The sequence below is a fragment of the Myxocyprinus asiaticus genome, chromosome 20, assembly GCF_019703515.2.
Source record: "Myxocyprinus asiaticus isolate MX2 ecotype Aquarium Trade chromosome 20, UBuf_Myxa_2, whole genome shotgun sequence".
NCBI lineage: Eukaryota > Metazoa > Chordata > Actinopteri > Cypriniformes > Catostomidae > Myxocyprinus > Myxocyprinus asiaticus.
In genome coordinates this window covers 42,762,568-42,834,656 of record NC_059363.1, presented here as the reverse complement: position 1 = coordinate 42,834,656, position 72,089 = coordinate 42,762,568, and the positions used below count along the sequence as shown (strand labels likewise).

General features: G+C 37.1%; 1 protein-coding gene across 1 annotated transcript; it reads left to right on the top strand.

Moving 5' to 3' along the window:
- Positions 1–21,185: 21,185 nt before the first annotated feature.
- Positions 21,186–65,765, top strand: LOC127410989 (syndecan-1-like). Its single transcript, XM_051646294.1, has 5 exons — positions 21,186–21,384; positions 53,807–53,885; positions 57,861–58,330; positions 60,441–60,567; positions 63,647–65,765. The coding sequence occupies exons 1-5, from the start codon at positions 21,319–21,321 to the stop codon at positions 63,808–63,810; spliced, it is 906 nt and encodes a 301-aa protein (XP_051502254.1). The 5' UTR covers positions 21,186–21,318; the 3' UTR covers positions 63,811–65,765.
- The last annotated feature ends 6,324 nt before the right edge of the window (positions 65,766–72,089 follow it).

The following is a 72,089-nucleotide window of genomic DNA, read 5'->3' as shown; positions in this document are numbered from 1 at the left end:
TTCTTGAGGTGAATGTGTAAAAATAAAGAATTCAAGTTCACATACACCATATTTGATAGCAGTGTGAATTGTGCAACAAACGGTTTAATTATTTACATTTCTGCATAATTAAGTTGCAAAGGTTTTAATTTATATGATCAAAATCAGTTATTCTCAATTTACTTCATGTGGCAGACCACAAAATCAACAAATCAACAGTTGTAGACCACCCTACACTCCAAATCTGAGGGAAATTGTCAACTTTTATTCTTGTTTCACTGAAATGAACTAGAATGCGACTTTTGGCTAATGACCTGAAGCTTATAAATACTGTATATTGAAGAAGTAACAGCCCAACCATGCCCAGTTATGCATTTCCCTTGCAGGAAAATTGTACTTGGAATTAGCACTCTCACAAAAATTGGATAAGGCGTATGGCACAGTCGTGGCGCATAGCCTGCCCCTAATGCAGGTAAGAAAGTAGTGCACTACATCTTTCAATACTGGACGATCACATATTATGAGGGACAGGTGTTAACTCTATTCCAGCCTGTAAATAATTAGGTACTACTTGGTGCTACTAAAAAGTAAGTGGTAAACAGTAACATGGGCAGGTAGGGCAGAGCTCCACCAAAATAGTCTTCCATTGAAAACATTGATCTATTCCAATGCTTCCCAAAGTGTGGGCTTTATGTATTGCAGGGGGGCCGTTGTATAGGCTAAAAAATGTAATCAATTAAAATATTCTGTTAAGTTTTTTTTGTTTGTTTGTTTTTTAATTTATTTTTTTTTATTTGGGGTACTTAAATCATACTTGTCATTATTATCTTTACTAAAATAAAAATATTAGGGGACCCCCCAAAGTCTATTTCTTATTTCTTATGAGGGGACCAGTTCGAGCACTGCTTTTGGTGGTAATGTGTCTATACCTGCAGTAGTCGTTAACAAGCTGCACACGTGTTGAACTTAATAAAAACTTTATCCATCACTGGCAAACGATAAGACACATTTGCAGGTTTGGTTTCCATTGACTGTAGATCCACTGCAACTGGCGTTATCTTTATTTTCCATATTTTAAAATATTCAGTGAGCGTGTTGTCAAGTGACAGTGTGCACCAAATGATTCAGCAGCGCACGTGAGATTTCTGAGTCATTCAGATTGAATCACAAACCGATTCAGACCACTTTGCTTTAACGTGTGACCAATTTATTGTAAAGAACTGACTCAAATGAGTGAATAAATTAATTTGTGAATTGGCCATCTTTAGTCCTGATTCAAAACTGCCCATAGTAAACAAACACCGGTGTGATGTATGATGTAGCAGTGTAGCTTTTGTCAAAGCTATGCTGCTTCCTCATCAAAAATATAGCTTTGCTACTGAAAAGCTACTTGATTTAAAAACTAACGAAGCTACCACCTCACTACTCTGAAATATATTTAAGCTAATAGCTTTGCTATTTGTAGTGAAGCTACTGCCCACCACTGCCGAGCAATGATGAACAAATGTGAAACAGCATGCCATTTCTATTGCAAACATCATTCGATAAATTGGCCATTCAACAACTTGGTACTGACAAGCCAGACATAAAAATAGATCAGCAAACAAAGGACAAGGATAGGTTCTTCTAGGACATTTTCCAGGTCATGGTATGTCAAAAAGCCTTGACTCTGTGGTTGCTCTGAACTTAATGACATATGAAAAATCTGTATTTGTGTTGTGGTATGGACAAGAAAAACCGAGATATCTGAAAATGATTACATATTTATTGTCATGTGACGCAGTCATGTGATCCATTCAACCTAAAACAATCAAGATGGCGGCCCATGTTGTAGCAACGTTGTTTTGCCTGCTATCCACTTTAATAGCGTTCTTAAAGACAAATGTTACTTTGTACAACCTTCACATTGCATTCCTTTCAGATGTGATGGGAAGTTAACTCGGAATTCTCACCAGCGCGGAACACAAGGACAACTGCGTTTCAGAGCATAGATAGAAATGATGCAGGGCAACGCTTCTTACGTTTTTTTCACATGCGCAGTAAAATGATTGAAGTCTTTTCAGATATTTCAATATGGATAAGCAGAAATGTTTGAAAACAGTAGTGTGGACAGACAGCGTTTCGAAAACGAAAACACCATTTTTAAATATATACGGATTAATGTGGGCATAGCCTGAACTGACTTAATTTGAGGTAGCACTTAGTGTGCACGAGACAGAAACATATAATCCAGGTATTTTCAGAGGTCTTGTAGATGTGGTTGCTTCCCTACACAGCACAAACATGGAGGAAACACCAAAGGTATACGTCCAAGACTATTCAGAATAAACTGCTGAATTTTATGCTTGATGACATGCAGGGCCATATCATAAGCAGCTCTGTCTGTACAGGCTGATTAAACTACAGATGTCTGAACTCATTGCCAGCTCTTTATTGTGTTCCACTATACTGACCCAGCAAACACCAATCAAGAGTGATTCTATTATTTTAAATCAATTGATGGAAAAACAAATCCCAAAGTGATCTCTAAAGTACTTTTGGAGAAGTTAAGTACAGTTTATTCCCCTGAGTCCCACTGAGAGAGTAGATTTATAGCACAGACATTTGATGGGGCTAGTGTTATGCGACGAGCATCAGGTGGAGTACAAAGTGACATTTACTCCAATAAGCATTTTGTGCATTGTAATGCATATGAAGTTTGGTGATGGACTGATTTCAGCTTTTTTCACAAGATCTCCAAAGAGAACAGCAGTTTTGGATAAGATAGCAGAGACGCGGCTGCTGCATTAATCTTAGACACAATGGGACCTCAGTAGCCATGCTGTCAACACAGTCCATGAGAAAAAGTACATTCTTCTGGAATGTTCTGAAGCTATCCAGGCATCTCGAGACTATTACTGTCAGGGAGGCTAAAGTTTTAAATCATATGCCTTCAGACCCTGAGTTTTTCTTTCTTCATAGACTTGTTTTTTCAAATCAAAGTGTAGAAACTGGGCAGCTTTAAAAGCGTGGAATTGACTGTCCAGAGGGACACATGGTCACAAGAAACTTTGTGGATTTCATAGGGAAAATTTGTGATGATGTGCCATCACTTTATGTACAACATAGCAGTGCCGATGAGGTGGCTATATTGAAGAGCGCTCTCAATGTGTAGCAGATCACCTACAAAGTTTGGAACACTGTCATAGCCAAGTGAAAGATAGGTTTGCATTCACTGGTAATCTATCTGTTTTGAACCTGTTCGACAGGAAATTTTCTGAATGTTCTAAAGCTTTTTCACAAAGAAATCACAAAAAAGGCAGTGGAGGCATATCCAGTGTTAAACCAGCAACGTCTACAAACTGAACTTTCACTGATATACGAGAACCCTGACTTTAAGACATGTAGATTTATTTTAATTTGTCTTAAAAGAATTTGCAGGATTTATTTAATGAAATGGTAAAATTGTTTTGCACCCTCATCACTACATCAGTGATGACTGCCGAGTCTGAAAGATGTTTTACGACCCCGAAGCGTATTAAGAACTTTTTGAGGAACACCATGTCGCAGGACAGACTTAATGCATTAATGCCATGTTATCAACTGAAAAGCAGTCAATGCACATAATATTTAATTTTAATAAAGTTAAAGTTCAATTTTACAGTCTGAAAAAAGGTCGGGCCAAATGACCATATAAATGTATGTTAGATCAATGATAAAGTATGTCGGCCTGTGTGGTAATGTGTAAATAGCATGTCGATAGTTCTGTTGTGTTTTTTGTAAGTTAGAAGACTCAGCTATTCAATATTTTTAGAATAGGCTATTTTTGCAATTTGCACTAAGAAAAGTGATTTGCTTTGATATAAGAATGTAAGACAACATTCTAAGATAAAGCATTCTCATTAATAACTTCCCTACAATGTTAGTAATATGCTTCCTGTCGTGTAGGGTAAATGTATAATAAAAAGAAAAGTCTCCCAATCAAACATTAGAGTGCTACTACCATCTTGAGGTGAAATTGCAGTATTATGCAAGGAAGCATTCTATTGGTGGGTCCAACGAGTTGAATACTGGGTGCTTCTCGTTTCTTAAATTGTGTATCCTTGTTTCCTCGCTCCTCCGTTGCGCCTGTGACCCTGAATCCGATCAAAGTCAGCCATAATGTAGGATGTATCAATTCTCCAAATCAAGGGTGTCAAACTCAGTTCCTGGAGGGCCACAGTCCTGCAGAGTTTAGCCTCAGCCTTGTACTAACATGCCTTCTTGTAATCTTCAAGCACTCCTGTAGACTTTAATTAGCTGCTTCAGATGTGTTTAATTAGGGTTAGAGCTAAACTCTGCTGGACTGTGGCCCTCCAGGAACTGAGTTTGACACCTGTGCTCTAAATGCATCATGAGGAGGCGAGGATCGAGGATGGAGGAACCTTACCGAGGATGCTTGAGTGAAGCAGCACAGGAACATCCAGTGCGGAAGACTTTTTGGTCAAAGCACCTGACGCATGCATAAATTCTCCTCCCCCTTCACATCTGACACAACAGTTTTAATTCATGTTTCACCTTTCCAGTTTAAATAAACAATAATTTACACATACTTTTAACAGTGCATCTTAATTGCGCCCAGTCGAAGTCTACTAAACTGCCTGTACCTCAACACCCCTGGTCCCATCTCACTCTTCACTTCATCTCAGATCCTCCTACTTCCCAGGGTAACACAACAATCCATGTAGAAATAGACCAATTCTCTAAAGTGTACCATACAGTCACACTAAAAAAACTACCTACTGCTATGGCAACCACAAAGATCATTTTCCACTACGTTTCATCTTTATAAATAACATATGAATATGTTTCGTCTGAGGATATAAAGGCCCACAATTCACTTCATGTGTCTGGAAAACATTCTGCCAACATCTCAATGTATACAACATGAATGAAGTCAATTCACTGGTATTCATTAACAGGCAGAATTCATTTGCAAGATCTCCACTGGGCTTACTGGAGCTTTTTATAAAGATGCTAAAAGCAACTTTCAGCAAAGTCTAAGCCTGATTCTTATGTGCTGACTAAAGCGACACTTACATGTTGTGAAAAAAGGGGTGCTTCTCATTTTTGAAGCTGTGCGTCCTCATTTCCTTTCCTTGCTACCTTTCCTCGTTTCTTGCTCCACCCTCTTAGGCAATGAGGAAAGGATGGAAGGAAAGGAAACGAGGACAAAAGAATCAAAGCAATATGTATTTGTAAAATTAAATGTCCTACGCTCTCAACCGTGACTTCAAAGTGTCGTCTCTGCGCAGCTGCATTACATCGGAGTGTTTGACGTTATGTTGTTAAAACTTGATTTATTAATATTTTCATAATAAAACCTAATAATTCAAGATGCGTATGCACAGTTAAAGTACGTGACAATTATGTTTTTTTTAAATTGCAAAGGTGAAACATGAATTAAAACTCTTGTGTCAGATGTGAAGGTGGAGGAGAATTTATCCGTGCGTCAGGATTATTTTTATGATGGCTATATGTACTTTTTTGAGCTTCAAAAATTTGGCACCCATTCACTTGCATTTTATGGACCTACAGAGTTGAGATATTCTTCTAAAAATCTTCATTTGTGTTCTGCTGAAGAAAGAAAGTCATACACATCTGGGATGGTATGTGGGTGAGTAAATTATGAGATAATTTTCAGTTCTGGGTGAACTATTCCTTTAAATCACTAAATGAAATAATAATAAAACAAATTTGTTATAATATCATTACAATTACATGTAGGATTTCAGTTAAACACGGTTCAGTTAAGAGATAAATTTGACATTCAACAGATCCACAATATTTTATCAAAATCAATGTTTTTGTCAAACTGTTTGCGGTCCCTTTCTCTGTCGTTGCGCTACGTTTGATATGCATGTGCGCACACTCCATGAAGTAATGTGATTTGATGTAATAATGACTCGCTCGCTTGCAAAATAGAAATGGAAACTTGTAGACTTTGAATTAATAACATTTACAAATAAGATTAAATCAGTCAAATGCAAGATATGAGCTGGGGCTTAACATCTCTCAAGCGCATTAAACAACAGAAGGAATTTGTTAATGCACCTGACACCTCACACAAAACTATAAGCCTCATAAAACATTTTATAAAGTGCTTGAGTAGGACTTTTTCAGATGCAGCTTTTTTTAAAATGTCTTTTTCTTCCCCATAGAAACACGTTTTCACTTGTGTAAAGTGGCGTCACTGACCGAGGTTTGCCGTGCTAGAGTGAAGATATCCAACTTAAAATAATTACAATAATTATCGATTATTTTCTTCATTGATTTTTCAGTTAACATTTTTTATTGATTTGTAGAGACATAACAAAGAAAAAACACAACATATATACATTGAATCAAAAAGCTCCACTATTACCCCTCCCCCTCCCCAATCACCAACCCCACCCTGACCCCCAATGAACACCCCTGTGGTCACAAATAAGAGTACACACACACAAAAGAAAAAAAGAAAATATAATAATCATATATAATTAAAACTAAACTTCTCTCTCCAAAGCCCACAGCCCCTGAGAATCCCCCCAAAACACTAAATAATTGCCCCATTTCCTATCAAACAAATCCCAAAACCCCAGCCTTCTGCTTGGCACGTCTTCGAAAGCTGCCACCCTTCCCATCTCCGCATACTATTCCGGAAATGAGGGCGCTCCATCCGACTTCCATCCCCTTAAAATAGTCTGCCTGCCAATAATAATACTGGTCAGAACCCAATTTTTTATGTGTTTATCCCCCAAATTGATGACCGCCCCATCACCCAAAATACAGTCTGGGGCAAAATGAAATTTAAATGCCCAAAATGTCACATATACAACTCTGAACCTTCAAACTAAATTCTTGGATCTTAACAACCCCCCCCCCAAAATATGGGTTGTGTCTCCATCTTCTGATTCGCACCGCCAGCAGGTGGGTGTGTCTTTAAGACCAAGCCTATACAATCTAGAGGGTGTCCAATAGAATCGATGTAAAATCTTGAATTGCATAAGGCGCACCCTTGCATCTCTAGATGCAGACTTGACGTTCTTTAGAATCCTAGCCCACACTCCCTCCTCCAATACCAAGTTTAAATCTTTCTCCCATTATCTCTTGAGAGAAGTTGAAGCTCTGACCCCCAGACTCTGAATTAGCAGGGAGTAATACACTGATGTACCTCATGACCTTTTCCAAAAGCAGTAATCAGGTCTCCCAGAGTATCTGCCACTTTAGGGGGGTGTATGCTACTCCCAAAAACAGTACAGAGCAGGTGGCGCAGCTGTAAATACCTATAGAACTGAGAACCGGGGATCCCAAAATGTTGAACCAAATTTTCAAAAGATCTCAACACTCCACTCTCATATAGGCCACCGAGTGTAGTAACCCCCCTCACAATCCACTCTGAACAGAAGAAAGAGTACTTATTAATACATAATTTAGGGTTCAGCCATATGCTTGTGGCAACATTTTAATAAATGTCTGAATTAAACACTCTGGACACTTTTGTCCATACTGAGTGCAAATGCAAGATAACGGGGTGCAACTTAACTTCTCTGATCAGTTTGATAGACAGGCTTTGCAATGCTGAAATAGGGGCAAGAGCTTCCTGTTCAATACAAAACCAGGGAGGGGCTCTCTCAGGTGGAAGCAACTGTAAGGCTGGCACCAGGGTGTCTACACCCAAAAGGCTCTGTGAGAGCCAACGTCATAAAACTCTCATACAGAAGAGCATCTCCACCTGAGACAACACACCCTACTGACTAAGGACCATAAAATGCAAATCTTACTCACATCTGCCCCCTCTCTCACCTCAGGTCAGTTAAGTTATCACTTATCCTGTTCTGTAATGTAAAATATTTTCTGATCATACATGATTGGTATCATTCAAGAGGTCTCAGTGCAACTGTTCCCTTTCAGCAAAGTCAAATCACAAGTACGATTTAAAAACTTAGTAAAATACTGTGTTCTATCAGGGGCATGCCCCTCCTAGGACTCTCACAGGAACCATCAGATTAGGTGCATTCTTTGTAAACATCAAATGACCTACTCAGTCACAAGTTTCAAAGGTCTATTTACAACTCCCTAAATTGTAAACCAAATCCTGAATAACATCAAATAAACACATCTGAAATAACAATAGAATCGTTTGGTACTTAAGGAGAGATGGCAAAGGAGCTCGGGGAGTCTGTAGTCAGATATCCCACACTTATCTCTTTGTGTCATTTTCTATTGCCAGATATGTTTCTTTGACTTGTCGTTTATTTTTAGGAATGTTTGTTTTTTCCGATCATGTGTGAAATTGGCTTTGATTGATTTTGACTTATGTTTTAAATCCTACCTGGCAAATAAATAGTTACTTTTTGATGTATTCTGTATTCCTCCGAAATCATTTATCACCGGTAGATTCGAGGGATGCCTTTTGTTACCGCAAACTTATGTCCAGGATAATGATCATTACTGGAGCTTATGAATAGGAGAAAACCACGTAAGACTACCAGTCACTGCTTATCACCGTCTTAGCAAGTTGTATGAAACGTGACTAAATAAAAATATCATCTAGTTATGAGCAAGCAGTAGGCAGCCAAACCAGATGATATTAGTAAACCCTGCAACCACTGACTATGAACAGAACTGGCGATTTTGTGTCCGTGAGATCTATGTAATTAATCGGCTGGCATATGACTCTGAGCGACAATCGGGACCTGAATGAAAGGATAATGAAAGCTAGGACGATTCAGAGTTATCAATAACTTAAAAAGATTAAATTAAAAGAATGATCAGAAATCAATTAGAGCTTAAATCTAAATTAGAGGTTCAATTTAAATTGGAGTCAGATTAATATAAAATTGGAGTCAGATAAAATTAATAACGTCAATTGATAAAGTGCAAATTAATAATAAGTGTTTTTGCTTCAGCGCTCAGAAAAGACAGAACAACACAGAAACCTTCAGCCATTTTATTGGAATCCAACATTGGACCAATAGTTTGGCTACCTCCCTTATTACACAACAAATGAGCCAAATGTCTGAGACTGAATGCATAATAATAAAACAAAATCTTGGGTAGGCCTAGCCCACCTTTGTCAATCGGCCTATGTAACTTATTCAAATGTAATCTAGGACACTTACCATTCCAAATGAAGGACTTTGCTATGCTACCAAATTGCTTGAAATAAGAGTGGGGACATCTACAGGGAGAGATTGTAGCAGTTAGTTACATTTTGGAATACAATTCATTTTAATAACATTAACCTTCTCAATCATAGATTAATTTAATGAAGCCCACCTCCACACATCACTCGGAAAACTTTTTATTAAGGGGTCAAAATTAACTCTAACTAAATCAGACAAATTTGCTGGGAATAAAATGCCCAAATACTTAATGCCCTGTTTGGGCCACTGGAAGTTGCCCAGCTGAAAAGCCGTTACTGGGCAATACACTGTTAGAGCCAAAGCTTCAGATTTAGACCAATTGTCTCTGTATCCTGAGATCTTAGAAAAGGAATTAATAATTCTGTGGAGGCAAGACATAGATCTAGTAGGGTCGGAGACGAATAATAAAATATCATCTGCGTAAAGCAAAAGCTTATGCGCCATATCTCCCTCCTGGAAAATCATCTTCCCTTCCCATCTTCCCTTCTTATCGTGGCTGCTAATGGTTCCAGGACAGTACAATAATGGGGAAAGAGGGCAACCCTGCCGGGTGCCCCTATCCAGAGTAAAATAATCTGAAATTAATCCATTTGTTTGTACCGCTGCTACCGGGTGTCTATATAGTAACTTGATCCATCCAATAAAAGTATTCCCGAAACAGTATATTTCCAAAATCTTAAAAAGATAATCCCATTCTACCATATCAAATGCCTTTTCAGCATTAAGTGAGATGGCAGTGACTGGAGTCTGATCATTCGCCACTGACTACATGATATTGATGAAACGACTAATGTTATCAGAAGAGCTGCGGCCCCAAATAATCCCCACATGATCTATATGTAGAAGAGATGTCATAAATTTACTTAATCGGTTAGCCAGAATTTTTTACAATATTTTTACATCTAGTTGGATCAGGGAAACTGGATGGTAACTCTTATACTCACTTGGATCTTTGTCCTTTTTAAGAATCAGACTGATCTGGGCTTGTGTCATGGTTGGCAGAAGCTTTCCATTCTTTAATGATTCCGTGTAAACATCTAACAAAAGTGGAGCCAGTTCTGTAGCATAAGATCTAAAAAATTCAGCGGCAAAGCCATCTGCCATCTTGCCTGTAGGTAAGGCCTTAATTACCTCGCCAAGCTCCTCCAAGGTTATCTCAGAATCAAGAGAATTTCTTTGCTCAGTCGCCAGTTTAGGGAGTTCTAATGGTTCCACAAAGTTTCTAATATCTTCATCAGTAGACGAAGATGTGGAACTATAAAGATCAAGATACAATTCTTTAAAAGCATTATTAATATCAATGGCCGAGATAAATATTTCACCACCAGAAGATTTCACTGAGGGAATGGTAGAAAAAGACTCTCTCTGCTTTATATATCTAGCCAAAAGTTTCCCTACTTTGTCCCCTGACTCAAAGTATGACTGTCTTGCCCTGAATAGCCAAAACTAAACATTCCGCGACAAAATAGTATTATATCTGTATTTCAATTGGGTCAATTCTCTGAGGCCATCAGATGACATTCGGCGCTTCAGCTCTGCCTTGGCACTTTTAATATTCCCTTCCAACTCCACGAGTTCTCTGGCTTTTGATTTTTTGATGAATGATGCATACTGTATGATCCGACCCCTAAGAACCACCTTAAGTGCCTCCCAAGCCACGCCCACAGAGGTTACTGAGGACCAGTTGGTCTCCATATAAACATTGATTTCAGCCTTTAACATTTGTTGGAATGCAGTATTTTGCAAAAGGGATACATTAAAGCGGCAACTATATGATTTATTTTTCTCTGTATGTGGCAACATCTCTAAACTCACCAGGGCGTGATCTGAGACTAAGATGTTTCCAATTGAGCAATCAACAACAGATGAAATGAGGGACTTGGATATAAAAAAAAAATCTATTCTAGAATAAATCTTATGGACTGATGAAAAGAATGTATAGTCCCTACCAGATGGGTTCAAAAGTCTCCAAATATCTTATAGGATATTTTTACACATCCTGTGAAGTGTCAGTGTTGCTCTAGGGGGCTTACACACTTTTGCTTCACTATGATTGCCAGCTGCTTACAGCATCCCTTCAAGATCTATAAAAAAGCCCTGATCATCAGCATTAGGTGCGTAAATATTAGCCAAAATCACATTTGCCCTGAATTTCTGCTAAAACAGTAATGACTCTTTTTAATTTATCTTTAGTCTGTTTGATACATTTGAATTGTAGATGCTTACTTATCAATGTAATGACTCCCCTGCTCTTACTTGAGCCAGCACTAAAGAAAACATGTCCACCCCATATCTTCAAAAATTCATATTTTTTATGTTTAAGAAAAGAAATAACCTTCCTTCTTTTTATGGGGTGCCCCAACCCATTCACATTCCACATGGTGAGAGACAATCCACTCATATTAACATTTGACATTTTGATATATTAGAAAAAATAGATTGTGTGTCAAAAATAAAATTATAAAGACCACATTCCAGCATTAGTGCAACAATCAAACTCCAAACTTCCCCCAAACAAACAGAAAAGAGAAAAACGTGTGCATTGACCCCTCGCACGACAGCGTCAACTGGTGTCCATCCCTCTAAGCTCAAACAGTCCATGTACGCCTACGAGAACCCCCGTGACAACTTTGCCATCAGATTGCTCAAGTCCGGTGTTTCTATACAAATTTTGTGAGACAGAGTTACATCACAGAAGATAATCTATAAAACAAACACCAGCCAATAGGTGGGACAAACACAAAGAACGTGTAGATCCATCATAAACTGTCCCAAAGGTGTGTTCCTCCACAATACAAGCTCCAGCTGCTAGCGGAACCAGCACAAAAATAAATAAATAAATAAATAAGCTGTTCAGTTTCCTCAGGCAGTCAATTGGATGTTCAGTGAGCCGGCCCATTCGACTGCTACATGAGTGCAACAAATGACCCTATCACTCCAATGCTTGCAAGAAATACTCCACAAAACAAACTCCAACCAATAGGAGGCATAAGCACAAAGAACATGCAGATTCATCCACAACACTGTCCCGAAGGAATGCTATTCCACAAAACAAACTCCAGCTGCTAGGTGGAACCAGCACAAAAAGAAACAAAAAAGGCGGCCAGTTTCCTCGGAGGGTCAAGTGAATTTTCAGTGAATCAGGCCCACTCGGCTGCAGCATGAGCACCACAAAATAACTAACTCACTCCACTGACTTTATGAAGGACAATGCTTGCTGGGGACATGTAAATACTTTGCGGCCATCTTTAGCATCTATTCTCAATTTGTCCGAGAACATCAGTGCAAAAGCGAACTTCTGTTGATGTAAGAGTTTCTTGCATTCCTTAAAAATGTCACATTTCTCTCTTGTCGAATTCGTAAAGTCTGGGAACAAGAAAATGCTGTGGTTCTTCGAAGAAAGCCTTCCTTTACTCCTCGCCTCGTGTAACACGAGGATCGGATGATCTCAGAAATTTGGCCAGAATTGATCAGGGCCTGTCTCTCTCAGCGGATCACCGAGCTGAAACACTGTGAACTCGCTCGAATTCCAGCTTATGGCCTGTTATGTCAAGCAGACTCGGAAAGAGCCTGTCCAGGAATTCCAAAAATTCAGACGTTATTCTGCCGGTTACGATTCTCCATATCTTCCAGCTTTTCCCAGACACGCTCCAAGTCCACCTTGGTCGCTAGAGGATTAGCAGCTAATTCCCTCTCCGATGACTCCAGATAATCGATCCTTTTCTCAACATCTGCCACTCTTGTAACAATCTCAGTGAATTTCGTCTCCATGGCAGTGATCGATCGACGTATTACAGCAAGCTCCTCCAAGACAACAACGACCATCGTCAGCATTGCCGACACATTTATCAATTGTCGCCAAATTTCCTTCACCTCACCGGCCAAATCGACTCCTGGGCTTGCAGCCTGCTGCTCGGGGGCTTCAGCTTGAGCACATAAGTGTCTTTTAATGTCTCCAGAGCCAGAGGATTTTGAATTCTTTGACATATTGTCTTCCTTGAACAGTTAAGAATCAGTGTGTATCGAATCTCACCGGTTTATGACACAAAAAGTATTAAAACTAGCAAAGTGCGCAGAGTCGCCGTTCACACGTCTGAACCTCGCATGGCACCATGCAACTCCCTTTCTTCATTGATTTTTATAATTTTACTGATATTTAGATTTTATTGTTTAGTTATTGCAGCCCTCTGAAAGCTTAGGCATGTAGTCTTTTCAAATTCTTAATTCACAACAATGAGTTTCAATGTATTAATTAAATGTGAAGCAATTAAAAAAATAATGTTGATGGATTTTACTTTTTCGCTCAACTATGATTCACATTTGTCCAAATTCCACTAACAAATGAGTCCAACGCATTCTTTCGTTGTTGTAAAGTGTTTTGTCTCTGCATAAAACAGTCACCATGCTACTCTTAACTAGGTTAGGTTACCTCTCCAGCACTTTTAAAGAGTTTAGGAACTGAGACCAAATCTGAACACCTATGAAACTTTATGAATCACACTTATTCTTAAGTTTAAGAATAAGAGCAAAATGACATCATTCTTAGAATTTTGACACACTTGAGACTAAAATTTTACTCTAAGTGGCTTTATACATATGGCCCCACATGACCAGTCAAATACTACTAACTTAATCGCAGTAACCGTCCTGTTATTGGACACTTTTACTCATGGATTAAATGAATTATGGCTGACTGTGAATAGTGAATTTGTACAATGGCATTAGTAATTGAAAACTCTTGAGTTTGACTTATACTTCATCCACTTCACTAAGTGCCATTGTAAGTCTAAGATGACATACATAAAAAAATGCACCTTTAAGCCTTGTGAACAAACTAGCACATCTCATGCTGGGAAGTAGCATCAAAAACACAACATGCTGGTTACCAGCTCTCTTTTCAGCTGGGGAGTTCCTCACCATACACAATTAAAAAAACTTTTAGATAACTAAAATTGAGCCCAGGGTCTTACGTTTATCATTAAGACCTTGGGCCCTATTTTAAGAGTGCTAGTGCTAAGCACTGCACTATGCCATAAGCCAGAATTGCAAAGTCAGTGGGCATGGATATGAAGTTTTGTTATTTTCTAGTTGCAAGTGGGTATGCGAAATGCCGAAAGAATAGAAATATGGACTTTTATTTTGTGCATTAACTGCAACCTTGTTGAATATCAGGAATATTTCTATGAGAGTGACATGCTACTTTTATAGGCATGGAAAATTTGGTTGTCAGAGTGTGGCAAACAGTGGTGACATAATTACCTCAGGATTCTTCATCTCTTCAGTAACCCGATTTAAGGTGCTCCAACCACTATAGGACCACAGACATTGGTAGAATGCTATTCCAATGGGCCTGACATTCAGTTTGGTCCCTTCAAAAGAGTTCTGGAGGCTGTTGGAGGTGTTCCCTTGAATGAGTAGCACAATTCCCCCAATCATGATCACTACCAAAGCCAGCACCTTTATGGCCGTGAAGAATACTGTGACTGCCATGGAGAAGCGTACATTCAAACAATTCACAACTGCCAAGAGCAGAATACCTGTGGCTGCCAAACACTTCACTGCTCCATCTGGTGGTGGGCATTCATCATAGAAAGGCGCAAGGACATTTTGGGCAAAGACAAGTGCCACCGCAACCATGCTGTTTGGTTTCACCACAACAACTGAGGTGAAAGCAAAAATGAAGGCCATGCGGTTTCCTGATGTACGCAAGATGTAGATATACTCTCCTCCAGACTCACGGATCACAGTTCCCAATTCAGCATAGCACAAGGAAGCTAACATGGCCAACACTCCGCTAGCTGCCCATATTAATAGGCTTGCACCTGGACTCCCAACATAGAGTAGCACATACTGAGGAGACTTGAAAATTCCAGATCCAATCATGACCCCTGCAATGAGAGATACTCCACCCAGGAGCCCTACTTCAGTCCTCAGTTTCAGCTTCTCCGGTGCCCTGTCCTTGTCAGTTGCCATAGTGGAGCAGTGTTGTCTTGTGGTTTAGATTTTGATAGATTTCAAATGGAGAAGATAAACTGGACAAAGTTACAATGTTTTGAATTTAGAAAGGTAATCATTACTTGTATGAGGATTGCAACTGCATTTAGAGAAGTACTGAAAGTCATAGTCATAAGGGCAGACAATTCTGGTGTCTGGCTATTCATTTATCTTTCTTTCCTGATTTCCACATTAATCAAGTTCTTGAGGTGAATGTGTAAAGAGAAAGTACTTGTATAAATAATGCAAGTTCACATTCACAATCTTTGACAACAGTGTGAATTGTGTAGCAGACATTTTAATTATTAATATATATGCATAGAGTTGAATTACTTTTTCAGGTGGTAGACCATCAAGGTAGGGTCAGGAATAGCCCGGTTAGCTGCACCTACTTACCCCCTTCTGTTTGATGGTGGAACTATACCCTGCAATGGCAAAAATGTTTCCCCATTGATGTCCATTCAAAATGAGTCATGTAATTTATGAATAAAAAAAAAAAAAAATTCAATGAAAAGTCACAAATATTGCATTACATTGTAGTAGGTCTTTTTACAATTAATAATTTTTTAGAGGGCTCTTAAAAGCATGAAATTTAAATCTTTATTCTTGTCTATCGCTGTTGTCACAACTCAAGGGGCGGTCAAATACATTCTGACGGTGAAATTCTGTGGGCGAAGATGTCGTGGGCGGACGTTGAGCACACGTGAAACCAGCAAAAATATAATTGTATAACCTTTTTTAATGCTGCACTTTATACTGAGACTGAAGTTAAAAAGAGTTTAGTTTAAAACTCACAACTAGCACTTTTTTTTTTTGCCAATTTTAAATTTGTGCTTAAAAAATCCTGAATGGAAATGCTTGATAAGCGATAAACTCTCAAAATTCTCTTGGTGGATTTTCCACAGTTTTGCAAAAGTAAAAATATGCATTAGCATAATGGAAACAGTTTACTTGCAAAACGATGATGTGTTTTGACCATTTGTGCACGTCCTCCTGCTCTTTCTCAACAAAGCAATTATTCAAACATTGCCCTTGAAATTTGGAAGTGTTTAACCCACAGCTTTTCCTCACAATCTGGCAGAAAATTTTTGACCGAGGGCGCTCCCAGGAATACTGATGCTGGCGGTGTATGATCATTGCATTCATTCCTGGCAGCATTTAATAAAATGATGTACAATTGCTCCAATTCCGCAAAAACAACTCTATCCGAAGCAAGAATTTAACTGCTCCATCATGATGTAGTGGATGGAAACGTGCAATGATTTGCATTTTTTTGGAAAGGTTTTAGAAATGCGCATAAAGAATTTGAAACATTTGGATGGAAATCCAGCTAATGAGGCTCTTCAGCTAATGAACTTCCTTATTTCTGGATGTATATATCACAAACATATAAATCGAGCTGGTTGTCAAACGAACGTCAAAGCACCCTCAGATGAAACTATTAATAGAGTATAAGCAAAAAACACGACTAAATCTCAGCCAACGCGCACACACTCACACACACACACACACACACACACACAGAGAGATTCACAAAATCCCTGCATCAACACAATCTTTGGAAACAGAATCTTAATTTTGTTATGCCTCCTATGTCCATATAATGGCATTTGGTTGGTTATGTCCTCAGTTTGCAAGCATGATGCAAATCAGTGGGCCTATCTCTTAAATTGTCTGCTTGTCAGTGGGTCCTGCTCTGGAAATTTGTTTGCTGACTTTGTGAGACACGGTTTTAGTAGCCTTAAATATTCATTGTCCATGATTGACTACAAATAATTTTCATTATGGACATAAGAAACTGGCTTAAAAAAGCCCAAAATCATTCAGTGTCATGTGAAATAACTGTTCATTTAATAACTCTTGATTCAGTCATAGAGAGTGGCTGAAATGTTATGTTTAATCAAATAAAAAAATAATGTGTTTTTATGCAGCTAATGTTGCCCCCTGACCCACATTTAAATTCCTTTATAAAAGTATGTATTTTCCTACCATCGGAGCCATTCAAGCTTGAAATACATGTACTTTTCTGCAAGGGGCAGTCAGCGCACATCAACAAACCTCACAAGCAGCACAGCCACAGAATGAGAGCCATTCACACAGGATGCGTTCTTGACAGCTGGGCAAAGAAATGGGACAGATTGACAAACCCAATTGCAAAATGGATTACGGTTGACAAAATGGATTATATATTTACTTCTGAAGCCACTTTTTTGTTTTGTCTAATCAATGCTATACTCGCCTGCCACAATAATGCAATACGTTTCAGTCTGAATATCTGAATTATATATATATATATATATATATATATATATATATATATATATATATATATATATATATATATATATATATATAATTCAGCACCAGTAGTATATATATATATATATATATATATATATATATATATATATATATATATATATATATATATATATATATATACTACCGGTCAAAAGTTTTGAAACACTTACTCATTCTTTATTATAATTTCTTTTTCACATTTTAGAATAATATTAAGTCATCAAAACTATGGAATAACATAAATGGAACTATGGGAATTATGTTGTGACTAAACAAAATCCAAAATAAATCAAAACTGTGTTATATTTTAGCATCTTCAAAGTAGTCACCCTTTGCCTAGAATTTGCAGACATGTACTCTTGACATTTTGTCAACCAACTTCTTGAGGTATCACCCTGGGATGCTTTTTAAACAGTATTGAAGGAGTTCCCATCTATGTTGGACACTTATTGGCTGCTTTTCTTTATTATTTGGTCCAAGTCATCAATTTCAAAAACTTTTTATATTTTTTGTAAAATTTTAGTTTCATAATGAAATAAATTATTATGGTGGCACAATTATATTTTTGTCTACAAAACTAATTTCAAACATTTAAGCATACGCCTTCAGATCAAAAGATTTTTAAGATTATGTGAAACATTTCAGTCAAGTGTTTCAAAACTTTTGACCGGTAGTGTATATATATATATATATATATATATATATATATATATATATATATATATATATATATATATATATATTGTGATGAGGAGGAGGGTGTGGCCGTGCCATGAGGATGCACAGCCAGCGCTGAATCAGATGATCAGTGAGAGAGTGAGATAAGGGGGAGCCGGAGATGCCAGTTAGAGAGAGAGAGACGCACGCGGCCGCGCTGCATGCGTGTTCGTCTTATGTTTTATGTTGTTTTAAGTTGAGTTCTACATTAAAAATTTATGTTGACTATTCAGCGGTTCCTGTCTCCTCCTTGCCCATCCTTAACTGTTACAGCAGTGGTGAAACCCTAGAGGGAGGAGGGATGTGCTGTCGTGGAGTCCTCGCCGCTGCCGGCCGTAAAAAGGAGCAGCCACGGCCATCTGCTTGGGGATGGAGGAGTTGCTGCCGGAGGAACCATTGCCGTCCACCGAGAAGGGGAGGAGCAGTTCCGTCCACCAGGGGTTGGAGGGCTCGCTGCCGTCCCCCGGGGGAGGAGCGAGCTGTCGTCCACCAGAGGGCGGAGGAGCAGTTGAGGACCAACAAACAAGTTTTTCTCTCTCCTCTCTCTCTTTCTATGTGTCTCCCGCTTGCCCTTTCCCTCTCTCCATGCCTCCCCTCATCTCTCCCACAGGTTCCTAGGAGGCGGGGTGGACCACCAGCTGACAGAACGGCCGGAAGGGCAGCGTCTCCCCTCCAGAGACGGGGGGCAAGTAAGTCAATCCGGTAGCGCCCCGGCCTGAATCGGGTAGAAGGGGGAGCCGGAGACACCAGTTCAAGAGAGAGAAAGACACACACGGCTGCGCTGCATGTGTGTGTGTTCGTCTTATGTTTTAAGTTGAGTTCTACATTAAAATTTATGTTGACTGTTCAGTCAGTTCCCACCTCCTCCTTGCCCATCCTTTAACTGTTACATATATATATGTCATGTAATTAAATGGATTAAAATGTATAATCGATTGACAGTCCTAATTTTAAATTTTGGCCACTGTGCAAGGAAGCACGTACTGCTTTTCAGGGCTATACGGCAAACAAATTCAGGGTTATTCAAGAGCCCTGGACTATAGGTGTTAAAAGCACCATCTAATGTCTGTATTCAATGAGAAAGCTTTGGCTAACCATCATCAAGATCATCATGAAATTATATGTTTGGGTACAATTTTGTCATATGACATATGTTGGTGTATGATTTTCATTCCATTTGAACTCAACATTTATTCACAGTGGTTAATGTTTAATCAACAACATTTATTAGGTTGCAGTGCTTAATGTTTAATCCATTGTGCACATTCTGATTTACTGAAGTGACCCATTTCATTCTGGGTCTATTACAAGTCTTCCCGAAGCCATACGACTAATTTGTGTGAGGAACATGTAAGGGTAACAAAACAAATAAGATCCATGGAGTAATTTACTGTGCAAAAAGTGAAATGTAGTTCAGCAAAAAGTATTTACACTGTTTGAGATAAAAAAATAAAAAAAAATACCTCCAGAGAAAAACTATACAAAAATGTAGTAATGTGACGTTCGATATTGAAGCTTATGTCAAAACCCCCCAAAACAACACATTTCATATCAAAGCACAGTATCAGGGCTTGATCATTTTGCAAAACCGCATGATCTTATATGTCAAATACCAGCACAGGTTTGTAATCCAATACAGTCACATAAGCACCTGTCACTCCCGTTAATAAAAATGTTACTGTCCAGCCCACAAGCAGATATATTTTCCAATCTACAGTACATGGTAATAATCAGTTATTAATTTGCTCTCATACTTCTTTTTTTTTTTATTACATAGCACATTAACTTTGCAACTCATGTATGAAGTCTTTTATTGATTGAGTCTTAAATTACTTGGTTGTACATACCTTAGTGAACAAAACCCGAAAACCTGACATAATAGCACTGATATGAATTTTATTGCTTCAAAACATGTCAGCTTGAAAGTTTTGGACCCCATTGACTTGCATGGTATGGACAAACACATATCATATATCCTTCAAAAAATCTTTATGTTTCACAAAAGAAAGAAAGTCATACAATTTTGAGATGGCATCAGTGACTAAATGTAAAGGCATAATGGTGAGTAAATGATAAGAGAATGTTGGTTTTTAGGTGAACTGCAACTTTAATGGAAGACACTTCCTGGAATGACCAGTAAGTGTCACTTTGTGTACTCTGTGTTAATGTGTTCTTACCATTTCTCATTACAGATGACATTACAGTGAAGCATAACAAAACCAGCAACCTGTTAATCACTCTAAATTAATGTGTTAAATCGACAGTCCTACTTAAAATATAATGTTTTGTTTCCTAAAAAGTATTTCTAGTTGTAAGGGGGCTGTCTCCCACATTATCAGTGGGAAAAAAATATGTATTAAAATATATAGATGAATACAAATGTTACAACTCAGTACAACAGAGTGATGGATAATGATTTTTTTGTAGTACAAACTCTGATTAGGACAGAAATACCAGTGGTGAATTAAAGACATCAAATTAATAATATTTTGAAAGGTTAACCTTACTTAAAAATCAGGGGGTAGTTCAAGTAAATAAACGAGGTCATGGGGGTTCAGCTCACAAAAACGTTTGGGAAACCCTAATATGAATTGTCAATCTCCTATTTTAAGTAATACCTAATAACCTAAAGGCAGTTTCAAGATCTTACTAACAGTTTCTTGCAGTGCAGTTATTGTTTAATTGTAATAAAACTATACAACTGCCATATAAACTGACATCATGTCATGAAATGCAGTGAAAGGTACTGAAACACACTGATGTTTGTGAACAAGATGAACAAAACAAAGCGTACACAGAGTGGGTCTTTCAGTGAATGTGATCGAGCTGGTTCACAATTCGGAATGAATAAGAAGAAGAAACAAACTCTCGGTTAGGTTACCAATTGAAATCGAACCTGTCCTGATCAAATACATCAGTTTTTGGACCGAGTCGTCGACACGTTCAGTTCGAAAGAATCGATTCAGCTATATGAATCGGACAGTCGTTCCGGATGTAACCAAACATGGTCTATAGGCGGGCACTAGAAACTCACCTTACTTCAAGCAATGGAAGGTGGAGTTTACTTGTAACAAAACTCGGCATTTGATTCAAGGTTTAACGCTGTGTAAACACGCTTTTGAAGTTAAAATTGGTGTCTAATTCGCGACCACTATTCCACGATCTTTTAAAGTCGCTTGAAATGAAGATTTTCTCGAATCCAGCGCTGATTCTGGGTCTGTTTGTATGGATACCTGTTACGTATTCGGTAAGATTGAATATCATTAATTATGTCTTCTAAAACTAAACCGTGATATCCATTAGATTGGCTGTGATGTTGACTTACTGATTGAACTTGCATGAGGTGCTTCTCTTATTTAGTCGACTTGTTACTGCTGTTTACCAACTGTGTGTGTGTGTGTGTGTGTGTGTGTGTGTGTGTGTGTGTGTGTGTGTGTGTGTGTGTGTGTTCTGAAATGAAAGCGGTAGATTAGTTATAAAAAATGTTCAAAGTGGGCTCACATTGACCGATCCAATCACAATGGAGAGTCATTTGTTTGTAGAATACTTGAGATGTTCTGGAATGCCAAATGTGATTGGAATTAACAGGAAATTGTGCACCCTTTTCTTAAGTGGTGATTTTAAATAAGCATTATCTTTGTTACTAAAAACAAAACAAAAAAAAAAAAACAAAAAAAACATGCTGTCTCAAAATGATTTGCATTAGTTGACCAATTTTGCTCTATACCTATTGCCCCTATATCTACACAATATCACTATAACCCCTGGGGGCCTTTTACCCCAAGTGTGTTTTTAAACCTTTTTAGGCCTAACTGAATTTTTATCTAAACAACATTCTGTTATTTTTTTTTTCACACAAATAATTATGTTGCTTCATGTTTTTTCGATCTTGATACATTTTGTGACCAGAAAGCTAATTTTTTCTTAAGGGGAGCCTTTAGCCCCGTGGTACCCAACAGTTTGAATGTATTTGAAATGTATGCCCAGATAAGTTTTTCCTCTTTCACATTGTGCTGTGTTTTTAGAAGCAAGCTAGGCTTCTGGTATTTCCTGCCAACAAACACCTTATGGCCGATTTATACTTCTGCGTCGAAGAAGTCCAGTGGCGTAGCCAAGGGTGGGCCGGAATATTAGAGATTATTCTTTGACTTCAAATATATATTTATAAAATAGTTAAAAAATGCCTAAATTCTGATTTCCGAAAGTGTGAAAGAACTGTTTGAATGTGCCACTTCAACGACAACAGGTGGAAACTTACTAATAGCCTACATATTAAGAACTAAAGACAATTATAAATGTAAAGACAATAATAATCAAAATAAATAATCCTAATAAATTCCCTTGTGTTCCCAAAATAATGCTGCCAAATGTGTGTTTTTATCGATTTTGTGTTTGTATTGTGTTTTGGTAATACAGTTAATGCTGCCTTAAAAAAATAAATAAATAAATAAATAAAAAAAATAGAATTCAATTTAGGTGTCTTGTATTATTTTATGATTTAATCACTTTCGTCTTTGTTTCTTTAATAATAATAAAAAATAAATATATATAAATGTTTTATCTCCTTTTCTCCAAATTTGGAATGCCCAATTCCCACTACTTAGTAGGTCCTCGTGGTGGCGCAGTTATAATTGCGACCATGAGGAGGTTACCCCATGTGACTCTACCTTCCCTAGCAACCGGGCCAATTTGGTTGGTTAGCAGACCTGGCTGGAGTCACTCAGCATGCCCTGGATTCGAACTCACGACTCCAGGGGTGATAGTCAGCATCAATACTCGCTGAGCTACCCAGACCCCCCACAATGCATGTTAACTGCATTTAAGTTTAAGTTTAGTTTAAGTTATTTTAATAGCTTTTTCGTTTAAAGTGCTAATTGAATTTAGAAATGTCTTTTGTTTATGTTTTTCATGTTTCAATAAATGAATATAATTTTCAAAGCAAAATCAATAAAGCAAAAATATTCGCCAACCCTCGGCAGGGGGGTTGACAATATCGTACATTACGAAGGCCAAAATATTTTTTACATATAGCCCAGCCCTAGTTAGCAGTATTAAAGTGTTTAATAATGGGTCAGACTGAAGGTGGGTTTTGTGTTTAGATGTCATGTTTAATTCGTAACATGCAGGATTTTGAGCAAATGTATAACACAGGTAGATATGCATGGCAATAAGGTACAATCAGTATTTTTCAACTGACAACATTTGTTTTATTGTCATTATATGTGAGCATTATGCAGTTATTTTAAACAAATGTACTTGACACAAGAAATAGTTCTCATCCATGATGGGAACGGCAGACCAGCTGAAAGATGATTTGCACCACCTACCATACAGGGGTAAAATTGCTTGTCGATTAGCGGCACCTATTGTGAATCTGTTAATGGCAATCATTTGGGTCACTTTCTATGTGACCATTCGTAGATGATTCGCCTCTCATAATCGCATCACCTTTGGTGTGCAAAGGCCTTTAAGCATAAATGAAACTGAAAATTCCTTGGGATAATTACATCAGTTCACCCATTGTCTCTCACACACGCCCCCACACGAGTTACTCACTTGCAATGAAAGCTTTGCCCATTTCCAAGTGATATTCCTAAAAGGTGTCTGTCTGTTAACATAAGGTGCATTTGTGTGAAGTGAGATTATCCATTCAGTTGGTTCCCAGGCAGCATACCTCTTGTCTATGTGATCGTTCAGTAATTGATGACACTCTTCCTCTCTTTCCTTGAACTTGTGACTCCTAGTCTGGATGACCAAAGCTATAGGTCAGTTTAGACCTTTCCCACTAGTTTTTAAACTCATATGGCAGATTGTAGTGTCTACTTTGTGGTTGCTGCCATAACAACAAATTCATTGCTTTGCTTGCAATTTCGTTCAGGTCAGTGGCGATTGCTTTAAGTCTACATGGGAAGCAGAACTTTCCCTAAAACTTAATAAGAATTGTGGCAATGACAAGTTTATATGAATAAATAATCTATATAAATTGTTGTTCTTTGTACATATCAATATTTAAGCAAATAAAACTAAAATATATTTAAATTGCAACATACAAAGTCAAAATTAGTTTATTTAAAAATACTTTATCCATCAAGAGGGTCTTTTTTTGTCCTTTACTCACTGACACATTATTAGATAAATAGGCATTCATTCTCCTATCTTCTTAAGAAACCCAGCCAATTAAAATTGTATTTGCAGTTTAATTCATTAGTCATATTATAATGATTAAAATGCCATGGCTTGTTATACCCATGCTCTGGGAGTGTAATACACATGCGGGGTCAGTTTAGGAGCGTCGGCTGTTCAGACCAGTTTCTGATATAGGCTACATTTAAAACGTCATGTGAACAACCGTACAAAAAATTTGATTTGAGCAAAAAATCAGATTTGGGTCACTTTCAGCTGCGGTGTGAATGTAGCCCTAGAGCCATATTGAAGCCATTCTTCAACGGGAGTCTATCCATAATATTCCTAAGTCCCATGACTCTTTGTGGGCGATGAGGGCGAAACTTCCGGTTGAGCGTAAACAATCGTTATGTTATGTACTAACGCAACATTAAAAATGACAGAAACTTGAGAACATCTAATCACAGAATTATGGCGAGGCAATATTGTTCTTCCCCACCTATCTGTTAATGATTATGTGTTTGAGGATGGTGGCCAAATATCGCAAATAGAAGCATTTTTGTTATTTTGTTGAGTCTTTATCCATCAATGGAAGAACCTGAGCAGACTAACCTGAAAAGCTATGTAGCCTATTAGTGCCTTCACAGCTGTAAAGTTGGACATGTTTTAAGAACTGTAGATATTTATGTTTATTTTAAAGCATATATTGAGTCTAGTCAGAATCTGAAGAGTTTGTTGTACTGAGATTATTTACTTACTGCAGATACAGGGGAGGTCCAGACAGCAGGATGCTCGTGTATTACAGGACTCTATCATGCCGCTGTTTTTCGGATAAAATTATTTTGTGGGAGTTGACTGTGTAGTAATCTCAATCTAGCATTATAATTGTTAGTTTACTTAATATCCGTATCTAAATGCTATAACCTACATGAAATGTTTTAGTATTGACTGAACAACTGATCCTGTTGATAGATTGAATTTATTGTTCTTGTGTAGGAAATAACGATGTCTTAGCAGCCACACAATAAACTGTACTGTACAAAAAAAACTACATGCAGTACAAATAAACATATTTATTTGGACATACATTATAAACATTGTACACAAAAGTTCAGTGTTCTCTGTCAAGCAACTATAAAACAGTATGTATTATTAAAAGCATTAGCTGTACAAATAAATTTAATTGATACTGAATTAATGTCCACACTGTTTTCCAAATCACCTTTTCCCCTTAAGGGAAGACACGCACATTCTGCAAAGACACTCAAAAGAAAGTGAATTGCAGGCAGGAAAGAGGAAAATAATAATACAATTAATTTCAAACGTGATAAAACATCTCAGTACTGTACATGTCTCATCTAATAATTATGGTCTTCCACTGCAGAATTTATCCATTTAGCATCACAGCATGAAAACAGTTGAAAACATCGTCACTACTCACAGACAGTTCAGGAAAAACACTGTTCCTTTTTATACTCAGTAATAATGCCATTTCAAAACATGTGAAGCATTCATAAAAAAAGATGCTAAATAGAAATGAACAAACTCTCAAAATTTCTAATGAACTTTCAGCACATGCACACACACCTGTTAGCACAATAATGCTATCGTTTATAAATTCATTGCGCTTCATTTCTGGACATCTATCGTAGCAGGGCCTTAGCGGCGGATAATATAAGTAATCCCTGCTGTTGACTTCTTGCCAATAAAGTGAAAAGAGCACACAAACAAATTATTCCAAAGCTTTTTCAAACAGATGTTGCTAAGTCAATCCGTCTGTAGGCAGCCGATGGAAGAAGCAGCATCTGGGACTGGAGCGCTGTGCTTTGCGAGTGGTTTCTGATCATAACATTGCTGTTTTAGACAAAACTTTAGTTTTGCTTGATTGTTAGGATAACCATTAACTTCACATGTTGTCGGGGAAATTTTTAAGACATCTTACAGCATTTAAAAAGCAAGAATGTAACCACATGACACGCAAGCGAGCAGTGATCGGCTACACACAAAACTCCAACCAGTCACACTTCCGCTAGCCAACCGGAAATTCCGCCCACCTTGCGAAATACAGTGGACTCGCTGAGAATATCATGGATAGGTGTGTTCGACTTGATGCAATGCGTGGCGGTTAGAAATTTTGTCCGACTTTCATTGGTGCCGCTTCTGCATCACCATTCCATCAAGTTACAGAGAGAGCGAGGTGAGACTAGCTATCTTAAAGGGATAGTTCACCAAGAAATGAAAGTTCTCTTATCATTTACTCACCCTCATGCCATCCCAGATGTGTATGACTTCCTTTCTTCAGCAGAACACAAACAAAGATTTTTAGAAGAATATCTCAGCTCTGTAGGTCCATACAATGCAAGTGAATGGTGATCAGACCTTTGTAGCTCACCATTCACTTGCATTGTATGGACCTACAGAGCTGAGATATTTTTCTAAAAATCTTTGTTTGTGTTCTGCTGAAGAAAGAAAGTCATACACATCTGGGATGATATGAGGGTAAGTAAATAAGAGAATTTTCATTTTTCGGTGAACTATCCCATTAACTCTCACAAAAATGTGTTTTTATAACAGTAAAAATCTCTTGTCATGTAATTTTAATCTTATGTATCATGTTTATTAAAAAACAATAAAAAAATATAGCTGCCTGCAGCAATTATGGGGCCAACACAACTGAAGCCTATGAGGTGGTTTTTAAGTCACTCTATGTGGGATCCGAACCTATGACCTTCAGATCACCAGGGGTGATCTTTATCTGATGCGACACACTGAGATATTATCAGTTGTGAAAGAGAAGAAAGTAGTTTCTTATCATTTCAAAAGGCCAAACAAACGCTATGCCCTAAAATGATAAATGGAGTATCAATGGGGAAAACAACTGTAGGACAATATTTTCAAAAGTTATAATTATAAATAGGAAAAAAAAAGGACCGTCTATCCCAGAGATCACAAACATAGTTGTCTTTTGTTCCAAATTGCATATAGACTGCATATAGTATGTACAGTTTAACAATGGCGGGCCGTGAATTTATAGTCTAGGCCTTCAGTGTGATTCATGCCATTAAGAAAGCACAGTTTCACAATGAATAAGACACCCTATGCATTTGGGCATCATGCATTATGTCGCAGCTAACTAGTAATACCAATTGACATTTTAAAAGCACGTCCACGCACGAAAGCCAGAACTTGAAACAACACTTAATGCTCAAGCAAGCCTAATTTTAACTACAGCATGACTGTTTGTGAAATGAACGTCTCCCGAACAGACATTCAAAAATCATAATTCAAAAATCATATGAATCTACCAAGGAGGTCTATAATACCTGGAAAAATCGATCTAATACTATTTGCGATTTAAATGTTGCTTGCAAAAAATTGTTTCGTCAGGGTACACGGTTATGCTGCGTTCCGTTCAAGTTGGATGTGGGATATTCCTACTTGATATCTCCGACCATAAATGCATTCCATTCCCCGATATTCGGAACTGCAATGCTCCCGTTTGCTTAGCAGGTGTTTGACTCTCATTAGAGATGTCTCCTAGCAACCCAACTGATAAACAATGCTGCAGCGGTAGCATTTGTGCTTCAGGTGTACGATTATCAAAAGAGATTATAATGTTTTGTACACCTGTTTCTGCAGGCATTTGTTAAACAAGCTTTAATATCATGTAATGTGGAAACAAACTCATTTATCGATATTACTTAATAAAGTGAATGTTTATCACTTTATATGCTTTGTATATCTCCCTGAGTGTAGACAAGTTTGTGTGACATCATGCCCCTGCATCTTGGCGAAATCGGAGTTGAGAATTTCTGCACGAGCCTACAAGTTGTAATTCTGATTTCAAGATGCATTCCATTGCACTTTTCCTAGTAGGAAGTTGTAAAATCTGACTTTCGCAGCACTACTTTTCAAAACTTGATCTGACACTGAATGCTCAAGCAGCCTAATTTACGCTTAGAAAACTCCTGATGTCGATATAACAATGCAAAAAGCACTTACCAATTTGCTTGAAGTGAAAACCAGTCCTTCTTTCATGATTAATAAATTAAGCAATCACACGATCATGCAGAACATCTCGTGTTTTTAAATCCATAAGGATCTCTTTCTCAGTGGTGATGTGGCAGTGACAGCCGACTCTCAGCAAGATCTCGCGCTCTTCGCTTTCAAATTACATCACTTAAAGCGTGATTGCTTCACTCAATGCCAGCTAGCAGGCCTCGACTGGGACATATCCTAAAGATCACACCCACAAGAACAAATAAATCAATCTGATTGGCTGATGAATCTGACAATCTGACATTAGATAAACATTCACTTGCACTGTTGAGGGATTCTGTGGAAATTCTGAAGGCCTGACGGGGTGGAGCTCAGACTCACGTGCTGCTTCGGGCATGCAGTTTGTGAAACAGCTGTCATGCTTCGCTTGTAAGCATCAAGGAATAAATCTGACTGGATAAACTTTTTGTTTTTCTCTGTTTGTAGATTAATTAAGAGTGGAAAGCGATTAAAAATACATAGGCAAAAAGGTGATTGAGAATGAAAGGATGAAAAATATTTATTTGTTTGGCATGTTAGGCGAACAGAGAAGGCTTTGCTGGCCCTGAGAATTCGCCACTGCAGTTTAACCATTAGCTATGTTGCTGATTTTAAAATTAATCATTTATTTGTATTTTTTGTGCATATGAATATAAAGTTAATTTCACCATATTCTAAGATAATTTGTGTTGCAAAATATAAATGTTTTATTTTTACTCTAATTCATGCTCGTATTATTTTCAAAATTAGTTCATTAAATGTGGGAATTTTCATTTGAAAAATTATGTCCAGAAGTGCTTGCCGTAGACATTCGCTTTCTGCTTTGGTTTAACCTGCTTGTTGTCAGTCCACGCATGATTTCACAGGACAACCCATTAAATATAACACATCCTTTGATGTATCCACACAGACCACAGCAATGGCTGAATAAACAAGCCAAGTTTGAGTTTATATTCTGGCATCTGGTCTCATATTATCTACACACACATTAGGGTTGCACAATTAATCGAAAAAATAATCAAGATTACAGTTACAGCTGTCGCAATTATATAATCGTGAAAAGTATCAATTACAGCATTCCATTGAGGTGTACTCCCATTGCGTCAAAATTTTCTATTTACAAACATATTTTTTGGGCCAAATTAGTGGCGTTTAAATTAGTCTAAAGACATATCAGTAATGCTCACTATCTACATGATACTGTGTATAATTTATTCAAAATGTCCAGTCTATTCTTTGCTAGTGGCATCGCCTTGAACGTTACTGTATTAAAATTATTCCGTTATTGCAAGCCTTTACGATATGCATATTGCAAAACGTACATCTGCGATTATTTTGATATATCGTGCAGCCTTAACCAAAACAATAAAAACATAATAGCATTCGCTTATGTAGTGATGTAAGTTAAGCATGTTCTGTTAATTCTTTTACACTGAAATAGACAATTAATCAAATTAAAATTGTGATACTGTATGTGCTAGTGTAATTATGAAAGGATACGATTTCATTAATATAAGGTGCTGCACTTTTCAAAGTGAATGTGTGAAGCCGCTCATACGCTTTAAACACAACATTTAATAAGCATCACACACTGTGCTTGTAGTAGATGACAGAAGAGAGCACTTATTTTTTGTGAAGAGCGCAGTGCCTACATACTATATAATTCTATAATTTAATTGCAACATTTTGCACTTGAATAATAGTCATTGTCTTAACCTGAAGTGTAAAACTGAGACTTTGATGTTATTTTGATTAATTGTTCGGCCTTTGAAGGAACGTGAAATTAGATTAATGGCGCACTCTTTAGGAAACATAGTGGCCAAATAAAAAGCACACTACAATCTTTTCTATGCTCAAAATATTGCTTAATTTTATATAGTGAGCAAAATCACTATGGTAATATTGTGAATATTTGGTAAATCGCCCATCTTTTCTGACAGACCACTATTTTTACCATGTTTTTACCTTGAGCAACACGTATTATTTTTAAGGCTGTATAATAGCCTAGTAGTTTACTGGAATAACATTCTAAGAAAATGAAAAACTTTTGTTAAAAACTCTGACTGCATATGGTGACCAAAATAACATTAAGTAAATATTAAACTAGTTTACCTATGAACTTCACTGTTTCCTGTTTAACGCACAGTGTAATGCCGTATATTGACACTTTGCCACTATTCTTTATATGCCCACCAAATGGCGTCATTTATCGATAAATTCGATATTGAAAATACAATGCCCGATTAATCAAAAACTTGTACATTTATAAAGAGCATTAACAGAATAATTTCACGATCCTTCAGGGCTGCACAATTAATCAAAATAACATCAAAATGGAGATATGGTCATATGTGATCATAAAACTGCAAAAGTCTGCGATTAAAGACAGATAAACATGGTCTGTGCACTTCAGAATAATCAGGTGACACACTGTTCTGTGCACAAGCGGGGATCATGGTGTCTTGTTTTTAATGCTTTTAGAGCAGTTCACATGCATTGTGAAAGAGAAGTACTGCAGGTATCAGCATTTGCAGAATTCCAAACATTAATAACCACTACGAGTTATTGCATAAATCTACAAAGGTGCCACAGCATAACAGAAAAGAAGGAAATGACAGCGTTTCACAAGATGCGGAACATTGTGAAGTACACAATCCACTTTCAGTGTCAAAATAAAAGCTCTAGGTGAAGGTGAAGTGAATAGGTCAGAAATATATTTCTACCAGGAAGACTCACGGGCTTAAGTTAAGTTGAAATTAAATTTATTTGATAAATAAATAAACACATAATTATAATGTCTCTTTTGGCGCAAGCCCCATCTGGCGGTCCGATGAGATTGCCACTTGAACCGTCAGATCCTGCTGGAGATAGGAGGCAGGGGGCGAGGAGCCTACCCCCGTGCAGGACGGGACTCAACTGGTGGTGGTGGGGAGGAGGAGGAGGAGGAGGTTGCCGTGTTGGCACACTGAAACAGCAGAGGTAGCTTGAAAGCAGGCTTTTGAAACAATGGCTGATGTATGATTGGCTAGGAGATAACTTGATAATAGCGTGACGATGTGAGTCTCCCATTAGAACAACGCTTACATTACTTTTATATTACATTACTTTTATAATCCTCAAAATAATAATGATAATTATAATATTATTATAATAATTAACTTGACTGGGTCCCACAGTAATAATTTAGTATTATGCAATATTCAACTGGGTTCCAAAACATAAGTGGAGTAGTTTTTGCACAACTTGTTTATTCACAGAAAATGTTTCAGTAAAATATGTATGGAAGTAAATAATGATTTTTATCAAGCTACTACATATCATTGTATATAAAATATACAATTTAAAAGTGCATACCAATGAAAATGATTAAATCTCAGTAGCCAGTTCATTTAGTGAAAAAATGGGGAAATATTCCTTTATAATGTTTAAATAGATGTATTTTTCAGTGCCTTGAAATTATTGAAGCTTCTTGGCTAAAATGGCTTTTAAGATGAAATGATGTTTCCTCTGTTTTTGGAATCCATAAACACCACAAAGCTCAATATCTTAGGTTTAAAGGTTTAAATGGAGGCAAAAATGGGCAAAACAATTTGGAGACAGTTGTTTTATAGACTACTTTACCCATAGGAGGCGATGTCACCAAACGAGGTATGTAACCTACAATCGTGGTTTTAATGTAGCATTCCATAAAAATATTAGCAAACCTTAGTAAGGTACGTTGTCAATTCCCCAAATAAGGAAGAGAAAAAAATTTCATAGCGCTTGACTTGATGCCACCCCAATCTGTTTAGCTGCACATGTTAACAACATGGAGACTGTTTCCAGTGTGATTGTACAGTTTGATTGTATAGTAGCTCAGATTCGTTTGTCATGCATGTATACATCGGCGAGAACCGGCCTCGTCATTCTATGCATGTTTATGAACGGTCTCCTTTCTTTAAATACCCACAAAAAAGCGTTAACTATGTAACCGTTACGGGCGCTTCATATCTAATCATAGAAATATGCCATAAACGTGAGAATCAAACATACACCGATCCTTTGTTTACCATGAGGAGTCAGATAGATCGCTAATTATTGCTTTGTTCTGTGACGTGTTTCGGGTGTACTGTATCTGAAGCCAACATTTGGGAAGTGATCATTTTGACAAACTTTGCAAGCTGAATAATAATGATAAATTGTTTCACGGTGTGAGAAGGCACTGCATGCAATTGATTGAATTAAGATTGAAAACGCAATATGGCCTTGCACAATTACTAAACGGCAAAAGGCTGCGTTTTCAAATCTGTTAATCTGCTTTCACCATTTCAGACAGCACGGTGCGACCTTTATGGATACCATACTGATGTTTTAGGGGTCAAAGTTTGGAGGTTTCACAGAATTTTTTCAAAACAATACAAATTGTTTGATGTACAATGAGTACTTTATAGATAAATTTGATCATTTCTAGATATTGTTTTCTAGATAACTTTGTAGATAGACTTAGTTTAGATACAAATTAATATCTACATTGGCTAAATAGTATTTTGTACTTCTGTTATTTTATACTATTACTTCTGAATATCTGGATTATTTTAATTTATGTTACATTAACATTGTTGACAATTTCCTGTGTAGTGCAGTGTTTCCTATAATGAAAAGAACTTTGATTTCTCTTACCAGGTTGCCTTGCATTCTAATAAGGAACATGTTATTTGAATAATGTTGAAGTTACTTTTTAGTTGAGTACATATAAAAGTTGAACAATCGAATCATGAATCGTCCTAAAGATTGAAAAATAAAATTGATTTATTTTATTTTTTTTGCCATCACGCTCTTCTGCCCGTTTTGTAACTTTTCAAACTAATTTCAAGTAATTTCTTTGCGGCTCGGCCAGAAGATCCTCTGAGCCATTTTTTGTAAGAGTAGCGAAAAAGCGATTAACATCGCAATCCAATATGTCGGCCATTGTAATAGGCCGATTTTAAAAAAGGATTCATTACTTTCTCCATAAGGAGAGTAAGGAAGGATTTAAAAGAATTTTGGTAAGTAAAAATAAACCAGTTCAAAAGTAAAATAAAAGTGAATTTTTGAACTGGTGGTGGCATTATAGAGTTTGGCTAGGACACCAAACTTGGTCTGGGGGCTATTCATACCCACCCCAATAAATATCTATTATTTCAAGCTTTATGCATGAATATAAACAGAATATGGAAAAGATCCTGATCAAAACAAGCCCCCCAAACAACAACACTATGCATAGGTGTTACAATTATCCTCACAGAGCAACATACTAACTTGGCTATAACACTGTCTTTCTCAGAGACTAAAAATGTTTCAAGGAACGAAAACGAGAACAAAGCAATCTTCAATTGTTACGGAGTGAAAACATTGTTTTTAAATGCTGGTAACCAGTTATAACCGGTTAATTGTGTTTCCGATAATTTGTTCATGAAACCAAAGGCCAAAGTGTTTTTCACAGTAAATTTTTGGAATTACACCACTTCATATTGCATGAAAAAATTAAACATGTGCTTTGATCTTGAAGGAAACTGCTGCATCACACGTTTCTTTGCCTAATCGCCCATTGTAGATGAAGCATTGTGTATGAAGACCTTTTTAACAACTATGTATAATTACTAGCTATACTGTACATGCACAGCTAATCCAGATACAAGGAAAACATTATTAGAGGTAAAACGTACATTTCTCAGTTATTGTTAGATATGATGCATTAATACAGATTTGATGCTGCTGGGTTTTGACTGAGAAGCAGATCTGAAATTCAAATTATACTTAACAAGCATACATTTAATTAACAGTTATGTTTTTAATGCTGATAAATCCACCACACGGGGGGCAAAATGCTTATTTTCACTTATTTTGGTGAGGCAAGTGGCTTATTTTGGGCTTGTTTTTCCAGACCACATTGTTTGTCTCTCTTGTGAGATCTGGCAGCACTGCAACTGGTATTTCACCCACCGCTTAGCACAGAGCACTGTCATTTTGAAAAGAACATTATTAATCGTTCTTTTATTTCGTTCTAACCGGTTACCATTTGGAAAGGAGGCTGCTGAACTTCTGATCCGGAAGGAAAAAATACTGTTTTTGCTCAGAACAAACCGAAATGAAAAACATTTCATTTTTAGTCCCTGCTTTCATAGGCACACACATGCTGTTTGTGCGCACACGCTTTGACGCTTGAGACTGCCTGAAGAAGAGAAGCTACCAAGTATTTAGGTTTGCTAAATTCCTTGTAGGGCTATCAAAGTATCTGGGAAACTCCAAACTATCTGTCATTTGGTATTCTCGTTAGTAGTATGCTTGATTCATCATTGTCATCAGAACAGTCTTTAGTCTTAAGATAACGAATAAGGCACTAGTTATTTTATTATCTTTGAGTCTTGTGAAATGTGTTCACATGAATCAAGCATACCTTGAGCTTCAACAGTTCCAGGTAAATATAAAGTGGCATGTTGAAAAGATTTATCTTTCTGAGGTGAATAACCTTTTGCTGAAGGACGATTGTGTGCTCATAAATTGCATAAACTAGTTTCAGCTGAAATAGTAACTTTGACAAGTCTTGCAGGTTCCACATATTTTATAAATAATGCCAAACAAAGCAGATTGAAAAATAATATTCTAAATGGATAAAACCACATTGTTATCGTCATTTTATAGGCAATATCATTTTAAAGGTCTGACACAACAAATAAGCTTGCGTCCTCCAAAAACCATGTGAAGATATGATAAAGGAATGCTTCAATTGATTATTTACCACCAATGAATGAACTTGTTACCATCCGGCATTTTGTGTTCATTGTCATCTTCTTTACTCACAAATCTGATATGTTTAAAAAAATACATGTAACTGGCTTTAAGGAAATTCCCATTACATCATAAACGTGTCCCAACAGTTCACATACTGTACATCTGAAGACACGACTACTGAAGCATTGTTGTTGCTCATTGGATTGGATTAAAGCTCATTCTGAGTGTATATTTTCATTGGTAGACTGACCCCACGCCCAGTGTGCTGTTTGCTTTGGCTTGGCTGAACTAACGTGGCATCTACAGGTGATCAGCCCATGTCATCTTGTTCCCAGGCTTACGATCATAAAATCTTCCAGTCTTACTGTGAACTTACCTTTACTCATATTTCTTTCTAGCTGTCTAATATTAAAAAATAAAATAATTCTAGACATTAACAGAATTGTACTGCTTTGTGTTGCAGATGATGTAATATAGTGATAGCAAGCATTAGCTAATTTTAAGGTGAAAGTATTTCATTTTAATACATTTTTGTGAAACTTTTAATATTTCCCCTGGTTTTAAATCAAAATTGAGAAAATGTCATGTGGATGTGACGTGTTTTAGATTTACACTAGATTTAAGCATATACACATCAGTGGTTTCTCTCAATATTCATGAGATGAGCACTTTCTCAGCCAGTCAGAGGCAATGATTGTGAATATGAAATTGCATGGTCTAAAAGTACGAAAGCATTGCAAGATCGCTCACTGGAAACCTTAGAGAGCGACTGGCTTTTTATCAGTGGCGACAGACTGCAACTAAAATGGTCACAAATGCAGCAAAATTATTGCGACAATAATTTAAATTCTAGCCTTGGCGACAGTCGGGATTCGGGAACACTTTGTGTGCATTCTCATGCAGTTTCAATAGATGTCATCTTGCGAGTTATTGAATTACAAATTAGAATGCGCACCAGTATGCTGCTTTTTACCTTTTCTATTGAGATAAGCTCGTTGCACGCAACAAATACATCGCAAGCCATGAAGTCTGTTTTGTGGACAAATTACTCTTTTGAACCTGGTTTTTTTTGTTGAATCAGTCGCAAAGATTCATTAAAAGTAAATGTTTCCAGAAATGCATATTTTGTTTCCCTTATCTGTTTGTCAGATAGACAAACAGATAAGGAAAGAATAGACATTTCAAAATAAGATTCCCAGTATATTTCCGGCTTGTTTATGATGAAGAGTCCACCATTACATACCAAATATTTCATTTAGTTTTTCTGGTTTATTATTGGTATTTAGTTAGCACAATTAGCGATGCCAAAAGTAGCGGTACTTCAGTACTAAAATAAAAAAGATATCACGATACCAGTGTTTCTGCAGTACCGGTTGTTCCGAGCACTGAATTAATTCAGTCCCAGTGCGCTGTCTGACTGACAAGCGTCAGCTTTCAAATGCTCACATATGAATTTGAGCGTGCTCTGTTACTCCTTTTGTACTAAAATGCACAATTAATCAAATTACAATCATAATATGTTCTAGTGTGATTATTAAACCTCGAAAGGCTGCAGTCTTAGTCTGCATGAGCTGCGTGATTTAAATGAATGTTTGAAACAGACCGCTCATACTCATACATTGGAAACTCCACAGACATTGAAGGTAATTCGCATTGTATGAGATGACAAAGCAGAGCACTCATCCACTGTGAAGCACGCAGCACATGTAGACTATATATTAATATAATTAAATCACAGCATTTGCGCTTTAGTCATCACACTGGGCCATGCAGTGAACTGTTTAACCAGAGAAGTGAAGCTTCTTTCAAAAACACAAGTCAAAATAAAAGCATGATTCAAAATAAAAGCAAGATGCCGGAAATGTAAGAAATTGCAACCGAAATATATTACAACGGTATAGTAAAATGTAATATTCACTGCAGTAATATTAATAATAATAAATAATGATTAATAAATAATAATAAATAAGCAGTATATCACAAGAAAGAGTGCTGTTGTACTGAATAAAAGTTTGTTAAATGCAATGGTATGTTGAAAAGTAATTGTTCTATTTTCACTTGTTAAAATTAAGAATTAATTTGATGAAATTAAATGAAACTTTGAATAATTGAATGCTGAAATAATAATAATAATAATAATAATAATAATAATAAAGGAAAACAGGATTTGGGGGGAAAAAAATCCCAAATTTCTGTAGGGCCTTATTTATAAACACTTATGCAATGCATACTTAATTGAGAAACACTTGAAGGAAACATGCATTTGGTTTAATTTATTATTTACATTGAAATCTAACTTTTTAAATAGACTAAAGGAGTGTCTTCAATAGCACATTAACATATTAGCTTATTTTTGCTGTGGTATCAAAATTGGTATCAAGAACGTGAAATTTCACTGGTATTGGTATGGTCTACTGAAATTTTGGTAGTGTGACAACACAAAGCACAATAAACTGTATCTGGGTTTTCATTCAGTTTGAACTCTTGGAGCCTGTGTTTGGGCCACCCCGTCACAGTAAGGACATATATAATGTTGTTTTTTAAAACTATCGGTGAATTAATCAGTTAGCATCTGTTTTTTTTAAAATTTTTAATCTTTTGCATACCACACCCACTTTTTCTCACATTTTTCAAAACTCTGTAAAAGGGGGTTGTGTGACACTTTAACCTGGCTGTATGCTGACAGCCTCATGTCATCATATCTAATACAGCCTGAAACCCCTTTAGATAAGCCCACATTCCATTAATAGCAGTGAGGCTGCTCAATATAGCCTTTGAAAGCCTCTTGTCAATGTATCCTATGATGTCTGGGACAATGAAAAGGACTCCAATGGAAACAAAGAGAACTCAGGAACTGAAATACCTTAAAATCTTAAACTATATATTTTTTATGATTCCATTTAAACACATAATGTTGTTTTGATGACAGTGAGGCAATTTTAGACTCTTGACATGTATATATTCTTACATGCAAAGATGGATAGGTATATGCAGGGTCCAGAATTATTCGCCTAACTAATAAATGTTAGTGAAAATCAGCATGGCTGAGTAAATAAAACTTCCCAGTTAACACAAGTACATCTCTGAGATGTCTGTTTTAGATCTTTTCATCTGGAAAGCATCGCATTTTAATTAACATCTGCTAAACATCTTAAAAAGATCAGATTTTCAACCATTCTAAATCATAAACATCTTGAAGACATCTGATGAATGTCTTTTTGACATCTGAGAGGAAACGTCTTATAGAGGTATTGCAGATGAGCAAACAACCTAAAAAATAACAGATGTAAACACACAGATCAAAAAGATGTCTGGGTGATGTTCGTGTGCTATCAAGGTTACTGGCTTCCTGTCTGGCCAGTTGGGACAAAGGTATATACAAATACATGGTAGAACAAAGATATAATACATGATTTAAATCACAATGTAAGAATGATTCTCGCTGATGTAAGTGACATGTGTAAATCAAATCAAGTTTTCTAAAGAAAAATGTTTTTGCAAAGTTTCAGAAAACTTTTACCTCAGAAATTCTATCACCAGAAGTTTATAGGATACCTCGTTTTTCTCCTTTTTTCCTTCAGCCGACAAATGTGAAATATTCATCACATTGAGGACAAAAATTACAGATTAACTTCACGTTTTAGTCATTTTGTATATAATGCTACAAGTGACAGCTAAATAATTCTGTTGTCCTAGAGGCAAAAAATTATTTAATGCAATAATTATTAATGTCTGGTAAAGTTTCTAAATTCACCCGCCATTAGCAGATGTGGCAAAAAGTTAATTTTGGAGCCTGGGTGTACAGATGGAAATTCAGGGGGTGCCAAATGACCCAGAGTAATCTACAGTTTAGGCTAACTCCAAAAAATCTCATAAGCTGTTTCTATTATATTTGCTTTAATGATAAACTATGAGGTGAATGCCCTGGTATAAATAAAGAGCGCTGTGAGAGTATAGGCACTGTGATATTTCAAATTCTTGCACCTTAAATATGTGCGTTCTCACATGGGTGTCTCTCAGAAGCAAACTTATGGAAACGCCTCAGGTTACTAGAGAGTGGAGCTAACTCTGGGAGGAACATACGGTTTGAATATAAACTGGTGGGGGTGTGCACTGAGGTTTTGCCTCTCATGGTGGAGATTGACAAAAGATCGTGCTCTTCCTGTCAAAAGTGTCGGCCAAAGACTGGCAGATGCTGCAGTAGAAGCCCCCAGGGTTTTGAGGTTCCAGAAGTAAGATAGATAGACATGAAACCTATATTTTTAACAACATTTACAGTACTGTACAAACGTCTTAGGCACATTAGATGTTTTACAAAAACATTTGTATTAAGACGATTATTGTATAGTAAAATATGTGGGACGAGAGCCTAAATTTTGAAGAGATTATAGGTCTTAGAAAGTGCTTCTTCATAAATAGGCCTAATAAAGGATGGCAACGCCAAAAGCATGTAAAAACACGTATGTCTACTCCGATTCAAAGTGATGTCAATTATTGTTCTACAGCTACTGTTCTTTGAACAGACTAAACTGCTACTAAACCAGTAACCCCTCCCAGTCCACAAGCAACATGTAGCATGTGTAAAATAAGTGTGGAAAGTCATTCTTATTAAAAGTAAAATAAATACTGCACTGCACTCTAGCCAGGTACAAGTTACAAAGGTTTTGGTACTTCTGCAGTTCCTTGAATGCTGTCCTTGGCATTTTTGTGAGGAGGATAGCTTGAGCCTCCACACGCGCTAGGTCTCCACAGTAACGTGCTCAACAAGCCATGTGATAAGATGCGCGGATTGATGGTTTCAGACACGGAGGCAAATGAGATTCGTCCTCCGCCACCTGGATTGAGGCGAGTCATTACGCCACCATGAGGACCTAGAGCGCATTGGGAATTTGGCATGCCAAATTGGGTGAAAAAAATAAATAAAAATCAGCCAAGACCTCAGAATTGTTTTTTTTTTTTTTGTGGACCTCCACTAGTTTGGTTCATCCTTGGGAGCAATTTCCAAATGCCAGAATGTACCACGTACACCATGGGACCATGCAGCCTCAGGAAGGAGACACATTCTGTCTCCTAGAGATGACCGTAGTTTGGTGCGAAAAGTGCAGATCAATCCCAGAACAACAGCAAAGGACCTTGTGAAGATGTTGGAGGAAACGGGTAGACAAGTATCAATATCCACAGTAAAATGAGTCCTATATTGACATAACCTGAAAGGCTGCTCATCAAGAAAGAAGCCACTGCTCCAAAACTGCCATAAAAAAGCCAGACTACAGTTTGCAAATGCATATGGGGACAAAGATCTTACTTTTTGGAGAAATGTCCTCTGGTCTGATGAAACAAAAATTGAACTGTTTGGCCATAATGGCCATCGTTATGTTTGGAGGAAAAAGGGTGAGGCTTGCAAGCCGAAGAACACCATCCCAACCGTGAAGCATGGGGGTGGCAGCATCATGTTGTGGGGGTGCTTTGCTGCAGGAGGGACTGGTGCACTTCACAAAATAGATGGCACTGTGAGGAAGGACAATTATGTGGATATATTGAAGCAACATCTCAAGACATCAGCCAGGAAGTTAAAGCTTGGTCGCAAATGGGTTTTCCGAATAGAAAATGACCCCAAGCATACCTCCAAAGTTGTGGCAAAATGGCTTAAGGACAACAATGTCAAGGTATTGGAGTGCCCATCACAAAGCCCTGTCCTCAATCTGAAAGAAAATTTGTGGGCAGAACTGAAAAAGCGTGTGCGAACAATGAGGCCTACAAGCCTGACTCAGTTACACCAGTTCTGTCTGGAGGAATGGGCCTAAACAATTTGTTAAACAATTTAATGGCAATGCTACCAAATACTAACAAAGTGTATGTAAATGTCTGACCCACTGGGAATGTGATGAAAGAAATAAAATCTGAAATAAATAATTCTCTCTACTATTATTCTGACATTTCACTATTTTAATAGTGATCCTAACTGACCTAAGACAGGGAATGTTTTCTACAATTAAATGTCAAGAATTGTTAACTGAGTTTAAATATATTTGGCTAAGGTGTATGTAAACTTCTGACTTCAACTGTAGCTTTGTAACCCTTCCCAGACTGATGTATTTCAATCACCTTTTTCCTCATCATTTCTGGAATTTCTTTCGACCTTGGCATAGTGTGCTACTGGATGAGACCTTTTAGCTAAATTTATGCTGCTGAAAAAGTTCTTTTTAGGTGTTGATTTGATTGAACAGGGCTGGCAGTAATCAGGCCTGGGTGTGTCTAGTTCAGTTGAACCCCATTATGAATGCAGTTTCATAGATTTGGGGATTTAGTAACTAAGGGGCAAATACTTTTTCACACATGCCCAGTTGGTATTGGATAACTTTTTTGCTTCAATAAATAACATTATCATTTAAAAAATGTATTTTGTGTTTACTCAGATTGCCTTTGTTTTATGTTAGATTTTTTTGAAACAGTTTAGAATGAGATATAAATAAAAATAGAAGAAATCACACTTTTTCACAGCACTGTATATTTACCTATCAGTCATTGTATTAGCATTAAGCTAAACATGTAATTTTTGTTACAGTTAAAGTTAAAAATAAATGTTTCATCAGGGAGATGATTTTAAAATTGTTTGTCTCAAGAATTGCGATTTATAACAGAATGGATTTTTTTTCCACTCCAGTACACACCCAGATTCATTTGACATCAAAGCTCAGATCATTTGGTTGCTATCCCACATCTGAGACTGCATGCATGGGGTATGGGGTTTGGTTCTTGGGAACTCCGGTTCGCTGCTGATATGAAGCAGTTTGTCCTGGAACTGAACTCCTATTGATGACGTATAATTTGCTTCTTTGCATGCTACCAGTCGCACCCAATTTCTTGCCTCCCTCCCATACAGGTCAGTTTGATGCAGAGCTTTTAAAATTGTTGACTAATGCACATTTACTCCAGTCTCAGCCACTGACCTCTGTAGCTCCTTTAAAGTGACTAATGGCCTCCTCTTGGTTTTCCTGATGAGTCTACTTCTTGCTTTGTCGCTGAGTTTTGAGGGACAACCTTTGTGTGGGTGGTGTGATGTAGGTTATTCAATCCAAGAGTGCTAAAGTGGATGTCCAAATGCTTTGATACTACTTTGCAGTATTTACTTAGCCCAACAAACTTGTCATTTAATTTTAAAGAAGGTGACTGAAAAGGAAGAGAAACAGACATTAATATACCCAGGTAGCCAAAAGGCGGCAATATACTTCTAGTGAAATCAAAGAACGAGTGTGATGTAATTTCACACAAAATTTGTCCAAAAAGGCAGTTTAGATTTTGTTGCGGTGCTTTGAAACAGCTTGCCAGCTTTGTACTGGCAGTTAAAGACCTTCATAGTGCCATTGATCCACGTAATAATTGGTGGGTGTAACCTGCTGCTCCACCTACTGTACCTTGACCCAAAATCTGTATGATCGTTCATGCAGAGACATTTTTCAGTATTTGATAAGTCTACTAAAGGAACCAAATATATTCAAATACTCTTAGTGCCCTTTCACTATCATTAAACATCGATGCTCCATTTATGTGCCTTTGTCTGAAAATAAATCAGGAATATATTATATGCTTGCTCTTGAGTCACTTAATAATAAATATATATATTGGCAACCTTTGAAGCTCTGCACTGAAAAATAAGTAAAAAGTACTCACCTGACCAACACAAAATGGGTGTTGTTTAAATCTTAGAAGCTGGACTTTACCATGCATGTAGGCAATATGACCACCTCTTAACAAGCGCTTTTTAATTTGCTACAAAAATAAAATAGTGTTACGTTTTCATAACATATGAAATATGATTATTTACTGTATACCATACTGTCAAACAAATGGTCAAAACATCATACAGATCAGAAAGGTCTCTAGTAGAATACAACAAATATTGTACCACTCACATACCAAATATATATATAAAGGAAAATCCTTTGAGCCTAGAGATTATTCGTTTTTCAAATTTTTGCTTGTTTCTTCATGAAACATAGTGTAAAAACAGCAGACAGTCCTGATTGAAACGAGAGGTAGAATACTGGTTTTACTGATTAATCTGTGCTAATAGTTAAAAAAATATTTTAATTTTTTTTTTTTACTATCAGTTATCAGCAGAAATGTATGCCAATAGTTGCAGATAGTTTATTTATTTATTTCTTTTTGTATTCCTCCGTGTTCCTCTTTGGCAGTGGCTGAAGAATTCGTCAGATAGAACGGCTTGGTTCTACAGTATAACAACGGCCTCTAGAGGTGAAATAAAAACAATCACTGACGCCTCGTAAGGATTTACTTTATATACATCTTTCATCATTGACAATATTCATCTATATTTTTATCCCTACACACTCTCATGGTGAAATCGTAAGGATTCATACAACTTTTCTAAATTTGGCTAATTCGTATGTTATCGTATGACTGCTCTAAAACTACAGTCTGGCCATTCTCTGTTGACCTGTCTCATCAACAAGGCATTTCCATCCACAAAACTGCTGCTCACTGGATGTTTTTCAACAATCAACAATCATGCTATGCTCCAGATCACTGAGATCAAATTTTTTCCCCATTCTGATGGTTGATGTGAACATTAACTGAAGCTCCTGAAACGTATCTGCATGGTTTTATGCACTGCACTGCTGCCAAACGATTGGCTGATTAGATAATGGCATGGATGATTGTTGGTGCCAGACGAGCTGGTTTGAGTATTTCTGTAACTGCTGATCTCCTGGGATTTTCATGCACAACAGTCTCTAGAATTGAGTCCAAATGGTGCCAAAAACAAAAAAAAATCCAGTGAGAGCCGGTTTTGTGGATGGAAACGCCTTGTTGATGAGAGAGGTCAACAGAGAATGGCAAGACTTGTTTGAACTGACAAAGTCTACGGTAACTCGGATAACCACTCTGTACAATTGTGGTGAAAAGAATAGCATCTCGGAATGCTATTCTGAGATGAGGGTTGGTGCTAAAGGGGACCTACACAATATTAGGCAGGTGGTTTTGATGTTGTGGCTGATAGGTGTGTGTAAATGTGTGTGTATGTATATACAGTTGTGCTCAAAAGTTTGCATACCGAAGAAATTGTGAAGTTTTGGCATTGATTTTGAAAATATGACTGATCATGCAAAAAAACTGTCTTTTATTTAAGGATAGTGATCATATGAAGCCATTTATTATCACATAGTTGTTTGGCTCCTTTTTAAATCATAATGGTAACAGAAATCACCCAAATTGCCCTGATCAAAAGTTTACATACCCTTGAATGTTTGGCCTTGTTACAGACACACAAGGTGACACACACAGGTTTAAGTGGCAATTAAAGTTTAATTTCCCACACCTGTGGCTTTTAAAATTGCAATTAGTGTCTGTGTATAAATAGTCAATGAGTTTGTTAGCTCTCACGTGGATGCACTGAGCAGGCTAGATACTGAGCCATGGGGAGCAGAAAAGAACTGTCAAAAGACCTGTGTAACAAGGTAATGGAACTTTATAAAGATGGAAAAGGATATAAAAAGATATTCAAAGCCTTGTAAATGCCAGTCAGTACTGTTCAATCACTTATTAAGAAGTGGAAAAAGCCAAGGTCAGGAAAGATTTCAGCCACAACTGCCAGAAGAATTGTTCGGGATACAATGAAAAACCCACAGGTAACCTCAGGAGAAATACAGGCTGCTCTGGAAAAAGACGGTATGGTTGTTTCAAGGAGCACAATACGACGATACTTGAACAAAAATTAGCTGCATGGTCGAGTTGTGAGAAAGAAGCCTTTACTGGGACAATGCCACAAAAAAGCCTGGTTACAATATGCCTGACAACACCTTGACACACCTCACAGCTTCTGGCACACTGTAGTTTGGAGTGACGAGACCAAAATAGAGCTTTATGGTCACAACCATAAGCGCTATGTTTGGAGACAAGGCCTATAGTGAAAAGAATACCATCCCCACTGTGAAGCATGGTGGTGGCTCACTGATGTTTTGGGGGTGTGTGATCTCTAAAGGCATGGGGAATCTTGTGAAAATTGATGGCAAGATGAATGCAGCATGTTATCAGAAAATACTGGCAGGCAATTTGCATTCTTCTGCACGAAATCTGCGCATGGGACGCTCTTGGACTTTCCAGCACGACAATGACCATAAGCACAAGGCCAAGTTGACCCTCCAGTGGTTACAGCAGAAAAAGGTGAAGGTTCTGGAGTGGCCATCACAGTCTCCTGACCTTAATATCATCGAGCCACTCTGGGGAGATCTCAAACATGCGGTTCATGCAAGACGACCAAAGACTTTGCATGACCTGGAGGCATTTTGCTAAGACGAATAGGCAGCTATACCACCTGCAAGAATTTGGGGCCTCATAGACAACTATTACAAAAGACTACATGCTGTCATTGATGCTAAAGGGGGCAATACACAGTATTAAGAACTAAGGGTATGCAGACTTTTGAACAGGGGTCATTTCATTTTTTTCTTTGTTGCCGTGTTTTGTTTTATGATTGTGCCATTCTGTTATAACCTACAGTTGAATATGAATCCCATAAGAAATAAAATAAATGTGTTTTGCCTGCTCACTCGTTTTCTTTAAAAATGGTACATATATTACCAATTCTCCAAGGGTATGCAAACATTTGAGCACAACTATGTGTGTGTGTGTGTGTGTGTGTGTGTGTGTGTGTATATATATTACACAGTGGTGTGAAAAAGTGTTTGCCCCCTTCCTGATTTCTTATTTTTTTGTATGTTTGTCACACTTAAATGTTTCAGATCATCAAACAAGTTTAAATATTAGTTAAAGATAACACAAGTAAACACAAAATGCGGTTTTAAATGAAGGTTGTTATTATTAAGGGAAAACAAAATCCAAACCTACATGGCCCTGTGTGAAAAAGTGTTTGCCCCACCTGTTAAAACATAACATAACTGTGGTTTATCACACCTGAGTTCAATTTCTCTAGCCACACCCAGGCCTGATTACTGCCACACCTGTTCTCAATCAAGAAATCACTTAAATAGGACCTGCCTGACAAAGTGAAGTAGACCAAAAGATCTTCAAAAGCTAGACATCATGCCGAGATCCAAAGAAATTCAGGAACAAATGAGAAAGAAAGTAATTGAGATCTATCAGTCTGGAAAAGGTTATAAAGCCATTTCTAAAGCTTTGGGACTCCAGAGAACCACAGTGAGAGCCATTATCCACAAATGGCGAAAACATGGAACAGTGGTGAACCTTCCCAGGAGTGGCCGGCCGACCAAAATTACCCCAAGAGTGCAGCGACGACTCATCCAAGAGGTTACAAAAGACCCCACAACAACATCCAAAGAACTGCAGGCCTCACTTGCCTCAGTTAAGGTCAGAGTTCATGACTCCACCATAAGAAAGAGACTGGGCAAAAATGCCTGCATGGCAGAGTTCCAAGACGAAAACCACTGCTGAGCAAAAAGAACTTTAAGGCTCGTCTCATTTTTGCCAGAAAACATCTTGATGATCCCCAAGACTTTGGGGAAAATACTCTGTGGACTGACAAGACAAAAGTTGAACTTTTTGAAAGGTGTGTCCCATTACATCTGGCTTAAAAGTAACGCCGCATTTCAGAAAAAGAACATCATACCAACAGTAAAATATGGTGGTGGTAGTGTGATGGTCTGGGGCTGTTTTGCTGCTTCAGGACCTGGAAGACTTGCTCTGATAAATGGAACCATGAATTCTGCTGTCTACCAAAAAATCCTGAAGGAGAATGTCCGGCCATCTGTTCGTGACCTCAAGCTGAAGCGAACTTGGGTTCTGCAGCAGGACAATGATCCAAAACACACCAGCAAGTCCACCTCTGAATGGCTGAAGAAAAACAAAATGAAGACTTTGGAGTGGCCTAGTCAAAGTCCTGACCTGAATCCTATTGAGATGCTGTGGCATGACCTTAAAAAGGCAGTTCATGCTCGAAAACCCTCCAATGTGGCTGAATTACAAGAATTCTGCAAAGATGAGTGGGCCAAAATTCCTCCACAGCGCTGTAAAAGACTCATTGCAAGTTATCGCAAACGCTTGATTGCAGTTGTTGCTGCTAAGGGTGGCCCAACCAGTTATTAGGTTTAGGGGGCAATCACTTTTTCACACAGGGCCATGTAGGTTTGGATTTTGTTTTCCCTTAATAATAACCTTCATTTAAAAACTGCATTTTGTGTTTACTTGTGTTATCTTTGACTAATATTTAAACTTGTTTGATGATCTGAAACATTTAAGTGTGACAAACATGCAAAAAAATAAGAAATCAGGAAGGGGGCAAACACTTTTTCACACCACTGTATATATACTATATACAGTATTGTGCAAAAGTTTTAGGCACCTGTGAACAATGTTGCATAGTGAGGACGTCTTCAAAAAAATGGCCATATATAGTTTTCATTTAGTTATCAATTAACGTCACACAAAGTCTAGTAAACATCAATCAATTTTTGGTGTGACAACCTTTGCCTTCAAAACAGCACCAGTTTTCCTAGGTACATCTGGACACAGTTTTTCTTGGTTGTTGGCAGATGGGATGTTCCAAGCTTCTTGGAAAACTCTTCTTCTATCTGTCTCAATTGCTTCTGTCTCTTCATGTAATCCCAGACTGACTCAATAGCCGCGTTCCCACTGTCACTTCCGGGGCTTCATCGTACCTCATCGGGGCCAATGGCCAAGAGCCTTTTTCCCTTGGGCCAAATAAGGCCAGCTGGTTATTGAGGTGGGGTCAATGTCAAAGGCAGAGTTTAGCGAGATTCTCCTTTTCCAATTTTCATATCTAGCTACCAGTTAACAGATCAGCGGAGAATGGAGAATCATCAGTACTGGTCAGTAGATGAAATCAGGGCTCTTCTGAATATTTGGGCTGTTGTAAATGTGCAACGTCAAATCGACGGCATCTGCCTGTCATAGTAAGAAAAGAGTACTATTTTTTTTTTAACATTTTATAAATCATTTAAAAAAATATTGGCCAATTAAGCAGTTATCTGCCTTTTCCACCAACTCCGTTATCAGTATCAGCAAAATCCACTAGCGATCGACATTTAATTTAAACGGGCCCAAATACAATGTGATGTGATGCCCAAAGCTTAAAATAATCTCAGAGAACATTTTCATTGTGACGACTCCGAAAAACGTATAAATTATAGTCTATTATTATACCTTACATCTTACTCTAAAACACTGAAAGTTTTTGCACTAGGGACCATAAGATAGTTACGCCACTGACTGTATTAAAAATATCGGCGGTTATTCCACTACAGTGCATCCGGAAAGTATTCACAGCGCTTCACTTTTTCCACATTTTGTTATGTTACAGCCTTATTCCAAAATGGATTAAATTCATTATTTTCCTCAAAATTCTACAAACAATACCCCATAATGACAACATGAAATAAGTTTGTTTGAAATCTTTGCAAATTTATTAAAAATAAAAAATGAAAAAATGACATGTACATAAGTATTCACAGCCTTTGCCATGACACTCAAAATTGAGCTCAGGTGCATCCTGTTTCCACTGATCATCCTTGAGATGTTTCTACAACTTGATTGAGTCCACCTGGTAAATTCAGTTGATGGACATGATTTGGAAAGGCATACCTGTCTATATAAGGTCCCACAGTTACAGTGCATGTCAGAGCACAAACCAAGCCATGAAGTCCAAGGAATGTCTGTAGACCTCCGAGACAGGATTGTACGAGGCACAGATCTGGGAAGGGTACAGAAACATTTCTGCAGCATTGAAGGTCCCAATGAGCACAGTGGCCTCCATCATCCGTAAATGGAAGAAGTTTGGAACCACCAGGACTCTTCATAGAGCTGGCCGCCCGGCCAAACTGAGCGATCGGGGGAGAAGGGCCTTAGTCAGGGAGGTGACCAAGAACCCGATGGTCACTCTGACGGAGCTCCAGCGTTTCTCTGTGGAGAGAGGAGAACCTTCCAGAAGAACAACCATCTCTGCAGCACTCCACCAATCAGGCCTGTATGGTAGAGTGGCCAGACGGAAGCCACTCCTCAGTAAAAGGCACATGACAGCCCACCTGGAGTTTGCCAAAAGGCACCTGAAGGACTCTCAGACCATGAGAAACAAAGATTGATCTCTTTGGCCTGAATGGCAAGCGTCATGTCTGGAGGAAACCAGGCACCGCTCATCACCTGGCCAATACCGTCCCTACAGTGAAGCATGGTGGTGGCAGCATCATGCTGTGGGGATGTTTTTCAGCGGCAGGAACTGGGAGACTAGTCAGGATCGAGGGAAAGATGAATGCAGAAATGTACAGAGACATCCTTGATGAAAACCTGCTCCAGAGCGCTCTGGACCTCAGACTGGGGTGAAGGTTCATCTTCCAACAGGACAGCGACCCTAAGCACACAGCCAAGATAACAAAGGAGTGGCTACGGGACAACTCTGTGAAATGTCCTTGAGTGGCCCAGCCAGAGCCCAGACTTGAACCCGATTGAACATCTCTGGAGAGATCTGAAAATGGCTGTGCACCGACGCTCCCCATCCAACCTGATGGAGCTTGAGAGGTCCTGCAAAGAAGAAAGGGAGAAACTGCCCAAAAATAGGTGCGCCAAGCTTGTAGCATCATACTCAAAAAGACTTGAGGCTGTAATTGGTGCCAAAGGTGCTTCAACAAAGTACTGAGCAAAGGCTGTGAATACGTATGTACATGTGATTTTATTTTTTTGTATTTTTTTTTTTTTCGTTTTTTATTTTTAATAAATTTGCAAAGATTTCAAACAAACTTCTTTCACATTGTCATTATGGGGTATTGTTTGTAGAATTTTGAGGAAAATAATGAATTTAATCCATTTTGGAATAAGGCTGTAACATAACAAATGTGGAAAAAGTGAAGCGCTATGAATACATTCCGGATGCACTGTATGTGCTCAATAATAATTATATTTTAAAGGCTTAGTTCACCCAAAAATGAAAATTCTGTTATTTACAAGTATGACTTTTTTTATGCACAACACATTATATCTTTAATCTGCAGAACACATTAGAAGATAATTTAATGAATGAATGTTTGTTGGCTGAATTCAATACAATGGCAGTTCACTGTGACTTTAATAAAGCACCCAAAATTGTCATAAAGGTATTCCAAGTGTACTAAAGGTATTTAAATACAAGTACTTTGCTACTTATGATGTCGTTCACAGCATATGGAGGACTGACACTGACAATTTATGGCATTGTGGTTCGGCTGACAAAAAAGGTTGGAACCGCTGCTCTGAAAAGGGTAGTTCACTCAAAAAAAAAAAAAGAAAAGAAAAGAAAAAATTATGTAAATTTACTGACTCTCATGTTGTTCCAAATACATATTTCTTTCTTCCATGGAATACAAAAAGTGTTGTCTAGCAGCATGTTAGCCTCAGTCACCCTTAGCTTCCATTATATGGAATACTGATCAAATTAAGGTGAAAATGCAATGAAAGTAAATGGTGACTGAGGTTTCTGAGTTTCTAACCTAACATCTGTTTGTGTGTTCCACGAAAAAACACAGGTCATGCAGGTTTGGAACAACGTGGATGAGTGATTGATAACAGAATTTTCACTTTTGGGTGTAATATCCATTTAAAGTTCCCATGAACTGCCTTGAGGAGCACAGTTTTCTTTGTTGTGTTGACATATTTCCTGCTTAAACAGGAAGTTGGGGCGAGACATGTTGAACAGCACGTCCCTTTAAAAAAAAATAGCCAATAGTTCTTAGTTAACATCACAGCACGGCAAAGACACACACATACATGTATACACCTTTTCCACCGAAATTGTGCTGAGAAACATTCTCAGTACCAGCACGCTTTTCCACTTACTCGAGTACCAAACGATGATGTAACTGACCATGTTAGTATATAACCAGCCCACAAACAAGCATAGTACATATTGGTCTTTGTTTGTGAGTCTCACGAGTTTTATTATTTTAAAATGTTCCTTGTGGTTCACTTATAATATTAGAAAGGTTTTTACACAAAAAAAAAGTGATGTATTTGTAAAACATAACAATTTTCCACCCTCATTTCGACCCTCTGTCAGAAACGCTCACTTTTCCTTTAAGACTTGACAGTAAAAGCCCACTATTATGATCGGCTCTCTGCTCTTGACTGACCTGCTCTCTCCTCACCATCTCACGGCTAACTGCTACTGGGTGGGGCTACAGAAGTGATGAGGTAAAATAGGTGTTGATGTGTTTTTGTGGAGTCGGTCAGATGCAAATGTATCCCGCAGTGTGACATCACAATGTGGAGGAAGTAGAGAATTAGTTGTTTTGGCAGCTTGGTTTCGACAAATGATCTTTATGCAGTGAGGAGGAAGTTTTGAGTTCTGAAACTTACAAAATGTTTTAGTAGTTGAATGACTTATTGTATGTAAAATGATCAAGGAAAATGTGATTCTTCATGTCATCACCCCTTTAAAACGTTAAATATTCAGAGTCATTTTAATTTTGCCGTCATTATCAAATCAAATTACTTCATTGTCACTCAACCATATACACAAGTGCAACAGTGGGTGAAAGTCTTGGGTGCAGTTCCGAGCAACATAGCAGTCATCATGACAGTGATGAGACATATACCAATCTACAATAAACCATCAGATTTACACAACAAAATTCACGTATCTAAAATATACATAATTACTCACAATATACAAATAATAATATACAATGTACAGTATACAATACACATAATATAGAATACACATACAATTAGAATACACAGTATGCTACGATACCACCTGCCTGATGTTAGCAGTGAGAGCAGCCCATGGCTCGTTATGGTTTTACGACCTGCTTTTGATGCACCAGTCAAAATTAATAACATAAAATTCACATGAGTCATTTCACACACATGATCTTTTTAAATAATAATTTATTTTAGACAAACGGGGAAAATGAAGAGGCTGGTGTTTACGAGTCTTGCAAGTTTTGAGAACACTGACATTCGTAACATGCATAATTCAGTGTCTTTATTCCATCACAGGCTGTTTTTAATGCCATTATCAGGAGTTCCTGATAATGACAGGGTTCCCTAATTAGATTTCACCAAGTGCCAAATTCTGTCAACAATACAAAGCCAAGGGCCACAGCCCAAAGTGTTTGTGCTACTGCTATTATTAGTAGTAGTATTATTATTATTACGATTGTTGTTTTTATTGTTTTTGTTTTTTTGTTAAGTCACAACATAAATAATAAAAAAAAAAAAAAATTGTTCTTTTTCTCAGTATTAGTAGCCTGTTTTATTTATTCAAACAATTATGAACATATTGTTTGTATACAGATACACAAAACTACAAAACTTTACCTGTTGACAATTAAAAAACGAACTAACGAATGAACAAACAAAACTTTAATGAACATTTTGGATCTCCATGAGGAGACATGTATAAATGTTTGTAGAATACCAACAGCGCAGCCTACTGTACAGGTTTTTTTTGCGGACTCTGTGTATAGACCTTTCGTCGGAAGTTCGTCTCGCAAAATTTTCATGGATTTGGTGTGAACAGGCCTTCAGTGCGGGCCAAACATTTGTCTCGGGCCGCCTATTGAGGATCCCTGATATATGATGCGTGAGGGATAATGTACAGTCAGCCCGTTTTTATTGCAAAATAAACCCCGTCAGGGTGATCAGGACAGGTCTTGTATCATCTGAAGGGGTTTATTTTGTGATAACAACCGGCTGACTGTACATTATCCCGCTTATTGCACAGCTACTAACCAAATATATAAATACATAGGGGCAAAATATGGATTTACAAGAAATAAATCACTGTAAAGCTGAAATATGAAAACTGCTCATTGTGTATCATATTACAAGACTACTTAACAAATAAATGCACATTGATTTTGAAACATTGATTTGAGTTGAAATTATTTTGTTAGCTTACTTGTAGAGAACGCACGGTGATCTGAGATGCAGGAAAGATGGCTCGCAATACTCGGCTGAGCGGCCGATGGAGGTGTGGTTGTTTCAGAGAAATATCAGACTGCTAGATGGCGCCATTGACCAATCAGAACGAGTATTCCAGAGAGCCGTAAAATATGTGTGAATAATATTTTATTTTAGACGGATGTGGGTAAAAAGCCTGGAGGTGTTATGCATTGTAATGCAGGTGAATGAGAAACGATCACGATATATCAATGTTTTGAATCGCAATACACTAAACATAAAGAATAAATAACATTTTAGGCCTGCTGTAAATCACAAGAAACCTCAGAAAAACACCTGCATTCAAAATATTAATAAACTACAGCCACTTTCTTTGCGTTCAACTCCAGCGTTTCATTAAGAAGTGATCATCTCTATGCCCTATTCCCTTTTAATACTATTACCCTCCACTTTGAGAGCTTTAAAGGGCTGAAAGGTGATAAGAGTCAATCAGAAATAATGTTTGAAACGACCGTACAACATGGATTGTTCTCCCTTCTAAGTGCCCTGTGAAGGCATCATCTATGCAGTTTAGAACACAGGCATGCGCACTGAGCAGATGTAAGGGGCAGGTATGTTCTCGTTCTAGAAAGCATTTGATTAGACAGCAGCTTTGTGATGTTATTAATTTCTCTGGGACATTTTAGCTGAAAGAAAGGGACTGCAAATTTTAAATGCAAATATCTGCTGAAAGTAAATTTTATCAATGATTTGAAGTACACTGGTATAAAGATGGCCTTAATGCTACAAGACATGGGCTGAAATAGGGTCTTTAAGGTTTTATATTTCAGTTACATATTTCAGTGGTTCAAAGTTACTTTCTGTCTCACCAGTTGTCTACAGATGCACCTGAGGATCAGGACACATCAGGAGATGATGAGGAGTCCTCAGGGTCAGGTTTAGCAGAATATGGTAAGTCACAAACCCACTACTGCAGGAACGGTATTTGGTATTTGTATTTTTTGAACTTGCTGTTAAGTTACTGCATAATTATGTAGTCCAAGTTCTCACTGATTTTAATAATAGTTATTAATAGTTAATAATAGTTTACCCCAAAAATGTAATTGTCATTATTTGCTCACTCTAATGTCAGTCCAAACCTGTATAACATTCCTTCTTCCGTGGAACGCAAAAGGTGAAGTTTTAAAAAGTCTTCACAAGGTTTATTTGGCATAATGCAAGTGAAAAAAAACTAAATAAAATCACAGTTTAAGTAACCAGTACAACTCATGCACTACACCGATCAGCCACAACATTAAAACCACCTGCCTAATATTGTGTAGGTCCCCCTCGTGCCGCCAAAACCGCACCAACCCGCATCTCAGAATAGCATTCTGAGATGCTTTTCTTTACGTCACAATTGTACAGAGCGGTTATCTGAGTTACCATAGACTTTGTCAGTTCAAACCAGTCTGGCCATTCTCTGTTGAACTCTCTCATCAACAAGGCGTTTCCATCTGCAGAACTGCCACTCACTGGATGTTTTTTTGTTTTTGGCACCATTCTGAGTAAATTCTAGAGACTGTTGTGTGTGAAAAATCCCAGGAGATCAGCAGTTACAGAAATACTCAAACCAGCCCATCTGACACCAACAATCATCCATGCGATTATCTAATCAGCCAATCATGTGGCTGCAGTGCATAACATCATGCAGATATGGGTCAGGAGCTTCAGTTAATGTTCTCATCAAGCATCAGAATGGGGAAAAAATGTGATCTCTGTGATTCGGACCGTGGCATGATTGATGGTGCCAGATGGGCTGGTTTGAGTATTTCTGTAACTGCTGATCTCCTGGGATTGTCACGCACAACAGTCTCTAGAATTTACTCAGAATGGTGCCAAAAACAAATGAGTGAGTGGGGGTCCATGGCCCCCCCACTTTTAGCCTACACCTCAACTGAACTTCGGCTGACATAAAAATATGCGCACTTCCTGCGCACGCATTAGTATAGTAGTATAGCATGGGAATTGACTTTAAAGGAGTGACTACTGGCTGCTTTTTATCATTGCTTTCCTGTTCTTGATAGATAATAATGATCAGACTGATGTCCCGCTCAAGCTATCAACAGGTCAGGCTTCAGCAAATTTAAACAAGTGATGGGTGCTTGAGAAACTCGTTTCATAAAGCTTCAAAATCGTAATGAGTCACTTATTTTGAATCAGTGCTTCTGAGCATGCATCACACTGGCCAAGTCATGCGAGTTCACCAGCAGCTGTCGCCAGTGTGTGCTTCAACATGCCGAATCATTTACCGACGCAATTGATTCATTTGATTCAAAGCTCCGAAATGCTTTATGATAACCATTATTATTTCAAACAGTATCACACCTAATTCAAAGGAACACTAATCTCACCCAGGGTAATAAAAATGAAACCATGTCATAACATAAAATTACATAATTAACATTAAACGGAACTTAAAACATATAACCCGCAATAACTTTTAAATGTTAATTAATAACACCCCCAAACAGTCCCCATAACCTGCACAGATGTACCTCATTAATTATGCAATGACTACAGCCAATAGCAAGTCCTCAAGCATTAACAACAACAGACATTAAAGTATATTTCCTGGTAAGGACTATAATTCGATGTAGTTTTTAGGGGTGTAACGGTTCTCTGTAAAAAAAAAAAAAAAAAACGAACCGTACGGCACAGAGCCACAGGTGAGCCCGAAACTACACACAAATGTACAGATTCTGAATGCTGAATATACGTTGAGTTGAATTTTAAATGCACTTTGTTGATGCATGTAGTGTAATAATGCAGGTTTTAAGTTAAAATGTTGAGTTAGTAATTAGAGTTTTTTTTAGTTGATGAAAATTAACCATGGTTTTACTATAGAAATATTGTAGTAGCCATGACTGAAGTAACAATGACTGCTGTCACCATTGTTTTCTTGGCAGAAATCATAGTTTTGATAGAATTAACCATTGATTTACAACAGTAATACTGTAGTTTCCATATAGTAACCTTGATTTTACTATAGTATTGTAACCATGACAGTAACCATGTTAATTTTGTGGTTACTGTGATTTTACTACAAATACAATGTTTAAACTGTGGTTACTGTAGTAAAACCATGGTGATTTGTAGTGAGGGTAAATCTCTTGAAGTGTCTGTTACCAAATAGAACATTTTTACCTTGGATTTGGCAGTAATATTTTTTTCCCTGAATATAACAAATACAGAACCGTACCAAAACCGTGACCCTAAAACCGTGATACAAACTGAACTGTGAACAATTTGAACCATTACACCCCTAGTAGTTTTAGCATCTGATAGTCATTTAAATAGGTAAATGTGCCATTTTGCCCTTTGCACCAAGAAAAGTGAAAAAATGCAGACATCTGATCGATCCATCTAACCACTGATCTACAAAAGCCATGGAACCTGAATAAAAAAGACAGAAATTAATGAGTGGATGAGGGCGCGCTGGCTAGCTGTCACTGCCATTCTATGTTGTTTGTAGATACGTGTTAAACTATAAAGAGATGTTCCGGTATACACAAGCCCAGATGTTTATTTAAGTAGTTATAAGTTGCATTATATGATTTATATGATATTCATAGAATGACCTACTTTTTTCACAGTGTTATCAAGCTAAACTGTTAGCACAATGTTATCAAGCTTATCAAGTAAAATAACGGGTTTTAAAACCTATGTGGGTTTCATCTTATTCTTCTTTCAAGAGGGAAATTTGACTTAATTCACAGTAAGACAAGATTGAATCGAAGACAAAGTAGGATAATGAACAATATTGCTTTGTATCTTATTACTGGGGATGAGGAAATAACTTTATCTCTTACCTCTAAAAGTCACACAATATCGAATTCAATATGCTGCTTTAAAAACGGTATAAAACAGGGCATTTTGTGCTTGTGTAATGTTGTTGAATGCAGACACAAACAATAAAACGACTGTCAAACGATTTAATAGACACATAAAAAAAGAGGGACCCATACACAAGAACACGCAGTTGAACCACCAATACAGTGTTCTAGAAGTATCCGAAACTGAAGACAGCTGCCTCATCAAAGGTATGTGTGAACTGTGCAATGACAAGAGTATAGCCAACCTCTCTGTGCCGGTGGCATGGAAAAAGATTTGAATCTCTTTAGTTAGATTACGTCAGCATTCGAACGGTCTATGCTGATAAATAACTAGTCAGTCACCTTGATTTGACAATGTTGGAAGCTGGTCTGGTATAAATTGCGCATATTATTATTTTATTTTTATTTGCTGACCCCTCACTTCAAAACTTGTTCCGGTGCTTTGTGCGATAAACAGAACCGAATTTAAAATGTTATTCATTCACAAATCAAATCATTAATAAAGCGAATCAAATCAAATTTGGAGGCTATGTCGACAACATTAAACCTCACTGGTTCTCATCACATCTGGTGATCAAATGTGCGACATGATGATGTGACGTTTGGTCACAAGGTTTGATCAGAACCAATGATAACCAAATCGTATTTTATTTAAACGTTTTATTAATGATTCGATTTGAGAGTGAGTAAATACTTGCATTTTGTTGTTCATTGCACAAAGTGATTGCTTCAAAAGACCGTAGTGCATAAGTTTGATCACTTTTACTGTGGATGTTTTTTGTCCTTTTCGAGTTTGACAGACCAGAATTACTATTCACTTGCATTATTTGCATTATGGCAAATAAACCTTGTAAAGACTTTTAAAATATATATATATTTTTTGTGTTCCACAGAAGTAAGTAAGTTATGGGTAAACATCACGGTGAATAAATAATGACAGAATAAAAATGTTTGGGTGACCAATGCCTTCAATGCTGTTTAAAAAGGTTTTGATAGCTTGGAAATCCCATTTTGACCTTTCATGTAACTAATGTAGATTTCAAAACCACAGAACCTGCCTGGATTACGGATGCCCCAGTGACACTTTCAGAACAGACCACCAAAATACAGATAATCATGATAACCCCACATGCCCCCTCCACTGTTTCTCAACCCATGCTGACAACAACCCAACAAGTTATTTCTGAACATGATGCTTGGCAGGAAGAAACTACAACTGTTAGTCTTATGGTTGCAGAAGAGACCACCAGTGGAACAACGGTTTCAGTTGTTAAAGAAGATAACAGACCAGCGGTTTCAATCAAAGTCAATGACAAAACAACTAGTGTTCCTCATATGGAGACAACACTTGTGCAGAAAACAAGTGTAGCTGATGTGGTAAATCCTGAACGTGAAGCTTCGGGTGATGGTGCAATGTCCACCACTCTTCTGACCACTACAGAGGGCCGAGAGCTCATTCCTCCCAGTTTTGAAGACAACTATATTACAGAAGACAGGACAAAAGATGAGAATTCTGAGCTGGTAAGTACATACCTACAAACTTATTGCCTTCAAAATTTGCTGTTTTGAATTAGGGATGGGTATTTACAAGTAATTTTGTTGTTGAGTACTGTAATCCATGAAAAACGAGTAATTGATTACTCGTAAATTAAAATGTAATTAAAAATAACAAGTATGACAGGTACGTGAAATGTATGTTTTGTTTTATCAACAAACATTACCAAAAACCGTTTCAAAATTAGATAACTTCAACAAACGATGCTTTTCTTTTGCATTAATAAAAAAGTCAGTTTTAATTTAAAAATAACAGTAAAAAACGTTTTACACTCACCCGGAGCTCACATAGAAACCAACACTGATGGCATTAGGGTAATGCCCATATATAAACTCTGAGTCTGCATAAAGGCTATCACATGTTTATCATTTCACATGTTATTATTCCGAAAAAATATTTTTGAAAGTTGTTTTTTTTTAAATGTGCTCGTGTTCAGAGATTTAATGCACATACACACATACAGGTCTGATTAGCTTCCGAGTTTCTTTTCAACATAAAAGCAGATCCTTGTCTGTTGGTTGCATGACTCCCAAGAAGAACCGAATACAAATCAGAATCAAAATATATAAGTATTGCAACACTTGGCTTCGCTCGAAAGTACAGAAACCATCATATCTTCTTCTTTCATCCAACACCTTGACGACACATTATTGCCTCATTTATGTTGCACGGGAGATGGGAGTGCGATGCACAGCGGGACTTCAGTGCCTTCGGAGCAGGTTTCAGTCTCCGGGCTCACCGTCAACTGGCTGCATACCACGCTGTCCGCTGCCCATGTATATGTTGATTTTTCTAAACAAAAATGGTAAGGATTGCCTAGCAGCACAATTTGTGGGTAGGCTGGCTGTTTTTAGTTTTCCATTGTTAAACTGCCAGAAGTTATCACCTCGTAGGTTAATTGCACACCACAAGTGATACATTCAATAATTGTTTGTTACGAAATGTATGAAGGAAACATACAGATGTTCATTCAAATGTTGATGTAATAACTATTGCTAAACATGTAAATCTGCCATGTGAGTTTGTTTCGTTTCAGCCAGTATAGACCTTTGTCATGCCTGTTTGGCCACTTGTTTGATTTATGGCTTATCAGTTAGCCAGTTAATAACCGGTTAATACTAGCGTTTAAACTGAATTAAATGTGAGAATCTAAAGTCAAATCGGTAAATGTGTAAATCAGTATTAAGAAAAACATACGCGTTCAACATTTTAAATAAATAGCATGCGTTAACACGCAAATTTTGACAGCTTTAAAAACTATAAATACTCTGTAAGGGAAGTGGCCTGAAGTAATAAGCTTTTGAATTCGATTTTTTTTTTTTTCTTCAATAGATCCGATTATTTATTTTATTTTTATTTTTTATTTTTTTTGGCTGGAAGGGAGCATACCGTGGGGAAGTGTTGACTGCATACCTGTTTACACTGATGTCAAAAGCAGAAAGAAATGTGATGATTTAAAATCTGCATTGTCAGATGTTTGGAATAAGCTGATTTTTGGTAGTTATCAACATATTGGTGTGCATGTAAACGCTCTCACTGTCAGCTTAACAACAAGTTATTAGAACAACCAATCAGTAATCAGCATTATGAGTCATTGATTGAAGTATTGTTAACCTTACAATGTAGCATTTTTAATATTGCTTTCAAAAAGTACACGTAAAACAAATAACAGTTTTTGGCTCATTTCGAGACATGAACTTGCTGTTCAGTGAGTGAGTGAGTGAGTTATCAAAGCAGATTCAGTGAAGAAGTGAGTTGTCTGACCGATTCAGTCCATATTTCAGACCAATGACTCCTGTGTTCAATTCAGAATGAACTGTCAATCTGTTCAATTGGTTCGTAAAAAAAATATCCACCAGTTGAACAATTTGTTCGCTAATTGATCAGCACGTTGCACTGTATGTTTGGTTTTACATGCAGTCAGGGAGAACACAACAGAACGTGACTATTTACTGTTAATATATTATACATTATTTCTCAATGTAAAGTTGTTTTAATGTAAACTGGATTCAGAATGAAACATTGTTTTTGAATCAAGTTGAATCTCCCATTAAACTACAACTTCTCTCTCTACAGGATTCTGACTTTCACTTTGACAATGAAATTATTCCCAGAAGAATAGAGCCTGTGAATGATGCTGGAATAGCACAAGGTGCCACATCAGAGAATGAGAGCTTACTAGAAAGGAAAGAAGTTCTCGCAGGTTAGCGTCTGCACAGTTTTATTCATTTAGAAACAGCATAATGTATGAACTTTTGTTCAGTAATATGTTTGCTTATGAAGTTATGGTTGATTTCTCACATTTTTAGAGGTTTTAGTCTTAAACTAAACCTTCACTGTACTGCGTGTAAACATTTACTCCTCAATTAGCAATTTTGTCTTAGTGCAGCTCATGTATTCTGGATTAATGTTTACACATTATTTATATTTCAACCAGACATGAAAATTCTGTTATTACTTTCTCACTCTCATATTGTTACAAATCAGAATGCTGTTATTCTTCTCATGGAAGTTAAAAGGTGACATTTTGAAGAGTCTTCTCACAGCTCTTTTCCAGTGTTGGGTGTAATCTGATTAAAAAAAGTAATCTAATTACTTAAAAAAAAAAAAAATAGTAGTGTGATTCGGTACATTTAAAATTCTTAAATTATAAAAAACAAATATTATTTTCAAGTAAATTACAAGAATTAAACATATTTTTAAAATATTATTTATGTAGAATACATTTAAAACATGAAGTATGTTCATATGTACAGCAACTCAAAAAAACAAAACTAGATCGTTCTCATTATAACCAAGCTATTCACACTGAATACCCCATGTGGCGATGAGAGGCGCGTACAGTTGATGGGCATCCCGTATCGTGCAGCGGCTCCAACCACTTTATTTTCCCCGTCTAATAAAATATTTGTTACAAATGTCCTTTATGTGAATTGATCACTATGAATTGTATTAATTAGGATATATTGAATAAATTCTAACCTGTCCATCAAAACCAGATCGAGTTGACATTAGATGATGAATTAAATAAATTTGGATGTTAAAATGCTCTCAAAACTCCATCCACTTTATTTTTTAACAAAAATAATGTTCATTAAAAATATACTGCATGTATGAATTATGAATTTTATACGTTTTAACTTCTATTTGTTGCATCAAAAGTAGCTTGTGGTGGCATAAAGAAGCTACTCTGAAATAATTTTGGATGATAAAATGTGCTCTCAAAATTTCAAACTCCAGCCTCTTTTTTCCGCATACGAGTAAAACTAATGTTATTTGCTATGATTTTTTTCCCCGTAACTTAGGGAAACTGTCATAGGCGTAGATAGCTCTGAATAAATTTTCTCTACCTCAGAGCCTGATTCTTTTATGCTTTTTCTCTCTTACCGAGCTATCGCAGCAGCTATTTTTTTTCCCCTTTTAAAATGAGAGTAGAGTTGTTACGAAAAAAAAAAAGTTATTGACAGTAAACCATAGCAGAGATTTAGCGACAATATCGATTTTTGTTATTTTATCTGTCATTCATCTATCCAAAGACACAGATTCCTGTGCTAGGAAAAAAATTACCAAAATTGGTCAACTCTATGGTTAAAATGTCCATTCTGTTTTTACATTTGTAAAATTTTCTAGGGTAAATCCCAGAATCCCCATATAATAATTAATCCGTTCTCAGCCACAATGCCTCCTAACATTCTGCACGTAAAATGAAATAAAAAAAAAAATGTCTGAATGTACTCAACACGAATATTGTTGATTGATCTTTTAATATTCTTAAAGTAGACAACCTTTAGTAGCTTAATGTCCTAAATACACCCTGGAAACAATTAGCTAAACATTTAAAAACTTAAAAAGAGCTAAATGAATAAATAAAAAGTTTACAGATCTCATGCCATCGATAATTTCTCTTGGCCCATCCACCCAATAATTTCTGCCTATGCTACTGAATACGAGACAATACGCCTCATATTGATTCGATACGGAACGCATCATTTCACCTTTAAATAAGGGACGATCCCGTATTTTATGGCACGGGTGGCAACCCCTACACATGTGACGACAGTAAAATAGTGCAGTAAACATTTAATAAACTATATAAAATATAACTGAACACCCCAATGCACATAACTGACATTAACAATATGAAGAAACATAACTATTCCCATAAAATATTTTAAGTAATTAAGTAATTCTCATTAAGTATATTATAATTGTTTACCATATATCTTAAGGTAACATTTTTACATTCTTTTAGCATTAGAATTATGGATATCATATGACCTAGAATATAGCAAGCAAGTCTCATAATAATAATAATAATGATAATACATTTTATTTGTATAGCACCTTTCATTCATCAAGTCCAGCTTAAAGTGTTTCATATACTGTATCAGAAATTAAAAGTCAAAGATTGTGACTGCTAAAAACTAAAAATCATGGGGGGCCTGGGTAGCTCAGCGAGTATTGACGCTGACTACCACCCCTGGAGTCGCAAGATAGAATCCAGGGTGTGCTGAGTGACTCCAGCCAGGTCAAGCAACCAAATTTGCCCGGTTGCTAGGGAGGATAAAGTCACATGGGGTAACCACCTCGTAGTCATGATTAGTGGTTCTCGCTCTCAGTGGGGCGCGTGGTAAGTTGTGCGTGGATTGTGGAGGGTAGCATTAGCCTCCACATGCTTTGAGTCTCCACGGTGTCTTGCACAACGAGCCATGTGATAAGATGCACGGATTGACTGTCTCAGAAGCAGAGGCAACTGAGACTTGTCCTCCGCCACCCGGATTGAGGTGAGTAACCGCGCCACCACGAGGACCTACTAAGTAGTGGGAACTGGACATTCCAAATTGGGAGAAAAGGGGATAAAAAAATTAAAAAATTAAAAAATCACTAAACTAAATAAATAATAATTAAAAGTAAAACAATTTACACATTTAAAATGAAATGAAAAGGCGAGTAATATATTCACACATATACCTATATCAACCAAATGCTAATTTGTAATAAAATGTGGATACTTGAAGGCTGTTTAATTTTAATTGGTTAAATCTATCTGAAATCTTACTTTAAAAATGTAAAGTTCGAAATCGGTGAAAAACTCTTGAGAACAGAGGTATCTAAGTTAATTACCTTCAGTAGTGGTTTTACAAATGCACATTTAAGGGCATTTGGGAAGATAACAGTCTCCAGCGAGCAACAGTATGCAGGTTTGGAACAAAATGAGCGTGTAAGAAACATTTTTCCGTGTAGAACTATTCTTTTAACACACTTAACTTTTTTTAATGCAGGTGTCATAGCTGGTGGTTTGGTGGGTCTGATTTTTGCCGTCATGCTGGTGGCCCTAATGATCTATAGGATGAAGAAAAAGGATGAGGGCAGCTATGCATTAGAAGAGCACAAACCTCCTAAAGGCTATCAGAAACCTCACAAACAAGTGGAGTTCTTTGCATAAAAGACTCTTATTACCGACTGTCCTGCTCTCGTTCTATTGCAAACACTAAACTTGAGTTGCATTGGCTTTGTTACCCATCCTTTTTAAAAATCAATTTCATGTCCAAATGAATCTATCAACCAAGGCAGGAAGCTTTACTCGGTTTGGGTTTGTTGCCCATCTAGCCCAAATGTGAAGACTCCTCTGCTTTTATTTTATATGACCAACCCCAATGTTTGTGCCATTGTGACAGTGGGTAAATCTTCCCTTAGTTCCTGTAACTCTTTTACTGCCTTGGGTAACTGAGATGGCTGCCAAAGAGACTGGAAAATTGAGGTTGCACTTGTTTTCTTTGTGGCAAGATTGAGAATTAAAATAATGTTTACTTTTTGCATAGCATTAAATTATGATCAGCCCTCTTGCTGACTTAATTGATGCTTATTTTTGTGATTGTGGCCTTTTTTTTTTTTTTTTTTTTTTGTGCTCAGAATAAAAATACTAATAATAATGGTAATAAGAAGTTTTGCTAGTGATGCCCACAATGGTTACTTCTTAATTTGCCTTTTAGTTTCTATTAAACATTTGTCTCAAGCTCTAATCTTTTTTTTTTACTCACATTGACAAAATGTTTCAGTGTTTCTAATTTGTAACCTAGAAAAATCATAGTTTGTTAGGGTTCTTAAAATGAGTGTGGTGCACGCTTTATTACCTCAATTTGTAAAAAAAAAAAATATTTTCCTTGAAATGGGCTATAATGTTATTTGTTAAAGTATTTTTTTTTCCCACTTGTTAGTAGTAAAATGTTTCTTTCTTTCTTTTTTTTTTCTTTTTTTTTTTTTTTTTAATGAGTGCTTCATGTATATGTTTATTAAAGGAATAGTTAACCCAAAAATGAAAATTATCTTATCATTTATCGCTCACCCTCATGCCACTCCAGATGTGTATGACTTTCTTTCTGCTGTTGGAACACAAAGATTTTTAGAAGAATATTTCAGCTCTGTATGTCCATACAATGCAAGTCAACATAATCCTAAACTTTGAAGCTAAAGAAAAGCACAAAGGCAGCATAAAAGTTCTCAATATGACTCCAGAGGTTAAAACCATGTCTTCAAAAGCAATATGATGGTGTGGATGAGAAACAGATCAATATGTATGTTCTTTTTATTATAAATTCTCCTCCCTGCCCAGTGGGTGGCGATATGCATGAAGAATGTGAATCACTAAAAACAAAAGAAGAACTGTGCTGAGAAGTGTGCTTAGGGGGGCTGTTTGAAAGTTGAGATTTATAGTAAAAAAAAAAAAAAAGGACTTTAATAGTGATCTGTTTATAACCCACATCTATCATATTGCTTCTGAAGACATGGGTTTAACCACTGGAGTCTTATAGATTACTTTGAAGCTCAAAAAGCATATGAAGGCAGCATAAAAGTTTTGGACCCTGTTCACTTGCATTGTATGGACCTACAGAGCTGAGATATTCTTCTAAAAACCTTCTATGACTTACTTAAAAAGTAAGTCATACATATCTGGGATGGCATGAGGGTGAGTAAATGAGACAATTTTCATTTTTTGGGGTGAGCCATTCCTTTTAGACTAGTTGCATGTTATGTTTTTAAATGATTAAATAATAGGTTATAAGCAGAGAAGAAATGCTTTTTTCAATTTATGTTTAGCACCAAAATTCTGCTGTTGTGTAAAGGTGTTTTTATATATATACCCTCAGTTATTTCCATTATTTCTGTTAATTCTTTTAATGATTTGAGTAGAAGTTGTGGATCTTTAGATTTCTTTAAATGGCTTTGAATGGGCTAAATTCTGTTTCCATAGTTGTAAACACTTGTGCCTTCAGTTTGTCTTTGCTTGAACCTGAACAGTCTCATTTGTTGCTGCTGTAAACAAGACAAGCTGGCCACTATGTTGAACAAATCTATTTATTATCTGGATGTTTAATTAAAACAAAGCCTCTCCAGTGTTTACATTCTAGTTACTCTATCTCAGAAATCACAAAATATTGTAGATCTTATTGCATTGGTTGGTGTTGCAACATGATCACGTTGGAAGTCAACATATTGTTTCCAAGAGTTCCAGTAACCTAGGATCAAACACATTATGTTGACTTACTGACAAGCTGCAACTCCTGTCAGTAATTTTTGCATCGAATCAAGCGTGTTTATCTTCCCCTGTGGCATGACAGAAAGCGCATTGCTTCAGCAGCATGGGAGACCCAACACCAACACTTACGGCTTTGACCACTGGGGCCAATGTTTTGAATTTCATGTAAGCACTGACCGATTTTAGCTACAGAATACAATAAGGTTACAGCTGTAACCCTGTTTTCATGAAAGGAGGGAAAGAAACACTGCATCACTTTAGCTGACACTAGGGGTTATCTCCACAGGTGTAACCAATCTCAGAAACTCTTTAAAATCTCGTCAATTTTAATTGACAGAAAGCACTTTGTGCTCCGCCTCCTCGTGCGTCATCCGGCATATTTACACCAGCGCATAGCGCTGTTTCTTTAGAATATTCCACTGAATGGTACAGAGCGATACTCGGCCCTTGTAGCGAAGATTCAGTAGTGCAGCCAGCTTACGCAGTGTTTCATTCCCTCCTTTCATGGAAACAGGATTACAGTTGTAACCTTATCGTTCCCTTTCAAGTCAGCCATTTCAGCACTGCGTCACATTAGCTGATGCTAGGAGGAATGTATACCATCACGCCATGCTACTGATTTGCACGTGCAATGATGCCTACTAGCCAATGGGGTAGTTTCAACATGAATCAGTTTCAATACGGAGGAACAGTGGCTCTACTCCAAGCCACTCCTGGATGTCTAAGCTCCACACCCTGTCTCTTAGGGTAAGTCCATCCACCCTGTGAAGAAAGCTTATTTCGGCAGCTTGTACTCACTATCTTATTCTTTTGGTCACTACCCAAAGCTCATGACCATAGGTGAGGGCAGGAACATAGATCGAGTGGTAAATTGAAAGCTTTGCCCACAGACTCGGCTCCCTCTTCTCTACGACAGTCCGGTACAACGACTGCATTACTGCTGCCGCTACACTGATCCACCTATCGAACTCATGCTCCAGTTTACCCATACTCGTGAACAAGACCCTGAGATACTTAAACTCCTCCACTTGAGGAAGAAGCTCACTCCCTATCCGGAGGGGACAATCCACCCTTTTCTCGACAGAGAACCATAGCATCAGATTCAGAGGTGCTGACTCTCATCCCAACTGCTTCCCATTTAACCCATACTGTAATTAACCAACCATTATTTACAAAACAGCATTCCCGCAATCATTTGTTGAAATTTAAAACAGAATTGTGGAATATGGTTAAGGGCTTCAATTGTTGAAATCTGAGCCATGTGGAAAAGGGTAGACCTGTTTGGCTTACTGATGTTTCTGTAATAGAAGGACTGCAGCTTGTGACATAGTGATTCATAGTAACTAAGCACACCTGCAACAAGTTCAAACCTGTACATTACAACTACTGGAGGAAGTTGCAACATGACGTATGTTGTTTGATTTAGCCAATTCACTGCTCTAAACTCTAAAGATTATTGTCAACAAAGGAAAGACCAACTGCACATAGTTGTAAACATAAGACAATTTACTGTATGTTATTGAAAGTTGATTTTTATTCATCCTTAAAAGAAATCAAATACAATGAAGGAAATAAAATGTACAGTAGAGGGAAAAATTTAAGCAAACAACTGATTACCACATTACAAAAATACATATAGCAAATAGCATTTAATCCCATGTTTTTTCACTGACTATCTGTAAGAGATCTATAAATAGTTATCTCAAATTATCTACACTCACTTCTATTAAATATGGAGATAATGCCTCTTAAGCACTCAAAACATGAAAGAAGGAACACAACTCTTCATGGTGATGTGTTGTTTCTGTGAAGAACCCATCCCTATTTAGTATTACTAATTCTTTCTGGTGAAAAGAAATCACTCCACTTACGTAAATGACAAGAATGGACTTGGTGGCACTCCAAAGAGTCAGCTTGTGTGTTGAATGATTCAAACAGCAATCTGGCAAGCTGAAGCTAGTCCAAGTACACTCAGACACCAAACCCCTCCCTCTCCATTGTTTAAATACTTCTTACTCAAGTGTGAGTAATTTAGACCCAGGCACCATGATCAGTAAGCGCTGTGTGCTAAGAGTCACTCAACTCCAAAATCAAGTGTTCAAGTACACAGTTGACAAATTCAGCCCATTGTAAAACTCTTAGAAACAGTTCACTCAAAACACTCCTGTGAATATTTTAGATAGGTTTATTTTGTTATGTCAATTTATGTAATTGGCACACATCTTGTCTTTTACATAAAAAAGCTATAGAACATTTCCACCGTAGTTTTCACCAGGAAAAATAAAATAGTCTAGCTCATTAAACATGTTAACTGCGGGGCATTTTGTCATATGTATATGGGGTTTATTAACACTAGGCTAAAAATGTAATAAAATCTGCACTTAAAAAAACTGGGAAATGCAGATTGTCTGAATCATATTATGTGTGATATACACAACAAAATAGTTTTTCACTTCTAAAATATTTTTTTCTTTCGATTAATGTTATTCTCAAAAATGTGCACTCTACTAGATTACATTATGTAGGGTGAATGTTATCCAATCGAATCTGTTCAAAAACAGCACAAAAAATATTTTTGCTTTTTTTGGAAATTGTTTTTAAGGTTATTGCATTCAATCTACTTACATTTTTTAAATGGAAGCTTACTTAATCCATTTGTGTTGGGACTACATAAATACTTTTTGTTAACAACTGAAACTGGGCAGGGGATTTGTAGGTCCCAGCATGCTTTGCTAAAATGATGAAATTAAGTGTTATTTTATGTATTTTTAAGCAAGATAAGAAAAGTGGGAGGCTTAATAGTATATTTAGTATTAATGTATAATTGTATTTAATGAATTGTATAAAATTGCAACACTTAAGACATGTGTAACTTGCCTCAACCTGACATTCTTGAAAAATACCCTTTTCCACAGTTCAACCTTGACGTTTATTATATAGTTGACCCTTGCCTTAATTTATGCCAGTGTGGATTTATTGTGTTGCCTGCTCATTTACCTAAGAGCTCTTACACAAAATGCTGATATTGGAATTTTAGTTTGAAGGATAGAATTACCCCCCAAAAATAAATAATAATGATAGTTCTGGACTAGGTTTGTGAACCAACATACAAAACCTCTGCTAGAGAAGACAAGAATTTGTGGGATTGTGCAACTAGTTCACCCAAAAATGAAAATTCTCTCATCATTTACTCACCATCATGCCATCCCAGATGGGTATGACTTTCTTTCTTCTGCAGAACACAAATGAAGATTTTTAGAAAAATATCTCAGCTCTGTAGGTCCATACAATACAAGTGAATGGGTGCCAAAATTTTGAAGTTCCAAAAAGCACTTAAAGGCAGCATAAAAGTATGACTCCAGTGGTTAAATCCATATGTTCAGAAGTGATATGATGGCTATGGGTGAGAAACAGATCAATATCTGTCAATTTTTGCTAGAAATTCTTCTCCCTGCCCAGTAGGGGGCGTATGCATGAAAAATGTGAAAGTTAAAGTGCAGCCTGACTGAGCAGAGAGGAGAATTTATCAAAAAAAAAACATGTATTTTTCAATTTGGACAGTCTTGTACATTGTATTAAAATTTCTTAATCAGTAATGTACTAATTGTTAGAAATAATATTTTATCTATTTTATCTCATTTCATTTTTCAATCCAAGCAAAATTACAGCCTCTCTATTTTTATTTGAACATACAGTACAAGAATTTGCTTTGGGGTCATTCTTTGGATTCAGTAATATTTGTACTTAATTTTTTATTTATTTTTTCTAATGGAAATGATTCTACACAATACTGATTATAAAATAAACATCTACCTACTGCTCATGTGTTCCTTATACCAATTTAATAACAACTAATATAATATTTGTGACATTTTTTATGTAACTAAGCTACAAATTGTGTGTATGTGGTCTCATTATTTTTGTTGAAAATTTTAAATTCAGATTTTTAACTAAAATTTTAATTTTTTGTGCTAGCCCACAACATGTCATGCTGTGCTCAGCAAACAATACATTGATTTTTTTATTGTGTTCCTGTTTTATTTATCCAATGTTGTCACTCTCATCTCTACCCCGTCACATTACGGGGTTGAAGACTGTAACAGGGTTGAAGGGACACATCCATTTCCATGTTCATTTTGTGTTGATTAATATCAAATTGCTTCCACGATTTACCCTAAACATTGTATTCCATTGGAGTCAACCATTTAACATAAGACATATTTAATTATTAAGCCACACTCAATATTGAAACAGACAAAACCACTGCAGATATTAAGGTGACTAATATAACTTATACTCCACAGGTCCAAAATATTACTGAACGAAACTGAATGAAGTCTAATTTAATGTATGAAAGTGAATGAACATTTTCCTGGAGCAAGAAGAACGCCAAAACAGTAGAAAATGCACCGGTGTCAAAAAATCTATCTTTACAGGAAGATTAAAGTGCTGGACTACTACCAGGCAAGTGTGTGTATGTGTATACGTCTTCATTTATGGTGTTTATTCTGAGAGTCTTACCCACAGCTCCTGTGTTTGTGAGACGCCACACGCTGTTAAGTTGGAAGCATCTCAAGTATTTAATCAAAATGGTCATCAAGAGAAGACCAGGAAAATTGGTTTGGTCCAGCACAATTGTTTTTTTATGCCAAGGATGATGTTTGGATACAGGTCAGAATCATATCTCATTTTATACCACTGTCCAAGGACAGAGGGATTTCCCCACTGGATTTCTAGGCTGTGAGCTTTCTGATCATCTGGTGGTGACACCGGTGTTGTGACATTCTTACTGAAACTGAAATGCTGCATGTTAAAACATATACAGTTTAGGCCTTTCTTTGTTGAATGAAGACAGCTAGATGTCAAGTCAAGTGTATGCACTGTGTTGGATCAAACTGAGTTTTCTGTTCTTCTTTTGATGACCTTGAACTCACCACATAGAGGTTCATGGGAAGGTATGGGCAAGACTCTCAGAAGAAACACCTTCACTCAGATGAATGGAGACTCAGAACTGCATTCATACACAGACATAGTTTAGAATTAGATAAACATGGAGTGTCCCTCACATTAAAAACAAACATATGCTCTATGCAAGATATTTTCAAACTGACAGTGGCTGTGGTGGCAGATCTGAGACATGATCTGGACTTTATGGTGGAGAGTTTAAGTTCCTCTGTGTTTGTCTCATCTCCTTGCTTCTTTTGAATGCTTCTTTCCACAGATTATTCCAACTCTCCCACCACTAGGCTTTTATTTTATTTTTATTTTTTTTAATGGCCATTGTTCCTCATGTGGTGTAGGACAGAAGCCCACATATCATGCATAAAATTAAAAAATTCTACAATATATGTATTTACGGATTAAAATATCGTTTTTAAAAGTTCTTATTTAATATCTTAATTTCATGTGATGGGGTTGAGTTGCTGAGCTTGGCTATACCCATTTGACAAACATACACTTCAAAATATGAATACAAATTATAATAATTAATTATAATTATTACCTGTTTCTGCACCACATTGTTGAAGACAGCAGAATGATGTCACTTCTGGTAAATAATGTCACATATGAGGGGAACCAACATTTTTATGGGCTGAAAATGGTTGGTTTTACGGGGTTGAATTCAGACTGAGGGACAAACAAAATTATAGACAGTGTACACATTTTATTAATTATTTTCTAGGTACAAATTCAGTGAAGTGTAGGGTGGCCAGACATCCCGTTTTTCCCAGGACAGTCCCGTATTTAAGCACTTTTTCTAGTGTCTCGACTTATTCTGAACAAATCGTGTTTTGTCCCGTATTTCCCCTCTCCTAAAATTTCTCTAACGCCTATGCGGCTTTCTCAGTCGCGGCTTTCTTGGCTACCTTTGTAATCAAAGGTAGCCAAGGATACGGCTTGTAAAACCAATTAAATCACACCGTGTTATTTGAAGTACATGATTGGATTAAACTATCCAGTCACAATCATCTATCAACAGACGTCCAGTTAGTGAACTGATTGAAGAGTCAGTTTGAAAGAGCACAGATGAAATTGCGGCTGGAAACATTTCAAAGAAGCATGCATGTACATTTAATGAGGATCTTCAAAAAGAGTTTACATTTCTAAAACAGGAGTCACAGACAGAGCCTAATAAAGTGAGTTGTGAGATTTGTGGAACTCGCTTTTCCATCACACTTGGAGGCCGC

Bases quoted from the DNA above. Each gene is read 5' to 3' on its own strand.
- LOC127410989 (XM_051646294.1), top strand. From the start codon at position 21,319: ATGAAGATTTTCTCGAATCCAGCGCTGATTCTGGGTCTGTTTGTATGG. The intron at 53,886-57,860 runs GTAAGTCACAAA...TCAAAACCACAG, and splicing joins GTCAGGTTTAGCAGAATATG to AACCTGCCTGGATTACGGAT. The intron at 58,331-60,440 runs GTAAGTACATAC...CTCTCTCTACAG, and splicing joins AAGATGAGAATTCTGAGCTG to GATTCTGACTTTCACTTTGA.